Genomic DNA, 72,089 nt, shown 5'->3' with positions numbered 1-72,089 from the left:
TTGATACGAACCAACTTCAAATCAATCCAAAATCAACCCAATCACACAATTAAGCATTAAAATCAATCCTAAAGGCAAATATAGTGGCTCTGATACCAATTGAAGGAGTGAAAGTGTGGATTAAAGGGCATTAGAACCTTGAATTTCAAAATTATTTCTAGGGTTACATGCACCATACCAATTGTCTTATGATCCTAATCAATTTCCAATACCCAATTGCATACCAAAACACATTTTAGCATGCATTAAAATTTCATTTGCCATTAAAGATTATGAATTAACATTTAATTCAATTAAACCCTAACTAAAAGAGGGATTTTAAGTACTAACCTCTTGATACACAATTGATGCAATCCTGACTCTTAGGATGTACTTAGAACCCAAAATGTTATCCCTCTAGTTTTTCCACCACAAGCACGCACCAAAGTTGCAATGGTAGCCCCCTAGATTTGCTTCTCAAGCCTTGTCAACAAATTTTGAGAAGGGGTTTATGCTTTGTGAAGATTGTAATTTATTGGAAGTTAGAAACACTTTCTAATAATTTTAATTCAAGAGGAAATCAAAGTTCTTCCCTTGAATCAATTGAGAAATTGAAGAGGAGAATAAGAAACTATGTTGTCGTCCAACATGAGAGAAAAGAGAGGAGAGTGATTTTTTTCTTTATTACTTTTCTTTATATACTTAGGTTAAACCTTCACTAACTCCCTTGCCACATGTCATCACAAGATCTCATCTTGTTATTGTTTGATTTAATCCTATGAAGCCAAGTGTCAAGCTCCATTTAAATCATGACATGTGGTCTTCCATTATAGGAAGACAAGTGGCAAGATCATATGGTGCCATGCGTCACCATCTCATGGTGCCACATATCACCATGTGAAAAGACCAATTTGCCCTTATTTTTTAATTTGAGTTCTCAACCCAAAATTATAATTTCTCCTCATTAAATCAATTTATATCAAATATAAATTAATTAATTAATTAATCTCCATTAATTAATTTCTCATAATTAAATTCATATTTAATCAAATTAAATATAAATTTAATTTATACTATACATCCAATAACCTAGATTTAGTTTCAAGTCATGCTAGGGACTTTGCAATCTTATTGCAAATCAAACCTCTTTAATTAATTAATTAAACTCTTTAATTAATCAATTAAATCACATTTTAAATGGTGATTAGCTTGTGTAGATGTGTGACTTACTAGGCTCATTATTTATTAGCAATGAGAAATGATATTAACTCTTAATATCATTAGAACTCTTTCTTACCATAAATGATTTCTCTAAATCATTTCAGGCATTTCATAGACCATGGTTGACACATAGCATAGTATTCCATGGCCACCCAATCAATAATAAGAATACCTTAAATGAACCTTTAATCATATGTTACCATGCACTAGAATCTCTCTATTACAAAATCTCAATTCGAGCTGGAGTCATGGTTAATGTCAAACCCCATTTGCTATGAATATTATGTTCTCTTTTAATTCCATTTCTTGATTAATTAGATTTTCTTATCATAAACTCTTTTCTAACTAAATTTGTCTGTCCTGGCCAGAAACTTGAAACATCAAGAATAATTAAATGAACATAGGATTTTATCCCTATTTACTTAGGGTAACGGATTCCATTTTGATCAACACCTATCTCCATATATAACTAGTAGGAGCCAACACATGCCCATATATCCATACACAGTACAAGTATGAAAGCAGTATCAAACTCAAACCACCTATATACAAGATAATTGTGTTATCTTAAGTCTAAAGATTATATGCACTGATATGATATATGACAATGCATTGACAAGAGCAAACGCCACGTGCTTGTCATAAGCGTCACTGATTCGACCTACTCATCATGTATAAGTGTCTATCATGTTTGTTATGTGGCATGAGACTCACCACTCCATCTTATTTATATCTCATATAAATACCTTGGGAACAAACATGATTACAATCTTTCTGGATAAGTCATGTCCTTTGTAACACCCCTCACCCGTCTATAGTGTAACCGAGCGAGGTGTGCTACATTCGGTGCCGGAGCACCCTATCTTATCTTACTTTATTATTTTAGTAATTTTGAATTCGTTTAATTTAATATCAATTATTTTTCTATGGAGAAACCAGTGGCATTTCTCCTATTTTATTAAATATTGATGTGATTCACTATTCACCTGTTTGGAAATTCAACAATAATTTCACAATAAAAATATCAATCATGTTATCATATTCATCTCACATTCATTTCTTGTAATTCACATATTCATTTGTATATCTCAATTTCATATTCATTTCCATGCATTCTCATTCATGCACAATTTATATATATAAATTCTCAAGTTTCATTAATTTACATGATTTACAAACTGATTACATAAATTCATAATTTACATGATCTACAAATTAATTACAGTTCCATAATCTATATTTTAATATACAATTCATAGTTTACATTACAAATAATAACTAATTATAATGTACAAAATACATAATATGATTTATATGGGCCCTATCTATATGCATTGCTGAGGAGGTGACAACCTTGAACACTCTACAGATCAGACTCCAAAATCTTTGTTTAGTATTCGCTGGGCTTTAACTTCAGTACCTGCGCGAGGAAACAAATCTATCGCGCTAAGCATTGCTACTTAGTGGTGCAATAATATAGCAATAAAATAATATACAAACAAAGGTAAAAATAAACCATAGTTCGAATAATTTAGATTTATAATTAATTTAGTTTCTAATATTAACTATCCTTTATCTTGCCATGTTCTTATTTGGAGGTGCTCAGTCCAGAAATTTGCATTAATAATGTACCAGATACGAATAATCTAAAATATGTAAGTCATATTTGCAATATTTATTTATGTTATAATTCTTCTACTAGTCTTTTTATCACTTCCTTGATACTTTCTAAGTTGTTTACAATCATTTTGTAATATTTAAAATTTTTAAAACTAATTTAATTTACTTCAGAAGCTTCTAAGAAACAAATTTATGGAGCTAATCTAATTTATCTCAGAACTTCTTACTCATTTATTTGCTTTCTAGCTTTTTTAATTGCTAATATTCTCAACTTATTTTAATAAATTAGACTACCCAAGTAACTTATGACAGGCTAACTAAACTGGATAATGGGTCGTTGGCACTAGACACCATGGTGCCTCAGGCCGTCATACCATGGGATGCGGAACGTCAACCGTGTATGCAGTCAATATGGCTAAAAAGCCATGATAACACATAATCGAGTATAAAAGCCATGAATGCGGGCATAAAGCCATGAATGTGGGCATAAAGCCATGAGTGTGGGCATAAAGCCATTAATACAGGCATAAAGCCTTTTGCAGTACTGCTAAAACAATACCCTATTAGCATGCCAATCTATCCAATCTGACACACATGTCTAGGCAATACAAGGGCACATAATATCGTTAAATATTAATATATTGTGTTTTATGACTTCATTATTTCATAAAAAATTCCATAATTTATACATTCATCATAATATTCATACATTACTTACATCATTCGTATTGATCACAATTCACAACAATGGTGTTCATGTACCATTGTACTCAAGACATTCCTCCTTTACTCATAAAGAAAACTAATGTTCCATTCATATTTTCATGTGATTCATTTATTCATTACAATATTTATATGAATTCATAACTCATACAAGGTATTATTATCTTATTTGCAATGGAAACATAAGTCCTAATGTAAATCTCATCCCATTTATACTCAACAATCTATTCATGCAAAGTACATTTCATATTCAAGTGGTATCACTTATGTTTTGTTAGACCTACTAGTAATGGGAATACAAATTTTAACTATATACTCACATAACTTAAATGTTCATTAAGTCATTTAGGTAAATTACTATTTCTATTCCAAGTAATCCATGAACATTTCATGGATTCCAAATTTCATACCTTAATTTTCTCTACCAATTTAGTTCTTATACTTTGTGTCTTTGTATTACTATTCACATTACTATTCACTCAAATTGTTGACTTTTTAATACATAATAAATTTATTGAACCTAAGTTCTCCAAGATACCATATTTTGCATTTTATTTTTGTTGGCACCACTATGCATTATTGCTTAGCGCGTTGCTTTTTGCCACGTGTAGGTTCTGGAGAAACCGATAGAGAGCCCAGTAGACCATAGACTGGGTGAGACCATCTACAGCTCTGCATAGTGTCCGTGTCATCTCACCGTCTTCAGTGCATTGGTAGGACACTAGGTTTCATTTTGGTATATTGTAATTAACTTTTATTTTCTCATGTGTAATTGAGACTTATGTAATATATTTTGGTATTAATGTAAATAGTGAAAATTGTGTTTATGAATAAAAAATTGAGTATTTATTTATGACTTGTATATGAATATTATGTGAAATGAATGAATGAGAAATGAAAATATTGTTGAAAAATATTGAGACATTGTTGATGAAATGAAGTTTGGGAATGATTGAAAACATATTGGAAGTGTTTTTCACAGGTTCCGAAGAACTGTTTTCTCCATGTTTAGTCGGTACTCTACCGGATTTTCTATAAAATTTGCGGAACCTCAAATAAATTTATGATTTCAATAAATGACTTAAATGAATTATACTTTACTTCATAACTATGAAGAAATAAATTAAGAAAGAATAAAAATAGTTGAAATAAAATATGGTGTTCCGGTACACTGTGTGGCATATCCTACTTAGCTACACTGTAGATGGGTAAGGGGTGTCACATTCTTTCTAAGCATTTTCTTGGCATTCTAATGCCATAGAAACCTCAATGACTCTTCCCTGGAGTCTCAAAAATTATTTCACGAATTTTCTCCTGGGTTTAGGGCTTCTAGTTGCGAAGATCGCAACTTCCCACTGGGTTACCCATCGCTAGGGCACTGGCTCATTTAACTTAGTTGTATTTTGTTTCTAAAATTTTTCCTTAATTTTTCTTATTAGTATTTGAGTTAATTATGGTTCCTCACTTTAGTTTAAATATTTTTCTAGACGTTTTAGTTGTCCGGACCGACATTGGTCACTGAAACAGTAGAATGTACGAAATTACTGCAGTGAGGGTGTTACAACTTTTCTCCTCTAATTTAAATTTCGTCCTCGAAATTTACCTGACTTAAGTAATCGTGGAGTTGCTACCTCCTTGCTTCTTCTCTTCCTTGTATCGCCTCATCTGTGTGTGGGTTTGGCTCTTCCTGAGCTTCCATAGCATATACCTGTGGTGCTACCCTGACTTCGGGCCTTTCAACTGTCTCAGAAATAATTTGCTATGAAATGTTAGCCGTCTCTGCTCTACTTGATCTTTTACCCCTTTGAACTGTAGGGGCAGGTCTATCAACTTATACTAGAGCTATTGAACCACTCCTCTGAGGGCAATTTCTTATGAAATGATCCATAGCCCCACACTTGAAACACTCTCCAGTTACCAGTCGACACTCCCCTCTGTGTCTCCTACCACAGTGCATACATTCAGGCACTGGGGCAAATCCCCTTAATACTGTGCCTGGAGAACTAGCTATAGATATCCCAATCTAGCCTCTCTGGCCCTGTGTTTGATCTTGTGAACCAGAACCCTTAAACTTCTTACTATCAGTTGGTATACTTGAGTGCCCTGGTCTAAATTCCCTCTTACGCTACCTATCTTTCCTATTCTGTTCACTTACTCTGACCCTTTCCACTTTCAGTGCGGCTTTAATTAATTTCGTAAAGTTCGTAATCCCCGAGGTATTGATCATTATTTTAATGTTGTCATTTAGCCCCTTTTCAAACCTTCTGCACCTCTCTGCTTCTATGGGGACTATCTCTCTTCCGTAGCGGCTTAGTCTGACAAACTCCTTCTCATACTCCGCTACTGATAGCTACCTCTGCCTCAAACTAATAAACTCTCTTCTCTTGTCTTCCAGGTACACACTTCCCACATACTTCTTCTTAAATTCAGCGAGGAAGAAATTCCAAGTTATCAACTATGGCCGGACCTCACTAGATACGGTGTCCCACCACTGATAGGCATCATCTTGAAGTAGGGACACAACACCCTCCAAGTTCTGCTCTGGGGTGCAATGCAGTTGCTTTAATACCCTTATGGTGCGGTCTAGCCAATTCCCAACCGCCACCGAGTCATCTTCTTTCTTACCAATGAAGTCCATAGCCCCAAATTTTCTCAGTTTTTCCAGATGGGATTTCTGCTGTGGAAGTGGTGGTGGTGGCATAACCCCAGCCATCTGTCTGAAAAATTCAGCCATTTGCTAAAACATAGCCGGCGGAGGCTGTACAGGCACTACTGGTACTGGTGGAGCAGGTTCTCCCTGGCCCCCAATCTCATCTGTAGGTGGAGCACGACTCTCCACTTCCTCATTTAGTGCTCTTCGTGACGTAGGGTCCATATCCTAATCAAAATAAGAAAGACAAACAGATCTGCATTAGTGTCACCTCGACTCTTACAAATGCAATGCATGGTATAAACTCTATCTAGACCCAAAAACGCCTAAACCGTGCCCTGATACCACTAAATGTGACACCCCTTACCCGTCCACAGTGTAGCTGAGTAGGATATGCCATACATTGTACTGAAACACCATATTTTATTTTAACTATTTTTATTCTTCCTTAATTTATTTCTTCATAGTTATGAAGTAAAGTATAATTTATTTAAGTCATTTAATGAAATCATAAATTTATTTGAGGTTCCGCAAATTTTATAGAAAATCCGGCAAAGTACCGGCTAAAAATGGAGAAAGCAGTTCTTCGGAAACTGTGAAAAACACTTCCAATATGTTTTCAATCATTCCCAAACTTCATTTTATCAACAATGTCTCAATATTTTTCAACAATATTTTCATTTCTCATTCATTCATTTCACATAATATTCATATACAAGTTATAAATAAATACTCAATTTTCCATTCATAAACACAATTTCCACTATTTACATTAACACCAAAATACATTACATAAGTCTCAATTACACATGAGAAAATAAAAGTTAATTACAATATACCAAAATGAAACCTAGTGTCCTACCAATGCACTGAAGACGGTGAGGTGACACGGACACTATGCAGAGCTGCAGATGGTCTCACCCAGTCTGTGGTCTACTGGGCTCTCTATCGGTTTCTCCAGAACCTACGCGTGGCAAAAAGCAACGCGCTAAGCAATAATGCATAGTGGTGCCAATAATAAAATAAAAAGAAATAATAGAAAATAAATATGCAGTGAATGTTCTGATGTCTTATGCAGACAATTTTTTTGATAATTATTTGTAGTCTTATTTGTTTTGTACTTGTTATATTCATTATTTCATTAAATTTATTCACTTTCATTTTTGGTTGTCCAAGTAACCTATACTAAATGACTGGACTGGATAAACAGGTATACTGACAGTGGGTATCAAGTACCTCGGGTCGTCACACCATCGGTCACACATGTATCTCCCAGTGTGCAACAGAACAGCTAATAAGCTGTAATAAATATCAGGCACAAGGCCAAGTATCATCATAATGTTAGAATGGCTAAAAGCCATAAAATCGCAGAATGGCATAAGGCCATGTGCAGTACTGCTAACTGAACCCTATTGGCATACCAACCTATCCAAATCAATCTTACTAGGTGTACTAGGGCATGTTACACTTTTAAATTTTACAATTTTTGAAATTGAAGTTTAAGTGTTACTATTCATTTCATTAGTCAACTAAAATGTTGACTTTTGCATAGACAATAGGTATATTAGTTCTAATATTCCCAACATACCACATTTTGCATTCTAAAGTTGTTGGTATTGGTTGCCAATACCATTTCTAAGCTTAGTATTAGTTATTCACAATTTTCAGATTTCAAGCATTATGTTTACTATTCCATTAGTCATTTGTACAGTAGGAATTTGGCAAAGTTGTCTTCATAAAAGTTGTTCCTTATTGTGTCTAGTTACATTTCTTTTTTTGAATCACTCCATTTGGAGTTTTGTAGCTTAAGTTATGGCCTAAACACCATAACTGGCCGGATTGCAATTTTCTAGATTTTTCTGGGCAGAACCAATTCTGTAGGTTTTGTGCACTGACTGCAGGTCAGTTTTTCAACGTGTTATGATCAAAATTTGGGTTTGGCTTCTGCATGAAAGTTGTAGGTCTATGTCTCAGATTTCTGCTGGTAAAATTTTAGGTGAATTGGACCTTTCTACACTGAGTTATGACCAAATAAATAGACACTGTTCATTTGATCATTTTGCCCAGGCAGAATGCAAGTCACCCGGATTAGGGCAATTTTTTGGTCAACATGGTTTAGTTTTCTGGGAGGGTTTCTTCATCAAAGTTGTGCCATTATGTGTCTCGTTTCATGTACAATTGGCCTTGCACCAATTGAACCTCTACAACTCCATTTATAGCTGCCCAAACCTACTAGACTCACACTCAGTCCTGCAGGTCACCAAGGGCAGCAAGCCTAAGTTCCACTCCAACATCATTACTCACTTCAATTCCTCCTCAAACATATTCAAATGGTCACTAATTTATAATTACAAGGTTAACATATCATTACATGAGCAAACCCTAATGTTATTCAAATGTCCAAGTTCTCAAGTTCATTCATGCACTATACTTGCATTTCACTTACACAATCATGTTCAAGTGCTCATCTCATGCTATGGGTAGCTCATAAACACTTTAATTCAAGTAAATTCATCAAACCCTAACCAACCCTAGGCTGCTGAAATTTATAGGGATGGATATACATAATTTTTATGTTGTTTTTCTTACATTTTCTACTTATCTCATGGCATTAAGCATGAATCAAGTAAAAGTGCTAAGAGATTGGACACTAGCCTCTTTTGCTAACTTTTTCAAGTCTTTGAAACTTCTTTTTTCCTTCTTCAAATTGCTGTCCAAGGCTTACTCTAACAGTAGGGACAATTTTTCATGAAGGGAGAATGAGGTTTTATGGTATGGAACTAGGGTTATGGAAGAGAAAGAGTAGAGAAGATTTTAATGGTGGTTTAGAGGTGTGAGAGAAGGCTGCTGAGAAAATGAAGAAGAAGAACAGAAATTTCTTTCATTTTTCTAGTCTCAATTAGTGATAAATATCCCGTTTAAGTGACTTGGCAAATTCCCATTAGTTAGGGTTTTAAATTTATTTATTTATGACATCATGATTATGTCATAAATGTGAGTTTTATTTTATTTTCATTTCTTTTCTTTTCTACTGTCGACACCATATTTTGGTCGATCCCCAAAAATCAATAAAACTTCGAAACCGATCCCCAGTACTAAGTCTCCCTGTGACAGCTAATCACATTTCCGATCCCACTTTGATAGACAGTCACATTTCCGATCTCTCCTCACAAAGAATTGAATCAATGCTAAGTCCTCACATCAGTCAAAGCCTTACCGATCTCTCAAACCCATTGTCGAATCTCCGGACCAGTCAAGTATATTTCTGATCTCTATTGACAAATGAAATGAACCGACACTAGATCTTTTCTTACCAGTTTTATTGCCGATCTCCCTTTCAAAAGTTTAAGAGCTAAGGTTTTGGTCCGGTTTAATGAGGATTCCGGTCTTAAGTGTTCAAGTCAAATTTCCAATTTTAATCAAGTCCCGTTCAGCATTTCTTCCCTACCGATCTCATGCTTATTGTGCTTTCCGATCTCTTACGCTTAGATTAATAATTGCATTTAGTTCTTGTTTTGCTATGTTCAGACAATCAAATACTTAGGCAATTCAGAGATTTTCCAATCACATCTAATCATTGAACAAAGGGCGATTTCATTTCATACCAACATTTGTACAAGTCATTCGGCTGGGGGATCACCCCCAGCCTGATCTACATTTTGCTCATTTTCTCTCTCACCCTCGGCCTCCTCTTCACTTTCATCCTCGCCTCCGGGAGCCAGGTCGGCCATCCAAGAGAAGTCCTCCTCTGGGTAACGCTTCTGGAGCTCGGCCAAGAGATCCTTATGAGCGTTCACATAAGCACCGGCTATTCCTGTCACCATCTCTTCATCTTTTGCCTTAAGCTCCTCAGTAAGGTAAGCGACCTGAGCAGCTTCGTTGGCCCGGAGGGCCTGGACTTCTCTAAGAGCATGATCCCTTTCAGCCAGAACATGAGTCTGTTCGGCCAGCTTATCCTCATAGTACTTCATACGCCCCTCAATTTGAGATATGTAATCCTGAGCGGATGAGAGTTGGGATCGGAGGGATGCCACTTCTTGACTCCTCTTCTCGACCTCCTTACCCAGGCAGTGAGCCTTTTCTCGGACTACGTGCTGGTTCACCAGGCACTCTACATTCAAACTCATGGATCGGGTCAGGATGTCGTCAAGATTGTCCGGAGACAGTCTGTCCCGATCCTCCCGAAGGCAGATGGAAGACCCCAAGACTTTGGCAAAATCGGGGTTCTCCCGAATAGTCCAGTTGTTCTCCAGGGAAGCAATCAGCACTTGAGCACCACGAGAAGGGGGCCTCGCAGGAGGTCGAGAACGACCCCCTTCTGTGCTTGGAGCAACTGGAGGAGGTGGAGGCGGCTCTTCTTGTCGAGGAGGAGATCGGACAGCTTTTGCGATCGGTGGTCCAGAAGGTTGAGGCGGGTCCCCTTGTATCTCCCTAGGTTCATGGCCGGGTGTTTGAAGTAGTGCCGAACGCTTCATCTCTTTTACTTTACGGGAAATCTCTCTTTCTTTCTTCCGCTTCCTGGAACCTTCACCTCCCGCCATACCAGCACAAAAAAGATGTCAGTGAGATCGCTAAGGTCCTGAGATCTGAGATGTAGAAAATACCAATGCCAAGGTCAGAGAGCGGAAGTTCGCGATCTTGGCCAGTGATCAGCTGTATGGTCCAATGGTGCAGCTCGGCAGTCACCGCATCTAAATAGGAGAACTTCTGAGTGGCCGCCTGATTCTTCAGTTCCATCACTATTAGGCTTTCCTCCTTATTCAGGGTAATATACTTCGGAATCAAGGGCCCCTGGTGCCACCAGCTACGGGGGAAGTCCTCAAAACAGGTCGGATTTTTGCTCCTCAGAATGAAGAAGTGGTTCTTCCAATTCTTAAGGGAGGAGGGCAGATCGGTAAAGAGCCCACAATGAGGCTTCGCTTGAAAAAACCAGTGCTCATCGTCCTTTCGGTGAGTTAACCTGTGCAGTTCGGCGAACACCTTAGTCGTAGGACTGATTCCCTTAGCTCGGCATAGGCTTCAGAAGGCTACTAAGATCCGCCACGAGTTAGGGTGAACTTGGGCAATGCACACTCGGTGATATTTTAGGACCTCCTTGAAGAAGTCGTCCAGAGGGAACCGAAGACCGGCCTTTAACTGTTCCTCGTATACCATAACCATGTCATTCTCTTCAAAGAAGTGATCGGCTCGATGATCGCCGTGACACCGGATAAGTTAAATGCGAATCGGGGCGAATATTGTACTCCTGGCTGAACGATTGCAGATTGGATTCTTGCAAGATCGATGGCAGCTCGTCCATAGGAAGATTCTCCCTCCCTGAAGAAGGTGCATGCCTTGATGGTGCGATCCGCCCCCGAGCTGGAACGGAGACCCTAGGAGGTTCTGGTTGTGCGCTCGGCCCGACCACCTCTTCTTCATCAGACGACCACGAGAACTGAATGAAAGGAGGGCTCGTCGCTCTCTGACCTTCGGCACCGCTCATTTTCAAAGGAAATAAAGAATTTAAACTAAAAAGAAGATCAAAGCCCTTACCGGAGTCTGATCGGCGTCGGAAGAACTTGAGAAAACGAGAGAACTTTGAAGTTGTGAGCGAGAGACTAAAAATGACATACAGGAGCAAATGGCTAACCCTTCACCCCTATTTATACTCGTCCGAGCATTTAATGCTCACGAGGTTCCAGGCAGCGCATCGGTTAGCGGGACTCGCCAGCTGTTCTGACACGTCTCACGCATATTCCCAAGATCCCATAAAGAGATCGGTTAATTATAGAGTGGCAGATTCAGGTGTTTTCGAATTATGGATCGGATAAGTGTCATTCAGGTAAAGAATCAGATCGGATAATCATATTAGAGCTCGGAAAATAATTAATAAGATAATAATTGACAAAATAAAATCTTTATTTCCAAAAGATCGGATTACATCATTTGGGCGATCTCAAGAGATCGGAATACATTTCCAAAAGTCAGATTACATAATTTGGGCGATCTAAAGATCGGAATACATTAGAGATCTGATTACATCAAAAGGCCGATCTCTAAAAGATCAGCGGAACATCCTATCTAAAGAGGCCTGTGTCAATAGTCAACATTGTGACCGATCCAAAGGGTGTCGCCGACGAGAAAGTATTGCCGGAACACCCAATGTGGAGGAAAGCCGCTGTCGGAACACCCAATGTGGTGAGAAGTCAAATAAATTTGGAAGAGCAACCGTCAAGGGTCGGCAGAACATCAACAATTTGCTCGGTCAAAATCGGTTCGCCGATTATGCCAGTTGAACGACTCAAGATCGATACAATCGAGGTCCACAATCCAGATCGGTTAATTGATTTAGTTCTCTCACCATCATCAGATAAGGTCATCATGATTATTCGATCACCAGGGTCATGAGTTTTCAGTCGGAGAATAAAAAGGTCCATCGAAAAGATCAAAAACCACAATCCTGCCGGAACAACGGTCGGAACGCCTGCCGGAATAACTAGAATAGGAAAGTAAAGAAGAAAAGAGGAAAATTAGATGGAGAAAGTTTTGGGTCAGGGGGTATATATAGGGGGAAATCAAGCATTTATTCTTTGAAGCGAGCAAGCGGGACGCCGGGAATTGAGGAATTAATGCTTTGACCGGACCGAACTGGTTAAGGGAAGTATTGGAATAATAGAGATCGGAAGAGGAAGATCGGCATGAAAGATCGGAGAAGGACCATGTTGAGAAGATCGGAAAGCAAGAGAATAGAAAGCGAAGGCGCTCTGCTTTGTCACGATAATCAGAACCGAGGTAGTTAAAGCATTGCCAGGTAAAATCTCAACCGCACGCCCCAGAATCGCCCACGTTTCTGACATGCGCTGTACATCCTAATCTCCACCGTTGATCCAACTTGTAAGGACGAGCTCAGAGCCCTTGGATCAAAGAAGAAGACGACAAAACCAGCGCCTTTCACTCCTAGCCCTCAGATCCCCCCGGACAAGAGAATTTAGGAGTCAGTTAGAAGAAGAAAATGACAAATTTTCTAAAGAGGATCTCGGCCGTGCTACGATCCTCTTTAATTCCTGAGCCTCAGATCATGTCCTTCGAAATCCTGACCCTCCATCTCCCTCAAAATAGATCCTGACCCTTCATGGGGAGCACCCGGTTCCTATAAATACCTGCATGAAAACTGTTCAAGGGGGACGGAAAAAGAAAGAAGGTTGTTAATATAGTGGAAGAACTCTGAAATTTAATTCAGATTATTACTCTGCTTTCGTAAGAAGAGCTTTTGGAACCAGTTTCCTGAAGTGTTTTCTTAAAAGATTTTGAACACTGGAATTTTTCATTTTCAGCTCGTTCTTTATCCAGTAGCATTCCTATTTTTCAGTTCCTGGTTATCTGTATTTTTATTTCCGTCGTCCATGTTCAATCTCATTTAAACTCGGGTATAATTCTGACTCGATTGCATTTAGTGAAGTACTCTTTGTTCCAAGGCGGACCTTAGTCTCCTGGCTACCGACTTGCGATTTTATTACGTTCTGTGATTCTGTAGTTAGCTCACTAAATCCGACTTCTTACAGGTCAGTGTTCATATTGCCATTTTATTTGGTTCTTGTTTTGCGTATTTCCTTTTTTTTTTTCATGCATGTTATTTCCTTTAAGGTCATATCACATTTGAAAATGCAAAGGTAGGTCGTGCTTCAGTTGGCTTCTACGTCGGCTAAATCATATTTTTGTTGATCTTTATTATTTTGGAACACAAGTCATCTAGTCCTGAATAATATATAAGTGGCTAGGATAAAAATAGGTAACTGTATTTTAGGGGTCTCTTTAAAAAAAGAGGGTCTAAATAACATGTCAGGGGAAATAGCTAAATTGAATCACAAGGATGACGTAGAAGATAGGCTGGCATAACACCATAAGACGGAATAAAGATCAAATCTCAGATGAGTAAAATGGAACAGATGAAATACTGGTAAGGCGACCACATGGGAGGTCGGTAAAATTCAGTCCAGCATCCCTTATTTAGTCATAAAGTACCAATAAGTTAAAGGAAGCCTTATTACGACCCTTGGCATCTTTAAATACTAGAACTCTTAAACTTAGGCTCTTAAGATATATAGCTGTGATCAAATTTCGAAGAGATCGGAGGAGAGTTCTTATCCGGTCTCAATTCAAAATTTTAATAAATATTAAATAGAGATCAGAAGAGAGTTCTTATCCGGTCTCAACTCAAAATTTTAATAAATATTAAATAGAGATCGGAGGAGAGTTCTTATCCGGTCTCAACTCAGAATTTTAATAAATATTTAATAGAGATCGGAAGAGAGTTCTTATCTGGTCTCAACTCAAAATTTTAATAAATATTGAATAGAGATCGGAGAAGAGTTCTTATCCGGTCTCAACTCAGAATTTTAATAAATATTCAATAGAGATCAGGGGAGAGTTCTCATCCGGTCTCAACTCAAAATTTTAATAAATATTAAAGAATTCGGAGAAGAGTTCTTATCCAATTCTTAAATTAAATTTTAATAAAATATTCCTTTCAAATAAAATTAACATACAACAGTAACTCACTAAGGTTGTCTCATTTACTTATGTATCTGGGTGATCCGAATTTAGTGAAAAATTAAAATTTCCTTTTGACAAAAGGATTAACATCTCCATCCGAGCCCTCCTAACTAATTTATGAAAAACGCGAAGTTAAATCTACTTGCCCTTATTGAGGGACGAGGTGGGGTGCCTAACACCTTCCCCACCCGTTTACGGACCCCGAACCTAGAATCTCTATCTTGAAGTGGTTTCATTTCAATCTATTTTCACAAATGGTTTTCTTTAGTTTCCCTCAAAACTAAGGTGGCGACTCCTCACTCTTTCCCACTTCGGTGAGGGTTCGTTCAGGCGACTGCAAAACTCCTTGCGACAGCTTGGCGACTCCGCTGGGGAAATTTGAGATTTAACCCCAGTCTAGAGGTCCAAAAGTAGATTTAATTTTTCAATCAAATTATAGTTAGGTGGGCTCACCCGGCAATATTTTATGTGTTAATTTTTGTTTATTCCTACTAACTGTTCCACTTGTTTTGCTTGTTTTGCTTGTTTTATTCCCTACAGTGCTCTCCGTTTCAAAAAAAAAGGAAAAAAGGAAAAAATGGGAAGAATAAAATCCCCCTGAATTGGGAAGAGGTAAAGGTGTCCCTTCACACACTGAACACTCACACGATGTCCTCACACACTTCGGTCCTATACCCGGGCTTTCTTACCCTTTTAGGAAAGTAGGAGGGGGTCATGTAGCGGTACCCTTGGGTTTTACCCCGTTAGTATCCGTGAAGGCTTCTGCTCAGATTGAAACTCGTTCTATCCACTGTGATACTCGTGGAATTTTCCCGATAATATCATGGTTATAGAACGGGGCTCTACTATTACAGTAGGGGCAATTTGGGAACCTATGGCTTTTAGAAAATTAGACCTTGAGCTAAACTATCACAATAGCTGAAAGCCGTAGTAAGCTACCTTATAAGATAGAACTATCCAATTAGGTAGCACTCATCCAGATCGAGTCTCCTATGCTAGGACAAAGGGGCATACTTACTCTTACCCTATTACATTTTATTTTACTTTGTTCTTACTTTTAAGGGTAATCTTGAATCATGTTGTTAAGAAAACCTGCACATTTTCCTACTTTGACAAATGTGTAGGTACCACTCTGCCAACAATATAATACAAGATTACCTGAATTTATCCTGCTAAAGAGTTTTTTCACAGGCATCACCAAACCAAAAGTCTGTAAAAAGGATAGGCATCATTTTTATCATGGCATCCTCGAGTCAGTCGGCAGAAGAAGTTCAGAATGCTAAACTTTGGTACAAATCAACTCATACTCCAGTACCCCCGCAAAACGAGGTTTCCAAGGCACATACTAGCTTACTACCTTCATGGGACCTGAATAAAATTGAGGTTAGAATGAACAGCCTCGAGGGTCTGTCTAATGGATGGAGGTCGCTTCCCGATCAGGTCAAGGCACGATTTGAAAGGAAATACGGGAAAATTGCAACCCTAATGCGAGTCAAGGTCCAAATCCCGGCATTAAAGGCCATGCTGTCAGTTTGGAATCCTAAGTACGGGGTATTCTCTTTCAATGACATTGATACAGTTCCCACTATGGAAGAATATCAGGCATTACTAGAGATTCCTTACTCAACACAGAATCGGATCTACCTACACCTTGAGCATAGGCAGACACAGAAGCGATTAACACATTTGTTGGGTATTCCTTGGAGGAGGCAAAGTCAAAAGAAAGCGTTAAAGGAAACACGCATGGATGGTATTAGACCTACCTCAAGCGGTTAGATCAATACCTCCAAGAGAAAGCGATGGGATCAAGCTTGATGCACTCGCATTGGGAATCTATGGCCTGATTTTATTCCGGGACCATTAGGAATCATAACTGCGACGGTGGAAGTATTCGGGCGATAGAAAGCGGGGAGGTCAATCCGATCTGGCAATTCTTGCGAAGACCTTATTAACCCTTACCTCTGCGGACACAGGGGTAAAGGGTCCATCAAGTTTTTCTCAACTGTTATATCTCGGATTATCGGTCACATATGCCTGTGGAGACAAAGGGATTGACTTGGTACCTTGACCACCCTCCCATCGAGAAGATGACCCAAAAATAATCAGTCCGAAGAATGAACAGCAGTGGCGGGAACAGATTTTGAGTTTCAATAGCCATGATTATTGTTGGAGGAAGCTGTGGGCGTCAGGCCAATCCGTTTTGATCAGCACGGGAGGTAATCAGTCGGTATCCCTAATCGGAGTAACCGGATACACAAGTTACACTCCGGCATTGGTAATGAGGCAGTTTGGTTCAACACAGACCAGGATCAACGTTGAAGAATACCACCAAGGTCATTTCTACCATGAGCTCAGGGAAGTGGAAGGGTTGAAAATGGCTCGCAAGTCTTGGAAAAACATCACTCTGATGGAGAGATCGCCTAAAGGCCCAAGCGCCTCGGGCGATTATCTTAAATGGAGAGCTGACAGGGACCGAGAATACTCAACTACAGAATTCGAAGACAGCGATCCGCGCCAAGGCGTCCTATTAGAAGAAGCTGATGATCGCCTGGTTGACTCGCTACAAAAGGCAAATACCGAGAACTCACAACTGCAAGAACGAATAAAACAGTTGGAGGACCAACAACAAAAACTTAAAAGAAAGGTGAGAAGGCTCAAGGAAGAAGCAAGGGCCGAAAAGATGGGGTTTGAAGAGCAAGAGGTACGGTGGGAAAAGGAAAGAGACTTTCTTCAAGCTGAGGTCAAAGAAATGAAAGTGCAGAATAGTAAGCTTCAGGAAAAGATGAAATACCAAGAGGTATTCGTTGAAGAGTATCGAATTAAAAGAACAGGCACTACTCATCAACGATATCTTGAAAGAGTGTGCTAAGGAAAGGAAAGAGAAAGAAAAACAAGCTGCTCTCTGTCAAGAGCTGAAAGAGAATGTTGACCAGCTAGAGAGAACGATAGCACAGGGAAAACAAGAGCTATTACCTGAATCCGAGTATGCTCTGAAAGCATTCAACCCTGCCAAACAAGAAGAAAGGATGTATGAGTATATCAGAAAATGCCATCTCATTATAAAGAACCTCCCAGAACCTAGGCCGATGTAAAGAATACGGTGTACGAATTATTCAGTTAATGAAATGATTTTTGGACCATTGTTTAGCAAATTTGTGAATGAATAATATGACTCCCGTAGGAACTCCCTCACTAGGGTTATATGAAAAATTGAATGCGCTATATGGACAGGTATCATAAACGCGCATTCAATCCGATCATTCACGATCGGACTATCGAACGATGCCATGATAAAGTTGATGCAATTATCCTTTCGCAGATTTCATTCTGGCTCCCAAATGCCACTGTATCCTTCGTCCAGACCAGGACTTTTAGTTTCTTTACAAAATTCAAAATTCATTAAAAATCCTTTTTTCGACTTCTTACAGGAAATCAACATTGCTTCAAACAAGGCAAGTCTGACCAAACACACGGTTCAACCCAAGCGAGTGTACTTAACAAGATCTCGAACAAAGAAGATAATGGAAGATCAGGAACAAGTCTGAGAACCTACAAGGCGGGTTTCCGAATTGAAAGATCAGGTCTCAGAACTTATGAGACTAATGAGGGAAATGTCCCAGAATAAACCCACAGCAGAGCCTAGCCTACCGCTACCTCCTCCACCACCTCCAACAAATGATCCACATCAAGCTTCAACTTCTTTTACCTTCCATTCACCAATTCCGGACCCGACAATCACTGTCAATCCGGCTGCCATGAATAATGACTTACCTTACTCTCATTACCCAACCGTTTCAAACACCGACCCATACCCTTCCATTGTAATCCCTCTAGTTCACTCCACCCCTCATCTCCCAGCTGGCGGAGCATTTCATACAGTGGGAGGAGAAAATAAGACGAGAGAAAACGAGAAACTATCTGCTCTAGAAGAGAGATTGAGAGCGATAGAGGGGCTGAATATGTATGGCTCAGTTGATGTGGCATCACTTAGATTGGTTCCCGATGTGGTGGTGCCACCCAAGTTCAAGGTCCCTGATTTCGACAAGTACACAGGGAATTCAGATCCTCGCATTCACTTGGCCACCTATATCGCCAAGATGTCTGCTTTGACAGAGGATGACAGACTGCTGGTCCACTTCTTTCATGAGAGCCTCTCCGGGGCAGCTCTGAGGTGGTGTATTCAGTTGGATAGGAGCAGGCTGTGCTCCTGGAAGGATTTAACTGATGCCTTCTTAAAGCAGTACAAATTTAACTGCAATGTGGCCCCCACAAGGAGGGATCTTCGAAACCTGGTGCAGAGGGACAGGGAAAGCTTCAAGGAGTATGCCCAGAGATGGAGAGAAAAGGTGGCAGAAGTCCACCCTCTGGTGACTGACAATGAGCTGTGCTCTCTGTTCATTGAGACGTTGAAAGCCCCCTATTTCAATTTGATGATTAGGAACACTTCCAACAGCTTCTCTGACATCATACAGGCCGGTGAAAGAATAGAGGCCAATCTAAGACTGGGACGATTGCAGGAGTTGGCTGAGAACTCTGCGAAAAAGACTGCCGGCTTTAGCAAGAAGAAGGAGGGTGATGTGCATTCTGTCACCCGTCAAAACAATTATTCCCCATTCCCTCAAAACAATTATCGGCCATATCCTCCCCCTCATGGCCAAACAGTCACAAACATTCCACCTCCTTTCCCTAATTATCCACACCCGCGCCCACAATATCCCCCACCTATAAATTACCAACCGAGACCGCCTCCTCCTCCTGCTCAACCAAGACCACCACAAAACAACCCAAGACCCCCAAGAAACCCTGATCCACCTCTTCCCCTCCCACTCAGTGAAATATACCGATACCTTGTCGGTATCAACCAAATTGTACCAGTTTCCCTAGACCCAATTCAGCCTCCATATCCTAGGTGGTACGATGCCACTGCCCATTGTGAGTATCATGGGGGGGGACAAGGGCACTCAACTGACAATTGCGGAGCACTCAGGGGAAGGGTGCACGCCTTAATCCGGAACAGGTGGCTAAAAATTGAGGGAAATGGTTCCCTCCCCAATGTTACCTCAAACCCACTGCCCAACCATAATGCGGGCAGTGGTGTAAATATGATAGAGTCTGATGGAGAAGGATCAATACCGAAAGTAGACAAGCTGGTTCCTCACTTTGAGGAAATTTTTGCTGTGGCAATGAGGGAAGGCTACCTTTGCCCTCAGGTAACGGGATTAGAAGAAGGTGCGGGGTGTCCTTATCATGGAGGGGTAGCTTATCATGAGCTGCGGGTTTGTGAGGGATTCAGGCAAGAGGTTCGAAACTTGTTATCTCTCAAAGTTCTAAGATGCCAGACAAGGTCGAAGATGGAAGAGGGAGTGAACACAACTAGATACAGCCAGAATGCTTCTACCTCTAAACCCAGAATCACCTTCTCGCCCCCAGTAGCCTCGCCGCCAGTAACGGTCATCCGAGCCCCATCTCAACTCCCTATTACCAACACCCATGCCATACCATGGAACTACAATTTCCAAGTCTTCACCCGAGGAGCGTCAAGCAGTACACCGGCTCCTAGCCTTGCTTCACCGCCGGTACCTCCTAAGCCATGTTTCACTCCTCATGAACACTTTCAGATGACTTATGCCGGACCTGCCAACAATATTACTCCCCGAACTAATCCTCAACCCACCACTACCATAAAATCCTCCTCGCATGAGCAAGAAGTTGAGTTCATAACTCGAAGTGGGAGGTGTTACATGAACGAAGAAAAAGAAAAGAGAAAAGGGAAAGTAAAGATGGGAGAGTCATTGAAGAATGCTGAAGAAGGGGTTGAGAAGACACAGGAAGTAGAGCCTGCTGAGCATAAAGAAGAGGAGGAACTGCTGCTCCAAATAATGAAATAAAGTGAGTATGATGTGGTGGAACAGTTGAGGAAGACGCCTGCACGGATTTCACTGCTGTCATTGATCTTGAGCTCAAAGGTACACCGTCAAGCCTGCGAAAAGTGCAGATCGGGCCTTTGTGAGCCAGGCATCACAGGCGGTTTGAAAAGATAGTGGGACAAATCCAGGCATCCAGTTTTGTCACTTTCTCAGAAGACGAGATAGACCCTGCGGGTTTAAGGCACACTAAAGCTCTGCATGTAACAGTGAAGTGTAAGAGTTGTATAGTAGCCAAGGTACTTATTGATAACGGGTAAGCTCTTAATGTACTGCCTAATACCACCTTGGCCAGGCTGCCGGTTGACCAATCTGATATACGTCAGAGTGCTATGGTGGTGAGAGCCTTCGACGGTACAAGGAGAGAAGTGCTGGGAGACATTGACTTGCCAATCCAAGTCGGTGCATGTACTTTCAACGTCACGTTTCAGGTGATGAACATTGAGCCGACCTACACTATGTTGTTGGGAAGACCTTGGATTCATTCAGCAAATGCTGTCCCTTCAACTTTGCACCAAAAGATCAAATATATTATAGACGGCAAAATCATCACAGTGAAAGGAGAGGAGGCCTTGCTGGTCACCAAGCCATAATCACTCCCTTATGTGGAAGCAGCTGAGGAATCGTTGGAAAGCTCCTTCCAGGCCCTTGAGTTACAAGAAACTAGAAATGGATGGGCTATGGCTATGGTAGCCAAGATAATGACAAGGAGTGGGTACGAAGAAGGCAAAGGCCTAGGCGCCACATTACAGGGAATCGTTGAACCTATACCGGCTATCCAGAAGATAGGCCATTGCGGATTGGGTTATGAGGAAGATGCTCTCATGGATGGGCGATTCTGGATGAGAAACAGACTTCGGGATCAGAGATTCGACCAAAAAATCGGGAGAATGAAAGTAGTCCCGAGAATCACGGATGTATTCACTAAACCAGTCATTGAAAATCCGGCAGACGTGGAAGAATCACCTGATCAACCATCCGTTGATGTCATTCACCTAGATTCCCTGTATGAGGCTCTGGTCTCTCCAATAGCTGAGGAACAAGAATTGGACAACTGGACGGCAGAGGACATCCCTGTACTCAATTTCGAGTAAAGTACCTTTGGTTATCTACACTTGATCATTTTGTCCATGGTGGCAAGTGTAACATTGTAAATGGACCCTTTTCTTATGACATAAATTTTTAATGAATTAATAGCGCATTTATTTCCAAATCCTTTTTATGCTCTTCATTTGAATTCCATCTTTATAATATATTCTATTTTCATTCATCCAGGACCTTTCATCTAACACCTAATAATCCAATAGACTCAGAGATTCCTCTGGTTAATTTTGAAATCCCCATAACTGCCATTACTTCAAGTGATTCTGAGGTGGAGCTCACAGAGGAAAGCAATGAAAACGATAAACCTTCCCTCGTGCCTTGTGGAGATGAAACACGCACCATAAACTTAGGCACGGAAGAAGTAAAGAGGGAACTTAAGGTTGTGGAGAGTGAGGAATTGGGAGATATGATCAGTTTGCTCAGAGAATTCCTAGACGTATTTTCCTGGAGCTATGATGATATGGTTGGTTTGGACCCCCAGATAGTGGCGCATAAAATTCCCCTAATTCCAGGGACAATCCCGGTAAAGCAGAAGCTAAGAAGAATGAATCCTGACACACTGCTCAAGGTTAGGGATGAGGTCAAGAAAGCGATCTGACTGGGTTCATAGAAGTAGTCAAATATCCCCAATGGATAGCTAACATTGTCCCGGTAATGAAGAAGAACGGGAAAGTTAAAGTGTGTGTTGATTACAGGGATCTTAATAAAGCAAGTCTAAAAGATGATTTCCTTCTCCCCCACATTGATGTGTTAGTAGACAATGCTACGGGATTGCGCAAGTGCTCATGCATTGACGGGGCATCTGGGTACAATCAAATCCCAATGGATGAGGAAGACAAAGAGAAAACCGCTTTTATCACTCAATGGGGAGTATTTTGATATCGGGTCATGCCCTTGGATTTGAAGAATCTTTGGTGCCACCTATCGGTAGCGCCATGGTCACATTATTCCACGATATGATGCATAAAGAAGTGGAGGTGCGTGGATGGTATGATCATCAAATCCCGGAGAAGAAAGCCATGTGCAGTCTTGAGAAAGTATTTGAGAGACTCAGAAATATCGGTTGGCCCGAACCACCGCCAAATGCATATTCGGAGCTAGGTCAGGAAAATTGTTGGGATTCATAGTGAGCGAAAAGGGAATAGAGGTAGATCCAGACAAGGTTCGAGCTATTCAAGAGATGCCATCCCCAAGAACAGAAAGGGAGGTGCGTAGTTTCCTAGGAAAGTTGAACTACATCTCGAGGTTTATTTCCAATCTCACCGCTAAAGCCGAGCCTATTTTTAAACTGCTCTGAAAGAACAACACCACCCATTGGGATTCAGTTTGTCAAGAGGCTTTTGAGACAATCAAACAGTATCTGTCAAACCCACCAGTGTTGGTTCCTCCCGTGGCAAGGAGGCCTCTGATCCTGTATATGGCAGTCCAACAGAACTCGATGGGATGTGTTTTGGGACAACATGACGACATTGGCCGAAAAGAGAGGGCTATCTATTACCTGAGTAAAAAGTTCAATGATTGTGAGTCAAGGTACTCTTTCTTAGAAAAGACTTGCTGCGCGTTAGCCTGGACAGCAAACCGCCTCAAGCACTACATGTTGAATCACAAGACATGGCTCATCTCCAGGATGGATCCTATCAAATATGTATTCGAAAGCCCATTCGTGCCAGGCAGAATAGCCAAATGGCAGGTTATACTCTCCCAATATGACATAGTCTATATGACCCAGAAGGCGGTGAAAGGTAGCGTGATCGCTGATCTCCTAGCAGAAAATCCTATCTAGGATTATGAAGCTCTGGATTTTGAGTTCCCTGATGAGCACATCAATGAAGTAGACTGCGCGGAAGGAGGGTCAGCCGATGTATGGAAAATGTATTTCGACGGAGCTGTCAATTGGTCTGGTAATGGAATTGGAGCTGTGTTGATATCCCCGGATGGAAAACATTTTCCGATAGCTGTCAAGTTGAGATTTGACTATACCAACAACGTTGCGGAATACGAAGCTTGTGTGATGGGTCTACAAGCTGCCATTGAAATGAAAATCAGGAAGTTAGAAGTATATGGAGACTCAGCCCTGATTATTTATCAAGTCAAAGGGGAATGGCAAACTAAGGATCCTAAACTAATCCCATATCAGAAGTACTTACTGGAGCTGATTAAGAAATTTGAAGAAATCTCTTTCACTCACCTTAGTAGAGACAAGAATCAATTTGCTGATGCTTTAGCTACTCTAGCTGTTATGGCTCAAATCGAAGAGGGTCAGATGATTCAGATGTTGAAGATTAAAGCAAGAAGTGAGCCAGCGTATTGCTTCATGATTGAGGAAGAACCAGACGGTAAACCTTGGTATCATGACATCCTGGTCTACATCAGAACCAGAGAATTCCCTCCAGGGGCCAGCAGAAACGAAAGAAGAATGATCCGAAGATTAGCATTGGGATACTTCCCCAGTGGAGAAACCCTATACAAGAGAAGCTCCAACGGCGAATTGTTGAGATGTGTGGATGCAAAAGAAGCGAAGAAGATCCTTTTTGAGACTCATGAGGGAAATTGTGCAACCCATGCCAATGGGCACATGATGGCTAAGCAAATCATGCGACGGGGGTATTTTTGGACCACAATGGAAAAAGATTGCATCGAGTATTTCCGGAAGTGCCATAAGTGTCAGATCTATGCCGATCCGATAAATGTGCCACCTCACAAGTTGTTCAACCTCGTCTCACCATGGCCTTTCGCAATGTGGGGCATCGATGTGATTGGTCCCATCAATCCCAAGGCATCCAATGGGCACAGATTCATCCTTGTAGCCATCGACTATTTCTCCAAGTGGGTCGAGGCGACATCCTATGTGCACATCACACAGAATATGTTTTTCAAATTTCTCAGAAGCAATATCATCTGCTGGCATGGTCTCCCCAATAAAATCGTCACTGACAACGCCACGAATCTCAATGGTCCAAAGATTCAAAAATTGTGTGATCAATACAAAATCCGACATCTCAATTCCTCCCCATACCATCCCCAGATGAATGGAGCGGTGGAAGCCGCAAATAAAAATCTAAAGAGGATAATCCGAAAAATGACAGTCACATATAGGGATTGGCATGATGTGCTTCCTTACGCTCTTCACGCATACCGGACTTCTGTAAGAACCTCAACCGGGGCAACTCCGTACTCACTTGTTTACTGGATGGAAGAAGTATTACCTGTAGAAGTTGAAATTCCTTCCCTAAGGATCCTGAAGGAATCAGGGATTGATGAGTCAGAATGGATCCGATCGAGGTTGGATCAGTTAAACTTGCTGGATGAGAAAAGATTAACAGCGGCATATCATGGGCAGTTATACCAGAGGAGAATGGCTAAGGCATTTGACAAAAGCATTCGCCCACGCGAATTCCAACCCGGGGACCTAGTTCTGAAGAAAGTACTGCCAAATCAAAATGATCCCCGGGGCAAATGGTCACCAACCTACGAGGGACCCTATGTGGTTAAGAAGGCATTTTCTGGAGGAGCCCTGATCTTGACCCACATGGACGGTGAAGAGTTTCCAAGGCCTGTGAACGCTGACACCGTTAAGAGATACTATGCCTAAAAAAAAAAAAAAAAAAAAAAAAAGAGAGAGAAAGTAGGAGTGAAAACCCGAAAGGGCGCTCCTAGCAAAATGTGGGAAAGAGGGTGAAAATGAAGGAACGGAAGCGTGAAAAACACAAGATTATACCATTGAATTCAAAAATTTTCACCTAGGGTCACATGCACCATGCAAGATTTATTTTTATCTATTTGATTTCAATGATAAACAACATATTAAAACTCTTTTAATATGTTTTTGGATCTGTATTTGCCATTTAAGATTTTAAAATTAATCAGATTAATTTTAGAACCCTAGATTAAATCAAGAACGATTACACTAACCTCTTGATGGATGTTGTCCCTCTAGCTTGTCCACACCAAGAACACCTATGGCAGCCCTTGAACAGCTTCTAAAGCCTTTTCTATTAATTAGAAATTCAAGTTCTGCCTTTTAAGAGATTAGAGATGTAAACAGGACACTAGAAACAATTTCTAGTGTTCTTAATTCAAGAGATTGATGGCTAATCTCTTTGAATTGATGAGAGATGAAGAGAAATAGCTGGAGAGGCTCAAAGTGGCGTGACAATTGAGAGGAGAGGCTGCTGGTTATGTTTTCTTTTCATAACCACACTTAAATAGCTAGGTTAACACATTAAACCCTAGCCACATGTCACCTTTTGATTAGCTCTAGGTTTAAGTGACCCAACCACATTGTGCCAAGTGTCACACCTATATTTAATCTTGATTTTAATCATCTTACATGATTAAAAAATATTTGGCAAGCTTATGTGTTATGCCATGTGTCACCATCTCATGGTGCCACGTGTTGAAATGACCAAAATGCCTCTGTGTCTTAATTTTGAGTTCTTAACCCAAAATAATTATTTTCTTCTTCTAATTAATTTATATCAAATATAAATTAATTAATTAATCTCTATTAATTAATTTCTCATCAATTAAATTCATATTTAAACACTTTAAATATAAATTTAATTTATATTATACATCCAATAATCTAGATTTGGTTTCAAGTCATGCTAGGGACTTTACAATCTAATTGCAAACCAAACCTATTTAATTAATCAATTAAACTCTTTAATTAATTAATTAAATCATATTTAAATAGGTGATAACTTGTGTATGTGTGTGACTTACTAGGCTCATCACTAATTGGCAATGAGAAATGATATCAACTCTTAATATCATCAGAACTCTTTCTTACCATAAATGATTTCTCTAAATCATTTTATGAACCTCATAGACCATAGTTAACACCTAGCATAGCATGCCATGGCCACCCAATTAGTAATAAGGTTTACCTTAAATGAACCTATAATCATATGTTACCATGCACTAGAATCTCTACAAAATCCCAACTCAAGTGAGTCATGGTTTATGTCAAACTCCATTTGCTATGAATATTATGTTCTCTTTTAATTCCAGTTCTTGATTAAAAATTTTCTCATCGAAACTCTTAATAAATCTATCTGTCTCTGCCAGAACTTGAAACATCAAGAACAATTAAATGAACATAGGATTTTATCTCTATTTACTTAGAGGAATAGATTCCATCTTGATCAACACCTACCTCCATATATAACTAGCCAACACATGCCCATATACCCATACACAGTACAAGTATGAAAATCAAACTCAAACTACCTATATACAAGATATCTAAAGATTATATGCGATATGATTTATGACAAAACATTGACAAGAGTAAACTCCATGTGCTTGTCATATACTTATCATTTATAAGTGCCTATCATGTTTGTTATATGGCATGAGACTCACCATTCCATCTTATTTATATCTCATATAAATAACTTGGGAACAAACATGAATACAATCTTTCTGGATAAGTCATGTCCTTATTATGAAGTATCCTCGATTGTGAACCTATTTATGATACTTTGTGCTAGAAATATTGTCACTCATATTCTTAACAACTTAAGAATAATATTTCTAACAAAATATCAATGGACCTTTTCTATTACACATAAATATATTATGTAAACGAAAAAGTGGAAATGCCTTTTATTAATAAAATATGTACAAGATACATACTAAATGATATGCTCTAGGGCATACTACTAACAGAAAACCCGAGAGGGCGCCTTCTGCAAAATGAGTGAAGGATGAAAACCCGAAAGGGCATCCTGAAAAAGTGAGTTAAAAAAAAAAAATCTAGGGGTGAAAACCCGCAAGGGCATCCCAAGAACCAAAAGGGAGAAATAAGGAAAGAAGCATGAGACCAAGAAGGGAAATAAACCGTCGTGACATGAGGCTTCAGAGAATTTGAAATAATGGCAGTTAAGGGATTCCAAAGCCAGCCACAAGGAATATGTGAGATCTATCCTTGTACCCTTCTTCTTTGAAACTCTATCTTTGTTTTTATTAAAATCGTAATAAAGTCATACTTCATTCCCTATGCTTCTATCTTTCCCTTATATTTATTCTTTAACATTATCCTTCTGCAATCTCGTTATTTAATGCGCTATTAATCAGTTAAAATTTTTGCCATAAGATTAGGATTTAACAATTGATAACCTCACATACTTTACTATGAGATTTGCAGAGAATGACCAGGAAAAGGGTACACAAAAGGAAAATAGGGATGAAAACCCGAAAGGGCATCCTTAAAAAAAGAAAAAGGAGTGAAAACCCGAAAGGGCACTCCTAGCAAAATATGGGAAAGAGGGTGAAAACCCGAGAGGGCGCCTTCTGCAAAATGAGTGAAGGATGAAAACCCGAAAAGGCATCCTGAAAAAGTGAGTTATTCAAAAAAAAAAAAAAAAAAAAACTAGAGGTGAAAACCTGGAAGGGCGCTTCTAGTCATATAGACGAAGGGGAAGTGAAAACCCGCAAGGGTGCTTTTCGGAAGAAAGTCAAAAAATAGAAATGGGGCATTTGAAGAAATGAGGCCATAGGTCAAGTCTTGTGACTCGTCCTCCATTCATCATCGGCCTTCGGGATTCTGTTAAGTACACTTCATTGGGGAAGAACTTCTCGTGTCCGGATTAGGCTTGCTTTGTAAGTGCAATTTAAATTTCCTGTTATCAACCTCTGGTTCCTTGATCTAAGTTGATTTTAATTTCCTGCAATTTAAATTTCCTGTTATCAACCTCTGGTTCCTTGATCTAAGTTGATTTTAATTTTCAGCATTTTAAATCTCCTGTTAATCAACCTCTGGTTCCTTGATCTAAGTTGATTTTAATTTTCAGCATTTTAAATCTCCTGTTAATCAACCTCTGGTTCCTTGATCTAAGTTGATTTTAATTTTCAGCATTTTAAATTTCCTGTTAATCAACCTCTAGTTCCTTGATCTAAGTTGATTTTAATTTTCAGCATTTTAAATTTCCTGTTATCAACCTCTGGTTCCTTGATCTAAGTTGATTTTAATTTCCTGCAATTTAAATTTCCTGTTATCAACCTCTGGTTCCTTGATCTAAGTTGATTTTAATTTCCTGCAATTTAAATTTCCTGTTATCAACCTCTGGTTCCTTGATCTAAGTTGATTTTAATTTCCTGCAATTTAAATTTCCTGTTATCAACCTCTAGTTCCTTGATCCAAGTTGATTTTAATTTCCTGCAATTTAAATTTCCTGTTATCAACATCTGGTTCCTTCGTCTAAGTTGATTTTTGTAACACCCTCCCTGTACCAACTCCGTACATTCTACTGTTCCGGTGACCGGTGTCGGTCCGGACAGCTAGAACGTCCGGAAAAATATTTAAACTAAAGTGAAGAACCAAAATTAACTCAAATATTAATAAGAAAAATTTAGTAAAAATTTTAGAAATAAAATACAACCAAGTTAAGCAATGGTGCCCTAGCGAGGTAACCTGAGGGAAGTTGCGGTTCTCGCAACGAGGAGCCCTAGACCCGGGGAAAAAATTATAAAATAATTTTTGGGACTCCAGAGAAGGGTTACTGAGGTTCCTATGGCATTAGAATGCCAAGAAAATACCTAGAAAAATTTTCAATCGGTACAGACAATTTTGACCCATTCAGCCAAACGGAGGGCATTTTGGTCATTTCGCCTTCAGAGGTGATTTTTGGCCGACTTGTCCAGTTGAGTAAATAATTAATATGACATAAAATATGAATAAACATTACTAAAAATTGAATTGAAATCAAGTAGAAAAGAAAAGAAAAGAAAAATGAAAAAAATGGGACTTTTGACATCACATGATGTCATTAAACTTTTTCTCCACCAATGACAATCAAGCAATTTTATTAAAAAGGGAAAATGAGGCAAAATTGAAACAAAAATTCTGTTCTTCTTCCTTCATCAAACGGCAGCCTCTCTCTCCCTCTCTCAACCTCCATTAAACCTCACTTCTCAAGCTTGATTTCTACTTTGTTTCACCACAAAACCCTAACCTCTCTTCATTAAAATTTTACCCCACACCTTAAACAACCTTTTGGCAGCCTAGAAAGTGAAGGAAAGTGAAGTTTAGAGTTGGGAAAAATCTGCCCTATTCATGGTTAGTGCACTATATACCTAAAACTCTTTAATTTCATGAATTGGAACTTGAATTTAGTAAGAAAATGTAATTTAAATGAACAAAATTCATGTGTATATGTACAAGAATTTCGGCTGCCCTAGTGAAGGAATAGGAAGGAGTGTTTTTGATGAGCTTGAAGTGAACTAGAATCATGTTGGAAGTTTATAAACATAAGAATAATAAGTTGGTATGCTAACTAAGGCATTTTGTAGAAAACATAATGTGAAGCTAGGGTTTTGGGGAGTGAAAATTTATTTGGCTTATGAAATTGTTAGAGAATATTTTAATGGTCAATTAGTGACCATTTTAGGAGATTTGACCATAATATGGACTGAAAAATAGCATGGTAAAGGGAATGACTATGCTGCCTAGGGACAGCAGCAATGGACTGAAATTTCAGTCCAATTACACAGCCATAACTTTGGCTGTGTTAGTCCAATTAGTGTTTTGCCAATTGGACATGAAACTAGGCTTATAATGGCCCATTTTTGCTGAAGAAACCATGCCTAAAAGACCAAAGCAAGAGGACCAAAACTTGGCCCCAATCCGGATACCCTGCAACTGATTCTGCAGAATGACCAAATAAACAGTAACTGTTCATTTAGCCATAACTCACGGTAGATTTGGTCAATTGACCTGAAATTTTTACAGCAACAAGTTAAGACATAGAAAAACAACTTTCATGAAGAAACCTACCCCAAATTATGGCCAGAACCAATTCAAAAATACAATCACATTCACTGTTCATGTTACTGTAGATATGGTCAATTCTGCAGATTGGCAATCCGGCCAGCTGTGGTTTTTGAGCCATATCTGGAGCTACAAAACTCCAAATGGAGTGTTTCAAAAAAGGAAATTCAACTAGACAAAATAAAGAACAAATTTCATGTTTTTTATTTCCTCAAATTTCCAGTGTAACAGTTCCTAATGGAATAGTAAAGTTATGGTACAAAATCTGAAAAATCTGCTCCTTTTGTTTAATGCTTAGAAATGGTATTAACACTCAATGCCAACAAGTTTTAAATACAAAATGTGGTATGTTGGGAGTGCCAAAGTCAATGTACATATTTTCTATCCAAAATTCAACATTTTTGTTGACCAATGAGGTAAATAGTAACACCAAAACATGAAATTCACAAATTGAAGAATTTAAAAGTTTCAAATGCCCTAGTATACCTAATAAGATTGGTTTGGATAGTTTGGCATGCCAATAGGGTTCAGTTAGCGATCGCACATGGCAATATGCCATTCCGTGATTTCATGGCTTTTAGCCATTCGACTTTGTATTGAGACTTGGCCTTGTGCTCGATGTTATCACGGCATTGTTAGTCATTGCTGCACACCGAGATGCATATGTGACCGATGGTGTGACGGCGAGGTACTTGATACCCAAAGGTTACGCCATTTATCCAGTCCAGTCATCTAGTGTAGGTTACTTGGGCAACTACATGAATGAAAGTGGACAAAGTTAACGAAATGAATGGATATACAAATACAAAACAAACAAAACATGCACATGCTATACATATTTATTTTCTGTTATTTCTTGTTATTTTATTATTGCACCACTAAGCATTATTGCTTAGCGCGTTGCTTTTGCCACGCGTAGGTTCTGGAGATACAGATCGTGAGCCCAGTAGACCGCAGACTGGGTGAGTCCATCCTGCAGTTCTGCACAGTGTCCGTGTCACCTCGTCACCTGCAGTGCATTGGTAGGACACTAGATGTCATTTTGTCATTTTGTAATTAAATTTTTATTTTCTCATATGTATTTGGGATTTATGTAATGTATTTTGAGGTTCATGTAAATAATAAAGATTTATGGTTATGTATGGAAGTAATTTGAGTATTTAATTGTTGTTTATATATGAGAACCCTGAGAAAGGGATGTTTGAGAAATGAAAAGGTTGTTGAGACCTGAAATTGAAAAATTGTTGAGATCTTGATATTGAGTTTTGTGATGATATTGGAGTTGAGAATGAATGAATTTGTTTATTGGAAGTGTTTTTAACAGGTTCCGAAGAACTGTTTTCTCCATTTTTAGCCGGTACTCCGCCGGATTTTCTATAAAATTTTCGGAACCTCAAATAAATAAAAATTTTGCTAAATGGCTTAAATAAAGTATATTTCATAAATTATATGCAAAAGCATGATATAAATTAATTAAGGTATATTAGAGTGTGCCGATACACCGTGTGGCATTACTTACTCAGGTATACTGTACACGGGTAAGGGGTGTCACATTTAGTGGTATCAGAGCACGGTTTAGGCGTTTCTGGGCCTAGATTGAGTCCATACATTGCATTTGTAAGAGTCGAGATGACACTAATGCAGATCTGTTTGTCTTTGTTATTTTGAATAGGATATGGACCCTTCATCTCAGAGAGTTGTTGAGGAGGAAGTGGAGAGTCATGCTCCACCTGCAGCAGCTGAGACTGGGGGCATGGGAGAACCTGCTCCACCAGCTCAGGCAGAGCCCGCTCAGCCTCCACAGGCCATGTTTCAGCAAATGGCCGATTTCTTTAGACAAATGGCCGGGGTAATGCCAGCACCACCACCACCAGCAGCTCCACAGCAGAAATCACACCTGGAAAGACTAAGAAAGTTTGGGGCAGTGGATTTCTATGGCAAGAGAGAAGATGACTCATTGCGGTAGAATTGGTTGAACAAAGCAGTGCAGAGTCCTAAAACAACTCCACTGCACTCGAGCAAAACACGAAGTCGCCATATCTTTGCCGCAAGACGATGCATATGAGTGGTGGGACACCGTGTCGATGAAGTGCAGCGTAAGTCAGAATTTGGGATTTCTTCCTCTCTGAATTCAAGAAGAAATATGTGGGTACTGTATACCTGGAAGAGAGAAGAAGAGAGTTTATTAACCTGAGGCAGAGACAGCTGTCAGTGGCCAAATATGAGAAGGAATTTGTTCGATTAAGCCGCTATGGAAGGGAGATAGTCCCTAATGAAGCTGAAAGGTGCAAGAGATTTGAAGAGGGACTAAATGAAAACATCAAGATCCAGCTCACTGCCTTGGGAATCACAGAATTTACCAAGTTAGTGGAAGCTGCAATAAAGGTGGAAAAAGTAAGAATCAGTGAGCGGACTGTAAGAGAGAGACAGAGAAGAGGGGCCAGTGTCACCCAGTTCATCTCTGCATTTGGGAAGAAGTTCAAGGGTCCACCGCACGCAGTTCAGGCCAACCACAAGGTCGTGGTCATCCAGGCCTGTGCCACGCTTTACCTCTAGGAGAGGCCAGTCCACACCATCAGTGGGCAGCTCTCCAGGGATGGGGTTCAGGGGACCAGCCCCAGCATCTTCTGCGTGTCCACACTGTCAGAAATGGCATAAGGGGGAGTGTTGGAGAGTGACTAGTGCCTGCTTGAGGTGTGGGTCAACAGAGCATCAGCTGAGGAACTGTCCACGCAGAACTACTACTTTGCTCCAACACAAGCGCATGCACCGCTCGCACCACGAGAGGTAGAAAATCTGGTAAATCTGAGGCTATTGGACCATCACAAAGGCCTGCATCTGAGCCAGCAGAGAGGCTAGATAATAGACCACTTGCCAAAAATTATGCCCTGAGAGCTCAGGAGGAGCAAGATGCCCCGGATGTCATCAGGGGTACGTTCTCCCTCTACAATACTCCTGTGCATGCATTGGTGGATCTAGGATCTACTCATTCCTACATTTGCATCAACTTACCCGTAGATAGGGGGATACTAATAGGAGAGAGTGACCAAGACATTCTGGTCACTAATCCATTGGGCCACAGTGTAGTGGCGAACAAGGTATACAAGGGTTGCCCGTTAAGGATTCAGGGGTATGAATTCTTGGCAGACCTGATTGAGTTGCCCTTCCACGAGTTTGACGTGATTTTGGGAATGGACTGGTTGTCACGTCATCAGGCAATAGTTGATTGCAAATTGAAGAGAATTTCTTTGAAAACCCCTGAGAGTAAGGAGATCATAGTTGTGGGGGAAAGGACAGATTTCTTGTCCAATGTCATCTCAGCCACAGTTGCAAGAAGAATGATGAGAAAAGGCTGTGAAGCCTACCTAGCACATGTGGTGGATACCAGGCAGGCTAAGCCAAACTTGAGTGACATACCCACAGTAAGAGACTTCCCAGAGGTATTTCCTGAAGAGTTGCCCGTTTGCCACCGTAAAGGGAAGTTGAATTTGCTATTGAGACACCGCCGGCACAAAGACCCATTTCCATTGCTCCTTATAGGATGGCACCCATCGAATTGAGGGAGTTGAAAACTTCGATTGCAAGAGTTGCTTGATAAGGGGTTCATACACCGATGTGTCACCATGGGGAGCTCGGTGATGTTTGTGAAAAAGAAGGATGGGACTTTAAGGCTATGCATCGACACGGCAGATTGAATAAAGTGACTGTGAAGAATAAATATCCGTTGCCTAGAATTGATGATCTGTTTGATCAGTTGAAGGGAGCAGGAGTATTTTCTAAGATTGATCTCAGATCAGGGTATCATCAGTTGAGGGTGAAGGATGTAGATGTGCCCAAGACTGCATTCAGGACCCGATACGGGCATTATGAGTTTCTGGTGATGCCCTTTGGCCTAAAAAATGCACCAACAGCATTCATGGACCTTATGAACCCTATCTTCCATCCATACTTAGATCGGTTCATAGTGGTCTTTATTGATGATATTTTGGTGTATTCCAAGACCAGGGAAGAACATGATGAGCATTTGAGGATTGTTCTGCAAACCCTGAGAGAAAAGGAACTGTATGCTAAGTTGTCCAAGTGTGACTTTTGGCTGAATGAGATTGCATTCCTTGGACACATAGTGTCAGCTGATGGGATTAGGGTGGATCCCAAGAAAATAGAAGCAGTGATGGAATGGAAGCCTCCCAGAAATACAACTGAGGTCAGAAGCTTCTTGGGGCTAGCTGGGTATTACAGGAGATTTGTGAAGGGATTTTCCTTAATAGCTGCTCCAATGACCAAGTTGTTACACAAGAATGTCAAGTTTGACTGGAATGACAAGTGTCAGACCCGTTTTGAGAAGTTGAAGGCTATGTTGACAGAGGCACCAGCAGCACACAGCAGTGTCGAAAGGACTTCGTGGTCTACAGTGATGCCTCACATAATGGGTTAGGGTGTGTATTGATGCAAGAGGGGAAGGTGGTCGCCTATGCTTCCAGGAAGCTAAGGCCACATGAACAAAATTACCCTACCCATGATCTAGAGCTTGCAGCAATTATCTTCGCACTGAAGATATGGAGGCATTACTTGTATGGTGAAAAGTGTTACATTTACACGGACCACAAAAGCCTAAAATACTTGCCAACCCGTATGAGCTCAACCTTAGACAGAGACGATGGATTGAGTTCCTGAAGGATTATGATTGTGTAATTGACTACCATCCTGGGAAGGCAAATGTAGTTGCTGATGCTTTAAGCAGAAAGTCCATCACAGCTTTGAGATCATTGAATGCCCGTCTCACTTTGATTCGAGATGGAGCTATTTTGGCTGAGTTGCAAGTAAGGCCAAACCTGCTACAGCAGATTTTAGATGGGCAAAAGGCAGATGAAAAGTTAATGGCTATTATGAGCAAAATCTCAGAGGGAAAAGCAACTGACTATGAGGTGAAGGCAGATGGGTGTCTGTATTACAAAGGAAGACTGTGTGTACCAGATGATGGGGAATTGAAGGCCAATATTCTAAAAGAGGCACACACTAGTGTATATGCTATGCACCCAGGAAGTACAAAGATGTATCATGATCTGAAGCTTCAGTATTGGTGGTCTGGTATGAAGAAAGACATAGCTGATTATGTGACTAAATGCTTGACATGTCAGCAAGTCAAGGCAGAACATCAAGTTCCATCGGGTTTGCTACAGCCTATACGCATACTTGAATGGAAATGGGATAGGGTCACCATGGATTTTGTAAGTGGTTTACCTCTCACCCGGAAGAAACATGATGCAGCATGGGTAATAGTGGATAGATTGACCAAGTCAGCACACTTTCTGCCAGTTAGGACTGACTACTCACTGGAGAAGTTAGCAGAATTGTATATCAGTGAGATAGTTAGACTTCATGGAATTCCACTTTCCATCATATCTGATCGAGACCCAAGGTTTACATCAAGATTCTGGAAGAAGTTGCATGAATCCTTGGGTACACAACTCCACTTCAGCACAGCTTTCCATCCTCAGACGGATGGGCAATCAGAAAGAGTAATCCAGGTAAACAATTGAACCAATTGAATTAATACAACTATTGAACTAAAATGATAATAATAACATGAAATATATGCCAGGTCCTTGAGGATATGCTGAGGAGTTGTGTCATTGAATTTGAGGGAAGTTGGGATAGATACCTCCCATCGCGTAAATTTGCATACAACAATAGCTACCAAGCTAGCATCCAAATGGCCCCATATGAAGCACTGTATGGGAGAAAATGTAAAACTCCAGTGTGCTGGACTGAATTGGGCGAAGACAAATTGGTAGGGCCAGATCTGGTGAAACAGGCTGAGGAAAAGGTAAAATCAATAAAAGCCAATCTGAAGATTGCCTCAGACAGACAGAAATCTTATGCCGACCTGAAGAGAAAGGAAATAGAATATGTGGTTGGCGACAAAGTGTTCCTCAAGGTGTCACCATGGAAGAAAGTATTGAGGTTTGGAAGGAAAGGTAAGTTAAGCCGTAGGTTCATTGGCCCATATGAAGTCATTGAACGTGTGGGCCCAGTGGCCTATAGGCTAGCTTTACCACCAGAGCTGGACAAGATCCACAATGTGTTCCACGTGTCTATGCTCAGAAGATACCGCTCAGATCCTTCACATGTCATCTCCAGAGAAGAAATTGAAATACAGCCGGATTTGACATACGAAGAAGAACCTCTACGGATCTTGGCTCGGAAAGTGAAAGAGTTGAGAAACAAGCAAATTCCATTGGTGAAAGTGCTTTGGAGGCACCACAACACCGAGGAGGCAACTTGGGAAAGTGAAGAGACGATGAGGCAACAGTTTCCTCAACTGTTTGCATCAGGTAAATTTCGAGGACGAAATTTAAATTAGAGGGGAAGAGTTGTAACACCCTCCCTGTACCAACTCCGTACATTCTACTGTTCCGGTGACCGGTGTTGGTCCGGACAGCTAGAACGTCCGGAAAAATATTTAAACTAAAGTGAAGAACCAAAATTAACTCAAATATTAATAAGAAAAATTTACTAAAAATTTTAGAAATAAAATACAACCAAGTTAAACGAGCCGGTGCCCTAGCGAGGGGTAACCCAGAGGGAAGTTGCGGTTCTCGCAACGAGGAGCCCTAGACCCGGGGGAAAAATTATAGAATAATTTTTGGGACTCCAGAGAAGGGTTACTGAGGTTCCTATGGCATTAGAATGCCAAGAAAATACATAGAAAAACTTTTCAATCGGTACAGATAATTTTGACCCGTTCAGCCAAACGGAGGGCATTTTGGTCATTTCGCCTTCAGAGGTGATTTTTGGCCGACTTGTCCAGTTGAGTAAATAATTAATATGACATAAAATATGAATAAAAATTACTAAAAATTGAATTGAAATCAAGTAGAAAAGAAAAGAAAAGAAAAATGAAAAAAATGGGACTTTTGACATCACATGATGTCATTAAACTTTCTCTCCACCAATGACAATCAAGCAATTTCATTAAAAAGGGAAAATGAGGCAAATTGAAACAAAAATTATGTTCTTCTTCCTTCATCAAACGGCAGCCTCTCTCTCCCTCTCTCAACCTCCATTAAACCTCACTTCTCAAGCTTGATTTCTACTTTATTTCACCACAAAACCCTAACCTCTCTTCATTAAAATTTTACCCCACACCTTAAACAACCTTTTGGCAGCCTAGACAGTGAAGGAAAGTGAAGTTTAGAGTTGGGAAAAATCTGCCCTATTCAAGGTTAGTGCACTATATACCTAAAACTCTTTAATTTCATGAATTGGAACTTGAATTTAGTAAGAAAATGTAATTTAAATGAACAAAATTCATGTGTATATGTACAAGAATTTCGGCTGCCCTAGTGAAGGAATAGGAAGGAGTGTTTTTGATGAGCTTGAAGTGAACTAGAATCATGTTGGAAGTTTATAAACATAAGAATAATAAGTTGGTATGCTAACTAAGGCATTTTGTAGAAAACATAATGTGAAGCTAGGGTTTTGGGGAGTGAAAATTTATTTGGCTTATGAAATTGTTAGAGAACATTTTAATGGTCAATTAGTGACCATTTTAGGAGATTTGACCATAATATGGACTAAAAAATAGCATGGAAAAGGGAATGACTATGCTGCCTAGGGACAGCAGCATTGGACTGAAATTTCGGTCCAATTACACAGCCATAACTTTGGCTGTGTTAGTCCAATTGGTGTTTGGCCAATTGTACATGAAACTAGGCTTATAATGGCCCATTTTTGCTGAAGCAAACATGCCCAAAAGACCAAAGCAAGAGGACCAAAACTTGGCCCCAATCCGGATACCCTGCAACTGATTCTGCAGAATGACCAAATGAACAGTAACTATTCATTTGGCCATAACTCACGGTAGATTTGGTCAATTGACCTGAAATTTTTACAAAAACAAGTTAAGACATAGAAAAACAACTTTCATGAAGAAATCTACTCCAAATTATGGCCAGAACCAATTCAAAAATGCAATCACAATCACTGTTCATGTTACTGTAGATATGGTCAATTCTGTAGATTGGCAATCCGGCCAGCTGTGGTTTTTGAGCCATATTTGGAGCTACAAAACTCCAAATGGAGTGATTCAAAAAAGGAAATTCAACTAGACAAAATAAGGAACAACTTTCATGTTTTTCATTTCCTCAAATTTCCACTGTAACAGTTCCTAATGGAACAGTAAATTTATGGTACAAAATCTGAAAAATCTGCTCCTTTTGTTTAATGCTTAGAAATGGTATTAACGCTCAATGCCAACAAGTTTTAAATACAAAATGTGGTATGTTGGGATTGCCAAAGTCAATGTAAATATTTTCTATCCAAAAGTCAATATTTTTTTTGACCAATGAGGTGAATAGTAACACCAAAACATGAAATTCACAAATTGAAGAATTTAAAAGTTTCAAATGCCCTAGTATACCTAACAAGATTGGTTTGGATAGTTTGGCATGCCAATAGGGTTCAGTTAGCAGTACTGCACATGGCAATATGCCATTCCGTGATTTCATGGCTTTTAGCCATTCTGACTTTGTATTGAGACTTGGCCTTGTGCCTGATGTTATCACAGCTTGTTAGCTATTCTGTTGCACACCTGGAGATGCATATGTGACCGATGGTGTGACGGCCCGAGGTACTTGATACCCAGTGCTAGTTTACCCGTTTATCCAGTCCAGTCATCTAGTGTAGGTTACTTGGGAAACTACATGAATGAAAGTGGACAAAGTTAACGAAATGAATGGATATACAAATACAAAACAAACAAAACATGCACATGCTATACATATTTATTTTCTGTTATTTCTTGTTATTTTATTATTGCACCACTAAGCATTATTGCTTAGCGCGTTGCTTTTGCCACGCGTAGGTTCTGGAGATACAGATCGTGAGCCCAGTAGACCGCAGACTAGGTGAGTCCATCCTTCAGTTCTGCACAGTGTCCGTGTCACCTCGTCACCTGCAGTGCATTGGTAGGACACTAGATGTCATTTTGTCATTTTGGAATTAAATTTTTATTTTCTCATATGTATTTGGGATTTATGTAATGTATTTTGAGGTTCATGTAAATAATAAAGATTTATGGTTATGTATGGAAGTAATTTGAGTATTTAATTGTTGTTTATATATGAGAACCTTGAGAAAGGGATGTTTGAGAAATGAAAAGGTTGTTGAGACCTGAAATTGAAAAATTGTTGAGATCTTGATATTGAGTTTTGTGATGATATTGGAGTTGAGATGAATGAATTTGTTTATTGGAAGTGTTTTTAACAGGTTCCGAAGAACTGTTTTCTCCATTTTTAGCCGGTACTCCGCCGAATTTTCTATAAAATTTTCGGAACCTCAAATAAATAAAAATTTTGCTAAATGGCTTAAATAAAGTATATTTCATAAATTATATGCAAAAGCATGATATAAATTAATTAAGGTATATTAGAGTGTGCCGATACACCGTGTGGCATTACTTACTCAGGTATACTGTACACGGGTAAGGGGTGTCACAATTTTAATTTCCTGCAATTTAAATTTCCTGTTATCAACCTCTGGTTCCTTGATCTAAGTTGATTTTAATTTCCTGCAATTTAAATTTCTTGTTATCAACCTCTGGTTCCTTGATCTAAGTTGATTTTAATTTCCTGCAATTTAAGTTTCCTATTATCAACCTCTGGTTCCTTGATCTAAGTTGATTTTAATTTAACTTATGTTGTCGATTTCTAGGTCACTAATTTGGGTATGCTTTGGTTCCCTAACTTCGAGCACTTAATCATCCAAAATATGGGTCTGAATCTTTACATAATTTTTACACGGGAAATTATTTTTCCCTTTGATAAAAATTATGTAAAGAGGGGCAGCTGTCGACACCATATTTTGGTCGATCCCCAAAAATCAATAAAACTTCGAAACCGATCCCCAGTACTAAGTCTCCCTGTGACAGCTAATCACATTTCCGATCCCACTTTGATAGACAGTCACATTTCCAATCTCTCCTCACAAAGAATTGAATCAATGCTAAGTCCTCACATCAGTCAAAGCCTTACCGATCTCTCAAACCCATTGTCGAATCTCCGGACCAGTCAAGTATATTTCTGATCTCTGTTGACAAACGAAATGAACTGACACTAGATCTTTTCTTACCAGTTTTATTGCCGATCTCCCTTTCAAAAGTTTAAGAGCTAAGGTTTTGGTCCGGTTTAATGAGGATTCCGGTCTTAAGTGTTCAAGTCAAATTTCCAATTTTAATCAAGTCCCGTTCAGCATTTCTTCCCTACCGATCTCATGCTTATTGTGCTTTCCGATCTCTTACGCTTAGATTAATAGTTGCATTTAGTTCATGTTTTGCTATGTTCAGACAATCAAATACTTAGGCAATTCAGAGATTTTCCAATCACATCTAATCATTGAACAAAGGGCAATTTCATTTCATACCAACATTTGTACAAGTCATTCGGCTGGGGGATCACCCCCAGCCTGATCTACATTTTGCTCATTTTCTCTCTCACCCTCGGCCTCCTCTTCGCTTTCATCCTCGCCTCCGGGAGCCAGGTCGGCCATCCAAGAGAAGTCCTCCTCTGGGTAACGCTTCTGGAGCTCGGCCAAGAGATCCTTACGAGCGTTCACATAAGCACCGGCTATTCCTGTCACCATCTCTTCATCTTTTGCCTTAAGCTCCTCAGTAAGGTAAGCGACCTGAGCAGCTTCGTTGGCCCGGAGCGCCTGGACTTCTCTAAGAGCATGATCCCTTTCAGCCAGAACATGAGTCTGTTCGGCCAACTTATCCTCATAGTACTTCATACGCCCCTCAATTTGAGATATGTAATCCTGAGCGGATGAGAGTTGGGATCGGAGGGATGCCACTTCTTGACTCTTCTTCTCGACCTCCTTACCCAGGCGGTGAGCCTTTTCCCGGACTACGTGCTGGTTCACTAGGCACTCTACATTCAAACTCATGGATCGGGTCAGGATGTCGTCAAGATTGTCCGGAGACAGTCTGTCCCGATCCTCCCGAAGGCAGATGGAAGACCCCAAGACTTTGGCAAAATCGGGGTTCTCCCGAACAGTCCGGTTGTTCTCCAGGGAAGCAATCAGCACTTGAGTGCCACAAGAAGGGGGCCTCGCAGGAGGTCGAGAACGACCCCCTTCTGTGCTTGGAGCAACTGGAGGAGGTGGAGGCGGCTCTTCTCGTCGAGGAGGAGATCGGACAGCTTCGCGACGGCGATCCGAAGGTTGAGGCGGGTCCCCTGTATCTCCCGTGTTCATGGCCGGGTGTTTAAAGTAGTGCCGAACGCTTCATCTCTTTTACTTTCCGGGAAATCTCTCTTTCTTTCTTCCGCTTCCTGGAACCTTCACCTCCCGCCATACCTGCACAAAAAAGAGGTCAGTGAGATCGCTAAGGTCCTGAGATCTGAGATGTAGAAAATACCAATGCCGAGGTCAGAGAGCGGAAGTTCGCGATCTTGGCCAGTGATCAGCTGTATGGTCCAATGGTGCAGCTCGGCAGTCACCGCATCTAAACAGGAGAACTTCTGAGTGGCCGCCTGATTCTTCAGTTCCATCACTATTAGGCTTTCCTCCTTGTTCAGGGTAATACGCTTCGGAATCAAGGGCCCCTGGTGCCACCAGCTACGGGGGAAGTCCTCAAAGTAGGTCGGATTTTTGCTCCTCAGAATGAAGAAGCGATTCTTCCAATTCTTAAGGGAGGAGGGCAGATCGGTAAAGAGCCCACAATGAGGCTTCGCTTGAAAAAACCAGTGCTCATCGTCCTTTCGGCGAGTTAACCTGTGCAGTTCGGCGAACACCTTAGCCGTAGGACTGATTCCCTTAGCTCGGCACAGGCCTCGAAAGGCTACTAAAATCCGCCACGAGTTAGGGTGAACTTGGGCAATGCACACTCGGTGATATTTTAGGACCTCCTTGAAGAAGTCGTCCAGAGGGAACCGAAGACCGGCCTTTAACTGTTCCTCATATACCATAACCATGTCATTCTCTTCAAAGAAGTGATCGGCTCGATGATCGCCGTAACACCGGATAAGTTCATACGAATCAGGATGAATATTGTACTCCTGGCTGAACGATTGCAGATCGGATTCTTGCAAGATCGATGGCAGCTCGTCCATAGGAAGATTCTCCCTCCCTGAAGAAGGTGCATGCCTTGATGGTGCGATCCGCCCCCGAGCTGGAACGGAGACCCTAGGAGGTTCTGGTTGTGCGCTCGGCCCGACCACCTCTTCTTCATCAGACAACCACGAGAACTGAATGGAAGGAGGGCTCGTCGCTCTCTGACCTTCGGTGCCGCTCATTTTCAAAGGAAATAAAGAATTTAAACTAAAAAGAAGATCAAAGCCCTTACCGGAGTCTGATCGGCATCGGAAGAACTTGAGAAAACGAGAGAACTTTGAAGTTGTGAGCAAGAGACTGAAAATGACATACAGGAGCAAATGGCTAACCCTTCACCCCTATTTATACTCGTCCGAGCATTTAATGCTCACGAGGTTCCAGGCAGCGCATCGGTTAGCGGGACTCGCCAGCTGTTCTGACACGTCTCACGCATATTCCCAAGATCTCATAAAGAGATCGGTTAATTATAGAGTGGCAGATTCAGGTGTTTTCGAATTATGGATCGGATAAGTGTCATTCAGGTAAAGAATCTGATCGGATAATCATATTAGAGCTCGGAAAATAATTAATAAGATAATAATTGACAAAATAAAATCTTTATTTCCAAAAGATCGGATTACATCATTTAGGCGATCTCAAGAGATCGGAATACATTTCCAAAAGTCAGATTACATAATTTGGGCGATCTAAAGATCGGAATACATTAGAGATCTGATTACATCAAAAGGCCGATCTCTAAAAGATCAGCGGAACATCCTATCTAAAGAGGCCTGTGTCAATAGTCAACATTGTGACCGATCCAAAGGGGTGTCACCGACCAGAACCGAGGCGCTGCCGGAACACCCAATGTGGAGGAAAGCCACTGTCAGAACACCCAATGTGGTGAGAAGTCAAATAAATTTGGAAGAGCAACCGTCAAGGGTCGGCAGAACATCAACAATTTGCTCGATCAAAATCGGTTCGCCAATTATGCCAGTTGAACGACTCGAGATCGATACAATCGAGGTCCGCAATCCAGATCGGTTAATTGATTTAGTTCTCTCACCATCATCAGATAAGGTCATCACGATTATTCGATCACCAGGGTCATGAGTTTTCAATCGGGGAATAAAAAGGTCCATTGAAAAGATCAAAAACCACAATCTGCCGAACAACTACTTAACGATCATTTGGAATAACTAGAATAGGAAAGTAAAGAAGAAAAGAGGAAAATCAGATGGAGAAAGTTTTGGGTCAGGGGGCATATATCGGGGGGAAATCAAGCATTTATTCTCGAGCGTAAAACGGCTGACGCTCGAATTGAGGGGAATTAATGCTTTGACCGGACCGGGCCTGGTTAAGGGAAGTATTGGAATAATAGAGATCGGAAGAGGGAAGATCGGCATGAAAGATCGGAGAAGGACCATGTTGAGAAGATCGGAAAGCAAGAGAGAACAGAAAACGAAAGGGCGCCTACTGCTGTCACCATAATCAGAACCGAGGTAGTTAAAGCATTGCCAGGTAAAATCTCAACCGCACGCCCCAGAATCGCCCACGTTTCTGACATGCGCTGTACATCCTAATCTCCACCGTTGATCCAACTTGTAAGGACGAGCTCAGAGCCCTTGGATCAAAGAAGAAGACGACAAAACCAGCGCCTTTCACTCCTAGCCCTCAGATCCCCCCGGACAAGAGAATTTGGGACCTTCAGATTAGAAGAAGAAAATGACAAATTTTCTAAAGAGGATCTCAGCCGTCCGTTCTGATCCTCTTTAATTCTTGAGCCTCAGATCATGTCCTTCGAAATCCTGACCCTCCATCTCCCTCAAAATAGATCCTGCCCCTTCATGGGGAGCACCCGGTTCCTATAAATACCTGCATGAAAACTGTTCAAGGGGGACGGAAAAAGAAAGAAGGTTGTTAATATAGTGGAAGAACTCAAATTTAATTGATTATTACTCGCTTTCGTAAGAAGAGCTTTTGGAACCAGCTTTCAAGTGTTTTCTTAAAAGATTTTGAACACCGAATTTTTCATTTTCATTTCTCTTTATCCAAAGAGCATTCCTATTTTTCAGTTCCTGGTTATCTGTATTTTTATTTCCGTCGTCCATGTTCAATCTCATTTAAACTCGGGTATAATTCTGACTCGATTGCATTTAGTGAAGTACTCTTTGTTCCAAGGCGGACCTTAGTCTCCTGGCTACCGACTTGCGATTTTATTACGTTCTGTGATTCTGTAGTTAGCTCACTAAATCCGACTTCTTACAGGTCAGTGTTCATATTGCCATTTTATTTGGTTCTTGTTTTGCGTATTTCCTTTTTTTTTCATGCATGTTATTTCCTTTAAGGTCATATCACATTTGAAAATGCAAAGGTAGGTCGTGCTTCAGTTGGCTTCTACGTCGGCTAAATCATATTTTTGTCGATCTTTATTATTTTGGAACGTAAGTCATCTAGTCCTGAATAATATATAAGTGGCTAGGATAAAAATAGGTAACTGTATTTTAGGGGTCTCTTTAAAAAAAGAGGGTCTAAATAACATGTCAGGGGAAATAGCTAAATTGAATCACTAGGCTGACGTAGAAGATAGGCCGGCATAACACCATAAGACGGAATAAAGATCAAATCTCAGATGAGTAAAATGGAACAGATGAAATACTGGTAAGGCGACCACATGGGAGGTCGGTAAAATTCAGTCCAGCATCCCTTATTTAGTCACAAAGTACCAATAAGTTAAAGGAAGCCTTATTACGACCCTTGGCATCTTTAAATACTAGAACTCTTAAACTTAGGCTCTTAAGATATATAGCTGTGATCAAATTTCGAAGAGATCGGAGGAGAGTTCTTATCCGGTCTCAATTCAAAATTTTAATAAATATTAAATAGAGATCGGAAGAGAGTTCTTATCCGGTCTCAACTCAAAATTTTAATAAATATTAAATAGAGATCGGAGGAGAGTTCTTATCCGGTCTCAACTCAGAATTTTAATAAATATTTAATAGAGATCGGAAGAGAGTTCTTATCCGGTCTCAACTCAAAATTTTAATAAATATTGAATAGAGATCGGAGAAGAGTTCTTATCCGGTCTCAACTCAGAATTTTAATAAATATTCAATAGAGATCAGGGGAGAGTTCTCATCCGGTCTCAACTAAAAATTTTAATAAATATTAAAGAATTCGGAGAAGAGTTCTTATCCAATTTTTAAATTAAATTTTAATAAAATATTCCTTTCAAATAAAATTAACATACAATAGTAACTCACTAAGGTTGTCTCATTTACTTATGTATCTGGGTGATCCGAATTTAGTGAAAAATTAAAATTTCCTTTTGACAAAAGGATTAACATCTCCATCCGAGCCCTCCTAACTAATTTATGAAAAACGCGAAGTTAAATCTACTTGCCCTTATTGAGGGATGAGGTGGGGTGCCTAACACCTTCCCCACCCGTTTACGGACCCCGAACCTAGAATCTCTGTCTTGAAGTGGTTTCATTTCAATCTATTTTCACAAATGGTTTTCTTTAGTTTCCCTCAAAACTAAGGTGGCGACTCCTCACTCTTTCCCACTTTGGTAAGGGTTCGTTCAGGAGACCGCAAAACTCCTTGCGACATCTACCCATTTTTAATTTAATTTTTATTAATGTTTATTTATATTTTGTGTCATAATAATTATTTACTTAGCTGGACAAGTTGGCCAAAATTTATCTCTGAAGACGAAATGACCAAAATGTTCTCCGTTTGGCTTAACAGACTAAAATTGTCTATACTGATTGAAAAATTTTTTTAAGTATTTTTTTTGCATTCTAATGCCATAGAAACCTCAATGACTCTTCTCTGGAGTCTCAAAAATTATTTCACGAATTTTCTCCCGGGTTTAGGGCTTATAGTTGTGAAGACCGCAACTTCCCACTGGGTTACCTATCGCTAGGGTACCGGCTCATTTAACTTAGTTGTATTTTATTTCTAAAATTTTTCATTAATTTGTCTTATTAATATTTGAGTTAATTATGGTTCCTCACTTTAGTTTAAATATTTTTCTAGACGTTCTAGCTGTCCGGACCGATACCGGTCTCTAGAACAGTAGAATGTAAGGAATTGCTACAGTGAGGGTGTTACATCCTTTGTGAAGTATCCTCAATTGTGAATCAATTTATGATACTTTATTTTAGAAATACTGTCACTCATATTCTTAACAACTTAAGAATAGAATTTTTAACAAAATATCAATGGACCTTTTTAATTACACATAAATATATTATGTAAACGGAAAAGTGAAATTGCATTTTTATTAATAAAATATGTATAAGATGCATACAAAATGATATGCTCTAGGGCATACTACTAATAATATAACAACTTCAAAATATGGGCTTGATACATCCACTCCTCTTTAAAAAATATTCTTGTCCTCAAGAGTGATATTTGGAAATTTGGACTGATGGACTCGAACTCTTCCCAAGTGGCCTCTGTCAGAGATAAACCTCCCCACTGAACTAAGATCTCCCACTTCTTCTTCTTCACTCTACTATCTAGAATAGCTTCAGGTTGTAAAATCAAAATTTCTCCTTCCCCATCCACCATAGGCAACTGTGGCTATGCTGAAACCTTAGCTCCAACTTATTTTTGTAGGAGAGAGACGTGAAATATGGTATGTATACGAGCATCCCTTGGCAAGTCTAATTTAAGGCCACTGCTCCAATTCTTTGCAACACTTCGAATGGGCCATAATACTTAGCTAATAGCTTCATATTCTTTTGGAAAGACAGTGATTGTTGTCTGTATGTATGTGAAGGAGCAGAAGCATGAAAATTGTTAGATTAGAACATTGAATTCAAAAATTTTCTTCTAGGGTTTCATGCATCATGCCCCATCCATTTTGTGCCTAATTGATTTTAATGTTTAATTGCATATTAAAACGCTATTAATATGTATTAGGATCTATATTTTCCATTTAAGATTTTTGAATTAACAAATTAATTTATTTGAATCCTAGAACCCTAGATTGATACAAAAATATGTGTACTAACCTTTTGATGCACTGTAGATGTAATTGGCACCTTTGTGAAGCACCTAGGACCCTAAGAGTTGTCCCTCTAGCTTGTCCACAGTAAGATCACCAATGGCAGCCCCTAAACTAGCTTCTCAAGCCTTGCCAACCAATTAGAAATTAGGGATTTGCCTTTAGAGAGGTTGTAGATGTGTATAGAACACTAGAAACAATTTCTAGCAATTTTAATTCAAAAGAATTTGGGCAATTCTCTTTGAATTGATGAGAGAAGATGAAGAGAGGAGAGAGAGCTATAGGTGGTGGCACACTTGAGGAAAAAAAAATAAGAAGAGTGACTGAATTTTTCTTTCTTTTCCTTTTTATAATTAGGTCATCAATTAAAACCCTTGCCACATATCATCACCTGATTGCATCTTAATTTTAATTGACCTAATCACATTAAGCCAAGTGTCAAAGCTAGATTTAATCTTTGAACACCTTGCATGATAGGAAGACAAATGGCAAACTTATATGGTGCCATGTGTCACCATCTCATGTTGCCACATGTCACCCTATGAAATGACCAAATTACCCTTGTGTTTTAATTTTGAGTTCTCAATCCAAAATAATTATTTATCCTCTTCTAATCAATTTATATCAAATATAAATTAATTAATTAATCTCTATCAATTAATTTCTCAAAATTAAATTCATATTTAAATACTTTAAATATAAATTTAACTTATACTATACATCTAATAACCTAGATTTGGTTTCAAGCCATGGTAGGGAATTTGAAATCTTATTGCAAACCAAACCTATTTAATTAATTAATTAAACTCTTTAATTAATCAATTAAATCACATTTTAAATGGTGATTAGCTTGTGTAGATGTGTGACTTACTAGGCTCATTACTTATTAGCAATGAGAAATGATATTAACTCTTAATATCATTAGAACTCTTTCTTACCATAAATGATTTCTCTAAATCATTTCAGGCATCTCATAGACCATGGTTGACACCTAGCATAGTATTCCATGGCCACCCAATCAGTAACAAGGAATACCTTAAATGAATCTTTAATCATATGTTACCATGCACTAGAATCTCTCTGTTACAAAAGCCCAATTCGAGCTGAAGTCATAGTTTATGTCAAGCACCATTTGCTATAAATATTATATTCTCTTTTAATTCCAGTGCTTAATTAATTAGATTTTCTTATCAGAAACTCTTTTCTGACTAAATTTGTCTGTCCTGGCCAGGAACTTGAAACATCAAGAACAATTAAATGAACATAGGATTTTATCCTTATTTACTTAGGGTAACAGATTCCATCTTGATCAACACCTACCTCCATATATAACTAGTAGGAGCCAACACATACCCATATACCCATACACAGTACAAGTATAAAAGCGGTATCAAACTCAAACCACCTACATACAAGATAACTGTGTTATCTCAGGTCTAAAGATTATTTGCACTGATATAGTATATGACAATATATTGACAAGAGTAAACTCCATGTGCTTGTCATATGCGTCACTGGTTTGGCCTACTTATCATGTATAAGTGCCTATCATGTTTGTTATATGGCATGAGACTCACCATTCCATCTTATTTATATCTCATATAAATACCTTGGGAACAAATATGATTACAAATTTTCTGGATAAGTCATGTTTTGTGCGAAGTATCTTCGATTGTGAACCAATTTATAATACTTTGTGCTAGAAATACTGTCACTCATATTCTTAACAACTTAAGAATAGAATTTTTAACAAAATATCGATGGACCTTTTCTATTACATATAAATACATTATGTAAAAAAAAGTGAAATTGCCTTTTATTAATAAAATATGTACAAGATACATACTAAATGATATGCTCTAGGGCATACTACTAGCAATCTCCCACTAGCACTAGAGCCATTCATTATAATATCTTATACCCATCTTGTCAAGATGTCGGTCTAACTGAGCTTGTGACATAGGCTTGGTGAATGGATCAGCTGGATTTTTAGCTGATGCTATTCGCCCAACTATTTCTATGGTAATATGGTAGTGCCTTTCTATGTGTTTGAATTTCTGGTGAGACCGGGGTTCCTTATCCAAATAGCCTCTTTTGCAGCATTTGATGCAGCAATGTACTTGGCCTCTATAGTGGAATCTGCAGTCGTACTCTGTTTGGAACTCTTCTAACTGACTGCACCTACATTATAAATGAACACAAACCCAGAGGTAAACTTTCTAGCATCGATATCTGAATGAAAATCAGAATTAGTGTAACCATCCAATTGCAAGTCACTACCTCCATATATCAAGAATAAATCCTTAGTTCTTCTCAAGTACTTAAGGATATTCTTGACAGCTATCCAGCGTTCCAAACCTAGATTGGATTGAAACTTGCTAGTCAAACTAACAAAATATGCGATATCCGGCCTAGTACACAACATTGCATACATCAAACTTTCAATAGCCGAAGCATATGGAATCCTGGCCATTTTATCTCTATCTTCAGGTTTCTTTGGAGACATCTCTTTAGAAAGTGGATACCATGTCTCACTGATAACAATCCTTTCTTGCAATTAAGCATGTTAAAACCTCTTTAACACCTTTTCCAAGTATAGACTTTGGGATAAACCAATTATTCTTTTCGCTCTATCTCTATAGATGCGAATCCCAAGAATATAGATTGCTTCCCCTAAGTCTTTCATGGAGAATGTATTTGACAATCATACCTTTACAGCTGTTAACATACCTATGTCATTACCCATCAATAAAATGTCATCTACATATAAAATAAGAAAAGTGACAGCACTATCACTAACCTTCTTATATACACATGGTTCATCCTCATTTTTGATAAAACCAAATGACTTAATGGTTTCATCAAAATGGATGTTCCAACTCCTCGAAGCTTGTTTCAACCCATAAATGGATCACTTTAGCTTGTATACCTTAGAACCATCTTGGGATTCAAAACCCCTAGGTTGTTCCATGAAAATGTTTTCTTCAATGTATCCATTGAGAAAAGTTGTTTTAACATCCATCTACCAAATCTCATAATAATAGTATGCCGCTATTGCTAATAGAATTCTAATTGATTTAAGCATGGCAACAGGTGAGAAAGTCTTCTCATAGTCGATTCCTTACCTTTGGTGAAATCCTTTCACTACTAGCCTTGCTTTATAGTTCTCTACCTTTCCATCTAAACCAATTTTCTTCTTGAAAACCCATTTATTCCTTATAGGTACAATACCTTCAGGTGGGTTAACAAGATCCCGAACTTGATTCTTATACATGGAATTAATTTTGGATTTCATAGCATCAATCCATTTTGAAGAGTCTATATCTGATATAGCTTCTTCATAGGTAAGTGGATCATCTCCATGATCTACTTCTTCATGAGCAAATAACTCTTGTTTATCTTCTTGAAGAAAAACATATCTCATTGGTGGGTGAGATATCCTGGTTGATCTGCGAGGAATAACTATAGATGTTTCATCAATCGGTGTAGGTTGACTAAATGGATCTATATCCATTTGATCTGTTGGTTAGTCTGAATTATCCAATTCTAACTCTATTTGCCTTCCTTTGCCTTCTTCTTGAATAAACTGTTGTTCAAGAAATATGGCATCTCTACTTGCCACAACCTTTTGTGATGTAGGCAAATAAAAATAATATCCAAAACTCTCTTTTGGATATCCAATAAGTTGATCTTTTTCTGATTTGGTTTTCAATTTATCAGTGTTTAGCTTTTTGATATAAGCTGGACAACCCCAAATCTTAACATGCTTAAGACTTAGTTTTCTTCCATGCCATCTCTCATAAGGTGTGGAAGAAATTAATTTTGATGAAATTCTATTCAGAATATGCAAAGCTGATTCTAATCAAATCCCCAAAAGGAGATTAGCATATCAGTATAGCTCATCATACTATGCACCATATCTAATAGGGCACGATTTCTTCTTTCAGATACAACATTCAGCTGTGGCGTTCCTGGAGGAGTTAGTTGGGAAACAATGACATGCTCTTTTAAGTATTCATCAAATTCAGTACATAAATATTGTAACATCCTCATTTTCGTAGTCCGTACATTCTACTGTTCTGACAGCTAATGTCTGTCCCGAAAAGTCGGAATGTCTGGAACTACACTTCGGTGATAATGAACAGACATATAATGATGAAATAAATAAGAAGAAAATGCAAGAAAAATCAAAGACAAATGAAAGAGAGAAAATGAAGCTAAGTTAAACGAGTTGGCACCGCAACGATGGGTGACCGCACTGGGAAGGCCGTTGCCGACCCCAGGACTGCGGGGAACCCTCAGAATTTAATTCCATGACATAAGTAAAGGTCTATTGAAATATAATTGACATTAGAATTATTAAAGAAAAATTAATAAATCAGTACAAAGAAAAATGAAAAATCGAGAAACAGACAAAAATCGGTGTTACCGAAAAATTGGGAATATAACCCGAAGTGGGGTATTTTGGTCAATTGACACCTAGAGTTTACTTTTGACTTAAATGTCCATGAAAAATGAGTGGTATTATATTTTGAAAATTTAATGAAAAAATGAAATTCAAGATAACATGTAATTTAAGGGAATTGGAGGGCATAATTGCAATTAAAGGAAATCTTGAATTAATGTAATTTTTAATTGTGATTAGTGGGGCATTAGTGGAGTATATAAGGACCACTAGGACAGATTTTTCCACTATTCATCTTCTTCTTCATTCTTCTTCTTTGTCGAATTGAAATTTCTCCAAGCTTCATCCATGGCCGCCCCATATACAAGCCTTCATCTATCCATCTTCAAGCCTTGATTTTCATAAGTTCCTTCATTAAACTTAGTCTATACATCATGGGCAATATAATGGAAGCAAAAAGAAGAGGATTTGATGAAGTTTTGGTCAAGCTCAAAAAAGGTTAGTGCTAGTTTTTCATCCCTTGCTTCATTAAAGTTTGTATTAAGGTTGAGATGAGTTGGATGGTGAAGAAATTTGAAGGATTTGATGAGTTATTGATATATTCAATTTTGGACAGCCATGAAAGTTTATTATAGTTGAGTTTTTCTTACCTCAAATGGATGGAAACTAAGGTTGAATAACTTAAATGGAGGAAGTAGCAAGTTAAAATCTAAGTATATGCATGTAGTGCTTGAATTAAGGGTGTATAATGGAACCTTAATGCTTTGGGCAAACTGCCATGTTTGGCAGCCAATTAAACCATGAATTTGTGTGTGAACATGTAGTTATTAATGAAATATGCTAATGTTAAATTGTGGGTAGCAACTGTAAGTGATATTGAAGTATGATTATGTTGAAGTGTATGTGTAATATTGACCTTGAGATATGTTGAATTTTGGTGGAAGTGAATGTTGAACTTAATGGTGAATTGTGAGCATTGAGCACTTGAATATTCTGCCCAAAATTGTTGCTGGAATTGTGTACAATATATATATAGAAGTGTTATTGATTGAATATTAAAGTAATGAGGAGGAGAAGGAATATCAAATTGGAAGTGTATGTGCTTTGTGCAGGTTGTGTATTGAAGGCAGTACCTAAATTAGGCCATAAGTGCCAAACTATGAACCCAATTGGTATAAAACCAATGGGGGGTAAAACTAGAAACCAAATAGGCCAACTTTCATGTAGAAATGTTGCCAAAATTCTGCCTAGAAACTAGCCTTAAAAATGACCAAATCCGGATTAGCAACCTTGCAACCCAGATTTTTGACCATATGAACAGTAGTCCTTGGGATGACCATAACTCACTCAAAACAGGTCCAATTGACCTGAAATTTTTACCATGGTTAGTTTAGACATAGAGCTACAATTCTTATGAAGACAACAAAACCCAGAAATGGTCAGAACCAAGTCAAATAGCTTGCACAATTTCAGGTACCAAAACTACCAGAACTAAAATTGACCAAATTTTGCACTAAAGGTGCAATCTGTCCAGCTTTAGTAAATTGACCATATCTTGGTCTATACAACTTAGAATGCCTAAAATTTTGCACAGAGTGCAATAAGACATAGAGCTACAATTCTTATGACGACACCAAAACCCAGAAATGGCCAGAACCAAGTCAAATGGCCTGCACAAGTTCGGGTACAAAAACTGCCAAACCAAACGTGACCTAAAATTGACCAAATTTTGCACTAAAGGTGCAATCTGTCCAGCTTTAGTAAATTGAGCATATCTTGGTCTATACAACTTAGAATGACCTGAAATTTTGCCCCGAGTGCAATAAGACATAGAGCTACAATTCTTATGAAGACACCAAAACCAGAAATGGCCAGAACCAAGTCAAATAGCTTGCACAAGTTCAGGTATCAAAACTGCCAGAACTAAAACTGATCAAATTTTGCACTAAAGGTGCAATCTGTCCAGCTTTAGTAAATTGACCATATCTTGGTCTATACAACTTAGAATGACCTGAAATTTTGCCCCGAGTGCAATAAGACATAGAGATACAATTCTTATGAAGACACCAAAACCTAGAAATGGCCAGAACCAAGTCAAATAGCTTGCACAAGTTCAGGTATCAAAACTGCCAGAACTAAAACTGATCAAATTTTGCACTAAAGGTGCAATCTGTCTAGCTTTAGTGAATTGACCATATCTTGGTCTATACGACTTAGAATGACCTGAAATTTTGCTCCGAGTGCAATAAGACATAGAGCTACAATTCTTATGAAGACACCAAAACCCAGAAATGACCAGAACCAAGTCAAATAGCTTGCACAAGTTCAGGTACCAAAACTGCCAGAACTAAAATTGACCAAATTTTGCACTAAAGGTGCAATCTGTCCAGCTTTAGTAAATTGACCATATCTTGGTCTATAAGACTTAGAATGACCTGAAATTTTACCCCGAGTGCAATAAGACATAGAGCTACAATTCTTATGAAGACACCAAAACTCAGAAATGGCCAGAACCAAGTCAAATAGCTTGCACAAGTTTAGGTACCAAAACTGGCCGAACCAAAAGTGACCTAAAAATGACCTAAGCCTACTATTTTAGTGCTTTCTGTCCAGCATTGGTAAATTGACCATATCTTGGTCTACACAACTTAGAGTGACCTGAAATTTTGCCCCGCGTGCAATAAGTCATAGACCTACAAGTTTGTAGTTTGGAACGAAACCCAAAAACTGAGGGAACTAGGTCATCCGGCTAGGTCAAAATAGTACACCGAAATCTGGTAAATTGCAATAAAATGCAATACACTTAGAAATGAAATTGGTAACATTTACCAACACTAAAGGTCTATAAAATGTGACATATTGGTAACATTAGAATTGACTCACGTAGAGTGCATCAAGGGTCAACATTATAGGTTGACTAAGGAAATGAATTGAAGGGAATAGTACCAAGAGAAATGGGACTTTAAGCTAGACAAATCTAGCACACAAAAATTGAGAAATTGACCAAATTTTGAAGTAAAGGTGTAATCTGTCCAGCTTTAGTAAATTGACCATAACTTGGTCTATACAACTCGAAATGACCTGAAATTTTGCCCCACGTGCAATAAGACATAGAGCTACAATTTTGCTTCTTTAACCAGAAGCTAAAAACCAAGGAAAATAGGACTTTAAGCTAGACCAATCTAGCATACTAAAATTGAAAATTGGTAATTACATAAAATGATGCTTGAAGTGATTTGGCAATGAATGCCAACTTGTGAAAAGGGTAAATTGCATTATATTGACAACATATTGAATTGTAAATTGTGACATGTTGATGCTAGAATCAACCTATCCATTATGCATAAAAAGGTCAATAATTTTATTGACCAGTGAAAGGCATAAAGATGTATAAACCCTATGAATAAAGAATTAAATATGTAACATTGTAATATGCCCTAATTTGCCTAGTTGACTAGTTTGGATAGGTTGGCATGCCAATAGGATTCTCGACAAATGCTCAGAAATGACTTTACGTCATACATCGTGTTTTATGGCTTATTATGCCATACTATGATTTGAATAGCCTATGGCTATACAGATTGTGTTATTATACTCGGCTTAATGCCTGATTGATTATATGGCTTTTTAGCCACACTGTTTGCACACTGGGAGATACTTTGTGACCGATGGTGTGACGGCCCGAGGTACTAGTTACCTAGTGCTAGTGTATCCGTTTATCCAGTATGGTCAGTGTATAGGCTATATGGGCAGTCATTTAAAATATTATTCAATTCAGGAAGCTAAGTTAAGTATAATGAAATTTCAATACAATTAAATTACGTATTGAATGAATGAGTAAAAGAGATTAGCAAAAGAAACATAACAAAAATATAAATTGCAGAACCGTAGAGACTTAAAATACAATACAGTTAGAATAATTTGTATACTGGGTAGTATTACTGAAAAGTTATAAACTAAGCACTTCCAAAGAGGAACAAACTAGTATATAAGATTGTTGATACTAGAAATACCATACCAAATTAAATTGATTCTTGAGTATCTGAATTATGATTTATTTCTTTCTTTAATTGTATATATTATTTCTTGTTATACTATTGCACCACTAAGCAGAAATGCTTAGCGCGATGGAATTGCTTCCTCGCACAGGTACTAAAGGTAAAACCAGTAGACTATCGACTGAGATTTTTAGAGTCCAGATCTGCAGAAGTGTCAGAAGAATTGAAGGTTGTCACCTCCTCAGCAATGCATATAGATAGGCCTCATATTTACACATGTTATGTATTTTGTTCATTCTAAGTATAATGTAAATTATTTGTACATCTTGTACTTGACAAATTTATGTAATTAGTTGGCAAATTATGCAAACTAATAAAATGTAAGAATTTTGATATATGAGTTAAGTATCTGATCATGATGATTCTGATTGAGATTGAGTATGAAAAATTTTGAGACTGATTCTGAGTTGTGAATTTGAGTATATATTGAAATTATTTTTGTGAGTTCGGAAGAATCGTTAGTCCAAATTACTATAGACTCACTGGATTATCATTAAAATTTTTGAATTTTCTAAATTAGTTAGATTTTGATAAAAGTAAAAATAGCCTAAACCTTAAATAAATTTTTTGAATAAATAAATCAAGAACTGTAATGAAATCAAATAAGATCAGGTGCTCTGGCCCTCTGTGTAACATACTTTGCTTGGCTACACTGTAGACGAGTATGGGGTGTTACAAATATTCACCTTTACGATCTGATCGAAGAGTTTTAATGCTTTTTCCTGTTTGATTTTCGACTTCAGATTTAAATTCTTTGAACTTTTTAAAGGATTCATGTTTGTATTTCATCAAATACAAATACCCAAACCTTGATTTATCATCAGTAAAAGTAATAAAGTAATGAAAACAGACTCTAGCTATTTCTTTAAATGGACCACATACATCACTATGTATTAGCTCTAAAATATTTTTAGCTTTTAGTCCTTGTCCAACAAAGGGTGATTTAGTCATTTTGCCTTGAAGGCATGATTCACAAATTGGAGTAGGTTCAGAACCCAATGAGGATAAAAACCCCATTTTCTCCAGTTTTGCAATCCTATCTTCTGCAACATGACCTAACCTTAAATGCCAAATATATTTTGAACTTGAGTTGATTTTCATCATGGCATTGCATTCATTTAGATCACTTGCATTAGATTTTTATTTAACATTATTATCTAAATAATAAAGTCCATCATGCATATAACCCGAACCAACATATTTATTTCCAAAATAAATATTGTGTAACATCCTCCCGGTAGCAATTCAAGATCTTCATTAGGTGACGATGTCGGTCCGGACAGCTAGAACTTCTGAAAAAAATATTTAAACTAAAGTGAGGAACCATAATTAACTCAAATATTAATAAGAAAAATATAGTAAAAATTTTAAAAATAAAATACAACCAAGTTAAATGAGCCGGTGCCCAAGCGATGGGTAACCAGAGGGAAGTTGCGGTTCTCGCAACGAGGAGCCCTAGACCTGGGGGAAAAATTATAAAATAATTTTTGGGACTCCAGAGAAGGGTCATTGAGGTTCCTATGGCATTAGAATGCCAAGAAAATACCTAGAAAAATTTTTCAATCGGTACAGACGATTTAGACCCGTTAAGCCAAACGGAGGGCATTTTGGTCATTTCGCCTTCAGAGGTGATCTTTGGCCGACTTGTCCAGTTGAGTAAATAATTAATATGACATAAAATATGAATAAACATTACTAGAAATTGAATTGAAAATGAGTAGAGAAGAGAAGAAAAGAAAATGAAAGAAAATGCTAATTATGACATCATATGATGTCATTTAAATTTCCTCCACCAATCACAATTTGTTAAACTTATTAAAAGAGATAAAAGAGACCAAAAATATGAAAAACCAATCTGCATCTTCAACGTTGGGCAGCCTAAAAAACGTTGAGAGAGAGAGAGAGAAGAGGTTCCACCATTAAAGCTCCTTTAAGCTTCATTTCTCTCTTGTTTCCACTACTAAACCCTAACCCCTTTCATTAAACCTTGACCATATCACTTGGGGAAGCTTTTGGCAGCCAAGAAGAAGAAGGAAAGTGAAGTTTTAGCTTGAAGAAATCTGCCCTACAAGAGGTTAAAGTGAGGTTAGTGCTATCCTTTCACTCACACTCCTTTAATCCTTGTTAGAGCATCATTTTAAGTTAAGAAATTGTAAGAATTTGAAGTAAATTATATGTGTTAGGGCATCTTCAATTTTTGGCAGCCCTAAGGAAGGATGTGGTTGATTGTTTTAATGAATTTAGAATGGATAGAAATGATGTTTAAGGTATGAATATGCATGGATGTTGAATTAGTGTGCTAATTGAGGTTTATGGGTAATTTAAATTGGACATTAGGGTTTTGAGAAGTGAAACTTGGATTTAGCTTATGAAATTGTGAAAGAACATTATAAGGGTCAATTAGTGACCATTTTAGGTATGTTGACCATGAATTGGACTGAAAAATAGGATTGCAAAGTGAAGATGTAGGCTGCCCTAGGACAGCAGCAGAGGGACTGAAAATTCAGTCCAATTACACAGCCATAACTTGGGCTGTGTTGGTCCAATTGGTGTTTGGCCAATTGGACATGAAACTAGGCTTATAATGGCACATTTTTGCTGAAGAAACCATGCCCAAAAGACCAAAGCAAGAGGACCAAAACTTGGCCCCAATCTGGATACCCTGCAAACAGCCCCTGCAGAATGACCAAATGAACAGTAACTGTTAATTTGGCCATAACTCACTGTAGATTTGGTCAATTGACCTGAAATTTTTACAGCAATAAGTTAAGATATAGACAAACAACTTTCATGAAGAAATCTACCCTAAATTATGACCATAACCTAACCCAAATGGCAGTCACAGTTACTATTCAAACCTGCAACTCTGCAGATTTTCATTTGAGCAGCAATGTTTGGAGGACTATAACTCTCTCTAGAAAACTCGGATTTAGGCGATTCTTGAACCGATGGAAACCTAAGGTATGGTAGAACATTTCATAAGAAGAAAGTTAGACCAAATTATGAACTTAACTTGATCAAATTACTGACCAAAGTTGGACCAAAAATCTGCACTCCAAAATCTCAAAGCATGAGCGATTGCGTGAGCAAGAAACTTATTTTGGCCATAACTTGAGCTACAAAACTCCAAATGGAGTGATTCAAAAAAAGAAATTCAATTAGACAAAATAAGGAACATTTTTTTATGAAGGAAGTTTTGTCAAATTCCAACAGTAAATTGACCAATGAAACAGTGCAACTTCGGAGCACCAAAACCGAAAATTGGCAATTTTTCCAAAATGACCTAAGCTTTGAGAAAGTGACCAAAACCAACAAGTTTAAAATGAAAAATGTAGTATGTTTGAAGTGCCAAAGTCAAGGTACATATTTTCTATGCAAAAGTCAACATTTTAGTTGACTAATGAAGTGAATAGTGACATGAAAACTTGAAATAAGCTTGGAAATGGATTTGGTAATTGATTCCAACAAGTTTTAAATGCAAAATGTGGTACATTGGGAGTGTTAAAACCAATGTACCTATTGTCTATGAAAAAGTCAATATTTTTGTTGACCAATGAGGTGAATAGTGACACCAAAACTTGAAATTCAAAATTTGAAATTAGAAATGCATCTAGGGGACTTTAAATTGCAATTGGCAATTAATACTAGTAAATGTAAAACTCAAAATGTGGGATCTTGGTGTAATTAGAATTAATATATCCATTAAGTATAAAAAGGTCAACATTTTGGTTGACTAGTATGGTGAATAGTAATCAAAATGATTAGTGAATTAAGATGAAGACCTAGAACCAATTCTAAGCTTAAATGCTTAGAATTGTATGACAAATATGGACTATGCATCCTAGTCAAAATTGTTAAAAAGAAATTAAGGCCATAAATTTGAAATCCATGAAATATTCATGGATTACTTGAAACATGAAAAATAAGTCACCTAATTGATGTGAATAGATAGTTAGGGCATATATGCCCATCACAAATGGAATTCATAAAATATTAGTAACTCAACTTGAAATATAAAATTTGTAACTACATAAGTAGACTCTTGAATGTATAAATGAGAAAGGAAAAATGTTTTGAATACAATGGTACATGTGAACCATTGTTTAGAATTGTGATCAATATGAATAACATAATGAATGGACAAATAAACCGTATTAATGTATGAATGAGACATTAGTTCTCATTATTGTAAAGAGGAGAAGTATTTTGAGTACAATGGTATAAAAGAATAATTGATGTGAATTGTGATCATATAAATGATCAAATGAATGTATGTATTATGATTGAAATTTATCATGAAAAAATGAAGTCATAAAGCACAATATATTAATATTTTAAAATATCAAATGCCCTAGTATACCTAACAAGATTGGTTTGGATAGTTTGGCATGCCAATAGGGTATTGTGTTAGCAGTACTGCGAAAGGCTTTATGCCTGTGTTCATGGCTTTATGCCCGTATTCATGGCTTTTATGCTCGTATTCATGGCTTTTATGCTCGATTATTTGATATCATGGCTTTTTAGCCATACTGACTGCATACATGGTTGACGTTCTGCGTCCCATGGTATGACGGCCCGAGGCACCGTGGTGTCCAGTGCCAACGACCCGTTATCCAGTCCAGTCGTCTAGTATAGGTTACTTGGGCAGTCAATTAAAGTATTATTCAATTCAGGCAGCTAAGTTAAGTTAAGTATAATGAAAATCCAGTACAATTAAATTAAGTATTGAATGAATAAGCAAAAGAGATTAGCAAAAGAAACATAACAAAAATATAAATTGCAGAACTGCATGGACTTGAAATACAATACAGATAGAATAAATTATATACCTGCTAGTATTACTGAAAAGTTATAAACTAAGCACTTCCAAAGAGGAACAAACTAGTATATAAGATCGTTGATACTAGAAATACCATACCAAATTAAATTGATTCTTGAGTATCTGAATTATCATTTATTTCTTTCTTTACTTGTATATATTATTTCTGGTTATATTATTGCACCACTAAGCAGAAATGCTTAGCGATGGAATTGCTTCCTCGCAGTGATCGAAAGGTAAAACCAAGAGATCTGTCGATCGAGATTTTTGGAGTCCAGATCTGCAGAAGTGTCGAAGAGTTCAAGATTGTCACCTCCTCAAAGAATGCATGTAGATAGGGCTCATTTTATACATGTTATGTATATTGTTCATTCCTAGCACATTGTAAATTATTTGTATATCTTGTACAAAATAAACTCATGTAATTAACCTATGAGTTATGGAAGCTATTCAAAGTAAGTATTTTAGTATGTGAATTGAATTTGAGTTATAATGAGATTATACTTGTGAATATTGAGATATTGAAAATCTAATGAGATTTCTGAGAAATCTGGATACTGCATTGAGATACATTATATTTGAAAATTTTTGAGACTATTAAGTTTGAGAAATTGAGTATATATTGAAATTGTCTTTGGCAGGTTCAGAAGAACTGTTAGTCCAAATTACAGCCGACACTTTGTCGGATTATCGTTAAAATTTTTGAAATTTCCAACTGAGTTAGATTCTGATAAAAGTAAAAATAGCCTAAATCTTCAATAAAGTTTTTGAATAAATAAATCAAGGACTGTAATGAAATCAGATAAAATAAAGTGCTCCGGCACACTGAGTGGCATAACTTGCTCGGCTACACTGTAGTCGGGTAAGGGGTGTCACATATTGCAAATGTCATTTATGAACTGAAATTCATAATCATCTCTAGTCAAACTAGATATAGAAATGATGTTCTTAAAAGCATCAGGTACATGCAAAAACTTATTTAAATACAAAACATGTCCACACATGTATAAATATTTAGATCCTATGGCTAAAGCTTCAATAGTTGAGCCATTGCCAACCCAGAGTCTAATATCTCGTTACTGCAAGCTGTTACTATTTGCTATACTCTGGGCAGTTCCTTTTTCAATGCCCATCCTTTTGGCAATGGAAACACTTTCCTTTGCCTCCATCAGCTTTGGTCTTCCCCTTCTGTTTAGCTATCTTCTTGGAAGGACCAGGAATTTGAGGTCTCTTTTTCTTATTGCCCTTCTTCTTGTTGGACTTTCCAGCAGAAGAAGATGCAATCAAAGCTACCTCTTTTCTTTTATTGCTCGGCATATTCTTTTGGGCAATAACTAGCATGTTAAGTAAACCAGCCAAGGTGAATTCCTGCTGAGTCATATGAAAATTTGTCAAAAAATTCCCAAATGACTCAGGTAGGGGTTGAAGGATCAAATCCGTCTACAGTTGGAAATCCATGTTAAAGTCAAGATGTTCCAGCTGCTCAATAAATCAAATTATCTTATGGATATGATCTCTAACATTCTGTCCCTTAGACATCCTCATTCGAAATAGCTGCCTAGATATCTCATACCTAGCATTCCTGCTATGCTCACCATACAACTCTTGTAGGTGAAGGAGGATCTCACTTGCACTCTACATGTTCTCATGCTGCTTCTGTAACTCATTACTCATAAAAGCAAGCATGTAACACTTGGCTCTCATATCATGCTCCTTCCACTTGTCCAAAGTATCATGTTCCTCTTGAGTGGCCTCTGGAGGTAAAGGACTAAGAACCTTTGAGTCTAGAACATATCCAATATGTTCTAAGTTCAGGACAAGTTTTAAATTTCTTAGCCAATCAGAAAGATTAGGTCCTGTCAACTTATTGTGATCAAGTATGCTCGCAAGGATATTGGATAGTGGTGGTTGTTGTGTGCTCATTATTATCAGAAGAATAACTGCAGAAAATAACTAGATTAATTAGTAAATGTATCATGTAATTAAACAAAATGATTATGGTCTTTTAATTAAATTTGTCCTTCCACTAACTTGGCGAATCCTACACTTCCAACGTAGGAAACGGAAATCCTAGTTGGATGGATTTCTAGTGGGTGATTGAATTCTTATAGTCTTATTGATCATCCTCAAGCACATCCATTATTGGAATTATAATAAACTATAAGTGACCAACTCCTTGCCCATCACATCTCATGTGAGGTTCAATCCTTTACCTAGCCCCTAATGCTCAAAATCTCAGGCACATCCATTATTGACTTATCTTGCATTAGTTGAGCTGATCCCATTAAGCCAGTAAACATATAAATAATTTTAATGTCCTCAGGCACATCCATTATTGGCCACCAAACCATCTCATGCTTAACAATTATTCTTAAGAAAATCTCTTAAATTAATTTCATCATATGTAAGTATTTAAAATTTCTTAAAATAATTGCCTCAATGGAGGACCCATGATATAATTACATTAATTATACCATTTCTAACTTAATCATTTGTTTGGAAGATTTAGTGGTTGACTTAATTACTATTATGGTCTCACTTTGCACATTATCCAATTAGCATGCATATATCATATAGTTGCATATATTCCTATACATCTCATGCATACATGGATAAACATATAATATGGTATGATCATGGACTTTCTAAGGGATTCAATTATGAGCCACCAAGAATTGAATCAGGGCATTCCTAGGTGCATTTCATTCATTCATATTACAAGAGTTGCTGAAGGAGTACATAATCAACTCTTGATCTTGAATTCCTCCGACTGGTCCCACCAATGCTCTTAACTAACCTCCTTGATCTTCTTGCAATCCAATTACATTGTAATCCTTGGAATACCAAGGTGAATTTACAAGAACATGGACTTTAAAGTCCTCAAATAAATGAAATTACAACCCAAAATTATTACAACACTTATAATACATGCCACAAAAAATAAAATTAATTATTTTACAACCCAAGAAAAATAAAAGAAATAAATCCAATGACATTGGTCGTTTATTGTCCATGATCATTCATCATGCATATTACCATTTAACAATTAAATAAAATATACATACTAAAATTAAATTGAATATCTCATATTCAACTAAAAAATTTAGATTTGAATCTCATTCAAACAAATTTAAAAATTCAGATTTGAATAACATTCAAACAAATTTAATTGTGTGATTATAATTCCTAATTAAACAATTTAATTAGTCATAGGCATAATTATGGGCATCAAAGCATACAACAATTGTATAATCATCCCCATATCATGCGCACCAGTGAGGTGCCATCCAACAACCATGCGCACCATTGAGGTGCCATCCATGCCGCCACACTTTTGACCCAACCAGCAATGAATCAATCAAAAATTGATTAAATCACACAATTAAATCTCATCTTGAACAATCTAAATGGCAAATATAATGGCTCTGATACCAATTGAAGGAGCGGAAGCATGAAAATTATTAGATTAGAACATTGAATTCAAAAATTTTCTTCTAGGATTTCATGCATCATGCCGCATCTATTATGTGCCTAATTGATTTCAATGTTTAATTGCATATTAAAATACTTTTAATATGTATTAGGATCTACATTTGCCATTTAAGATTTTTGAATTAACAAATTAATTCATTTGAACCCTAGATTTATACAAAAATATGTGCACTAACCTTTTGATGCACTGTAGATGTAATTGGTACTATTGTGAAGCACCTAGGACCTCAAGAGTTGTCCCTTTATCTTGTCCACACCAAGATCACCAATGGCAGCCCCTAAACCAGCTTCTCAAGCCTTGCTAACCAATTAGAAATTAGTGATTTGCCTTTAGAGAGGTTGTAGATGTGTATAGAATGCTAGAAACAATTTTTAGCAATTTTAATTCAAAAGAATTTGGGCAATTCTCTTTGAATTGATGAGAGAAGATGAAGAGAGGAGAGAGAGCTATAGGTGGCGGCACACTTGAGGACAAAAAATAAGAAGAGTGGCTAAATTTTTATTTTTTTACCATTTTATAATTAGGTCATCACTTAAAACCCTTGCCACATGTCATCACCTGATTGCATCTTAATTTTAATTGACCTAATCACATTAAGCCAAGTGTCAAAACTAGATTTAATCTTGACTTTGATCACCTTGCATGATAGGAAGACAAATGGCAAACTTATATGGTGCCATGTGTTACCATCTCATGGTGCCACATGTCACCCTGTGAAATGACCAAATTACCCTTGTGTTTTAATTTTGAGTTCTCAACCCAAAATAATTATTTCTCCTCTTCTAATCAATTTATATCAAATATAAATTAATTAATTAATCTCTATTAATTAATTTCTCATAATTAAATTCATATTTAAACACTTTAAATATAAATTTAACTTATACTATACATCCAATAACCTAGATTTGGTTTCAAGCCATGCTAGGGACTTTGCAATCTTATTGTAAACCAAACCTATTTAATTAATCAATTAAACTCTTTAATTAATTAATTAAATTGCATTTAACTTGGTGATTAACTTGTGTATGTATGTGACTTACTAGGCTTATCGCTAATTGGCAATGAGATATGATATTAACTCTTAATATCATCATAACTCTTTCTTACTATAAATGATTTCTCTAAATCATTTTAGTCATTTCATAGAACATGGTTGACACCTAGCATTGCATGCCATGGCCACCCAATCAGTAACAAGGAATACCTTAAATGAACCTTTAATCATATGTTACCATGCACTAGAATCTCTCTGTTACAAAATCTCAATTCGAGCTGGAGTCATGGTTTATGTCAAACCCCATTTGTTATAAATATTATGTTCTCTTTTAATTCTAGTTCTTGATTAATTAGATTTTCTTGTCAGAAACTATTTTCTAACTGAATTTGTCTGTCCTGGCCAGGAACTTACAACATTAAGAACAACTAAATGAACATAGGATTTTATCCCTATTTACTTAAGGTAACATATTCCATCTTGATCAACACCTACCTCCATATATAACTGGTAGGAGTCAACACGTGCCCATATACCCATACACAGTACAAGTATGAAAGCAGTATCAAACTCAAACCACCTATATACAAGATAACTGTGTTATCTTAGATCTAAAGATTATATGTACTAATATGATATGACAATACATTGGCAAGAGTAAACTCCATGTGCTTGTCATATGCGTCACTGGTTCAGCCTGCTTATCATGTATAAGTGTCTATCATGTTTGTTATATGGCATGAGACTCACCATTCCATCTTATTTATATCTCATATAAATACCTTGGGAACAAACATGATTATAATCTTTCTGGATAAGTCATCTCCTGTGTGAAGTATCTTCGATTGTGAACCAATTTATGATACGTTGTGCTAGAAATACTGTCACTCATATTCTTAATAACTTAAGAATAGAATTTCTAACAAAATATCAATGGACCTTTTCTATTACACATAAATACATATGTAAATAGAGAAGTGAAATTGCCTTTTATTAATAAAATATGTACAAGATACATACTAAATGATATGCTTTAGGGCATACTACTAACAGGATGAAATTTGAGATAAACCATGTCCCCAACCATAAATTCCCTTTCTTGATGTTTTGCATCATATACACGCTTCATTTAGCTTTGAGCTTATTGCATTTTCTTCTTAATATCTCTAATCATGATATCTTGCTCAATTAGTTCTTATTCTACAGCAGTTCTTATTCTACAGCAGCAACTTTAGTAGTCCCGGGAATACAAGAGAGAAGAGTTGGCGGAGGTCTACCATAGATAACTTCAAAAGGAGTTTTTCCAATAGTTTAATGAATATTGGTGTTGTAACAATACTCTACCTGTAATGACCCGACCGGGAAAGCGGTCCAATCCTCGTAGGGAGTGGCATAAGAGAGTAAACTCCTGACAGGTTTCTAGGATGGCAAGGCTACCTAGGGTAGTGGAATCGGGGGCATAGGAATGAATAAAATCATACATTAAAATCGGGAAAACTTATCACTAGAGGCACCTTTTGGTGGAATTGCCTAGAGAGTTGGAAGAACTCCGGGGTTAAGCATGCTCACTTAAGAGAAATGCTAGGATGGGTGGCCTCCTGAGAAGTTCTCTATTCCACCTATGGGACAAAACCGTGAGGCCCAGGATGGAGTGGGCCAAAGCAGACAATTCCTCTAGTGGTTAGAGCAGGGGCATTACAGATGGTATCAGAGCCGAACCCCTCTATTCCATTACAGGGTAGTGGAATGCAGGGCACAGGAATGAATCAAATCATACATTGAAATGGGGGAAACTAATCACTAGAGGCGCTTTTTAGTAGAATGGCATGGAGAGTTGGAAGAACTCCAGGATTAAGGGTGCTCGCTTGAAAGAAAAGCTAGGATGGGTGACCTCCTGGGAAGTTCTCCATTTCACCTATGGGACAAAACCGTGAAGCTCAGGATGGGGTGGGCCAAGTGGACAATTCCTCTAGTGGTTGGAGCAGAGGCGTTACTCTACCCATGTCAACCACTTGATCCACATCTTTGGCTAAGAACTTGTGAAACTTCATAGATACATCTCCAAAGTATAGTTTACCACCTCCGTTTAGCCATCGGTTTGGGGGTGGTAAGCTGAACTAAAATTGAACTTAGTGCCATTTAAGCTAAGCAATTCCTTCCAGAATAAACTTGTGAATATAGGATCCTTATCGCAAAAAATAGACTTTGGCATTCCATGTAAGCAAAAAATATTGTTAAAAAAGACTTAGCCAAAACTTATAGTTGTGTATGGGTGGGAGATGGCCATGAAATGGGCATATTTTGAGAGTCTATCAACTATCACAAATAAGGTAGATTTGCCTCTTGAGTTTGGCAAGTAATTAATGAAATGTCCTCCCATATTCTATTTAGAATTAGCAGTGGTTGAAGAAGCCCAACAGGTGAAGCTTGTTCCACCTTATGCCTTTGATATATATCACATTCCTTGATGAACTCTCAAACTCTACTTTTTAACCCCTCCCAATAAAAAGTAAAACATATCATGTGGAGAGTTTTTTGAACCCCTCATGAGTGCTATTGTGGAATTGCCCAATGATATCTTTAATTAAAGGTGAATCTTCTGCTAAATAAATTTCTTCTTTAAAGAAAAGAATTCCATCTCTGTACTCTCATGGTCCTAAAGCTTCACCCTTAGTCACTATTGTCGCAAGGTGTTTTGCGATTTCCTGGACGAACCCTCACCGAAGTGGGAAAGAGTGAGGAGTCGCCACTTTAATTTTGAGGGAAATTAAAGAAAACCATTTGTGAAAATAAATTAAAATGTAACCACTTCAAAAATAGAGATTCTAAGTCCGGGGTCCGTAAACGGGTGGGGAAGGTGTTAGGCACCCCACCTCGTCCCTCAATGAGGGTAAGCAGATTTAACTTTAAGCTCTTTATGAATTAAAATCGATAGTTAGGAGGTTAGAATGGAGATGTTAATCCTTTTGATAAAAGGGAATATTTGATTTTTCACTAATTCGGGTTACCCAGATACATAAATAAGTAAGACGACCCTTAGTGAGTTGCTGTTGTGTATCAGTTTTGTTTAAGGGGTTATTTTGCATATTTGTTAGAATTCGATTTGAGAATCGAATAAGAACTCTCCTCCAATCTCTTTTTAGATTAAAATTTCGATTAGAGATCGGATAAGAACTCTCCTCCGATCTTTTTTAGATATTTATGAGAATTTTTTTATTGAGAATCGGATAAGAACTCTCCTCCAATCTCTTTTAAACATTTATTAGAATTTTTGGTGGAGAATCAGATAAGATCTCTTTTAGATATTTATTAGAATTTTTAGTTGAGAATCGGATAAGAACTCTCCTTCGATCTCTTTTAAATATTTATTACAATTTTTGGTTGAGAATCGGATAAGAACTCTCCTCCGATCTCTTTTACTTGAATGAGAGTCGGATAAGGATTTTTTCGACCTCTTAAAATTTGATTACAGCTACACATCATAAGAGCCTAAGACTAAGGGTTCTGGCATCCGACGATGCTGGGGACCCGAATGAGGCTTCTTTTAACTCATTGCTACCTCATGACTAGATAGGGGACATCAGACTGAATTTGACTGACCTCCTATGTGATCGCCTTACTAATACCTTCCGGCAGGCAATATTTGCTCTATTTCATTTGCTAATATGAAATTCAATTTTATTTCGACACTCCACCTTACCCAGTCATCTTCTCGAGCTAGTCTAGTGGTTCGACTTCATAACTCTTTGATTTATTATCCGAACGTTTATTAAAAAAAACTCTTATGTTAAGATACTGCTACCAACACTTTATCAGACTACCAATACGTTACTTGTAACCCGAACACCCGCGTTGGGAGATAAATAAAGATCAAGAATAAATGAATAACATGAACTGTTGTATCAAAAGATAAACTCATGAGAATAACCACTTACGTGGGACCTTCTGACATAAGACAAACTTTAACGAAAATTACAAGCATTAATAAAAAGAAAATAAAGATGAACACTGGATAAGGCAACGGTTCAGACACTCACTTGCAGGAAGTTGAACCTATTGAATTAACTATGGAGTCGCGAATGTTGCAGAGTTGCAGGCTAATAGTCTGGGCACTAATGCTTGCCTTGAAATGACGAATGCCTAGTTAGCATGTAGTCGAGCTGGAATGATAATGAATTAAATTGAGCTCAGAAAATAAAAGTGGATATAAAGGTGATGAAAACAGAATGAAACTTAAGAAAGGGTATCGCAGAGCAATGAACAAACTGAAAATCAAGAGTTCCAGTGTCCAACACTTCTTCAAAGAAAATACTTTAGAAAACTGGTTTCTAAAGTCTTTCTAGCTTAAAAATAGCAGAGTAGCAAAAACTGAATCAATTTTCAGAGCCTCTCCACTATAATCACCACCCTTTTTTTCGTCCTCCTTTGAACAGTTTTCATGTAGGTATTTATAGGGACCGGGTGCTCCCCATGAAGGGTCAGGATTTATTTTGAGGGAGATGGAAGGTTTGGATTTTGAAGGACATGATGTGACGCTTGGGAATTAAAGAGAATCAGAACGAACGGTTGAGATCCTTTTCAGAAATTTTTGTCCTTTTTCTCTTCTAATCTGACGGTTCCAAATTTTCTTGTCTAGGGCGATCTGAGGGCTGGGAATAAAAGGCGCCGGTCTTGTCATCTTCTTCTTTGATCCAAGGGCTCCGGGCTCATCCTTACAAGTAAGATCAATGGTGGAGATTGGGATGTACAAGACTGTCATGACATAGTCTGGCACCTGTCAGTAATGTGGGCGATTCTGCAAATGAGGCGTGCAGTGGAGATCTCGTCTGCAATGCTTTAACTACCTCGGCTATGATTATGATGACAGTAATTGGAAGTTGTCTTATTCTCCTTGCTTTTCGATCTCCTCTTCCTTTTGATCTTTCTAATACGATCCTTTTCCGATCTCTTATGCCGAGCCCCCTTCTTCCGATCTCTCCCACTCCAGTCTTCTCCTTTATCTGGTTTGGTTCAGTCAAAGCATTTATTCCTTCGATTTTCGAGACGTCCGCTTCATTTTTTGCTAGCAATAAATGCTTAGACCTTCTCTATATATATCCCCTATGGGAAGTCCTCCCGCATTTCATTTTCCCCTCTTTCCTTCTCACATTTTCCTGTTCTAACCGCTCCGGTAATAATCCCGGCCATGATAGTTGCTTTTGATCTTTTTTCGATTGTCCTCTTTATTCCTCGATTGAAAATTTACGATCCCGGTGATTGGAGAATTATGATAACCTCATTTGAGGATAGTGAGAGAACTGGACTAATTCGCCGACTTGGATCGACGACCTCGATCGTGTCGATCTCGAATCGTTCGATCGATACAGTCGGCAAACTGATTTCGGGCGAGAAGACTGCTAACATTCCCCTGAACATCGGTGACTACCCCTTGAAGTTCATTTGGCTCCTTACCACATTGGGCGTCCCGACTACAGCTCGGTTCTGGTCGATGATAGTGGAGATGACTCTCCATCCTCATGAGAGTCATAATCACCCCATCTGAGCTGTACGTCTATCCGCTTTCTATGGCTAGACAAATCTTTTGATTTAGCCACGAGATTAAGCTTTGACATAGGCCTTTATTAGATAGGATGTTCCACCGATCTCTAAAGATCGCCCCTATGATGTAATCAGACCTTTAATGTAATCCGATCTCTAGAGATAGCCCAAATGATGTAATCCGACTTTTAATGTAATCCGATCTCTAGAGATCGCCCAAATGATGTAATCTGACCTTTTCGGAAATAAAATTTTTATTTTATTATTATTGTATTGGTTATTTTTCGATCTCTGAAGTATTTACTCGATCCGACTCTTAATTTGAATGACCCTTAACCAATATGTGATTCAAAATATCTATCTTAATCTGTCGATCTCTAACTAGCCGATCTCCTTATGGAATCTCCGGAATATTCGTTAGACGTGTCAGAAAAGGCTGGCGAATCCCGCTAACCGATGCGCCGCTTGAGACACCGTGAGCATTAAATGCTCAGACGGGTATAAATAGGGGGGCCAGGTCACCGATTGCTTCCTTATGTCATTTTCAGCCTCTCGCGAGCGATTCCAAAATCCTCTCATTTTTTAAGTTCTTCCGACACCGATCACACTCCGGTAAGGGTTTTGATCTTTCTTTTAGTTTAAATTTCCTCTTTTCTTTGAACATGAGTGGCGCCGAGGGTTAGAGAGTGACAAGCCCCCCTTCCGTTCAGGTCTCGTGGTCGTCAGATGAGGTAGAGGTAGTCAGAACAAGCGGGCGATCTGAACCCTCTAGGACCCCCATTCTAGCCCGCGGTCAAGCAGCATCCTCAAGGCAAACACATTCTTCATGGAGAGAAAACCTTCCCATGGATGAGCTGCCATCAATCCTTCAAGAAACCGACCTGCAGTTGTTCAGCCAAGAGTATAACATTCAGCCTGATTCATATGAACTCATTAAGTGTCACGGTGATCTTTGAGCCGATCACTTCTTCGAAAAGAATGATATGATCATGGTATACGAAGAGCAACTAAAAGCCGGGTTGCGGTTCCCTCTTGACGACTTCTTCAAGGAAGTTCTAAAATTTCACCAAGTGTGCATAGCCCAAGTTCACCCGAACTCATGGCGGATCCTAGTGGCCTTCAGTGGCCTTTGCCGAGCCACAG

This window comes from Hevea brasiliensis, chromosome 3, assembly GCF_030052815.1.
Source record: "Hevea brasiliensis isolate MT/VB/25A 57/8 chromosome 3, ASM3005281v1, whole genome shotgun sequence".
Lineage (NCBI taxonomy): Eukaryota > Viridiplantae > Streptophyta > Magnoliopsida > Malpighiales > Euphorbiaceae > Hevea > Hevea brasiliensis.
Note: the sequence above shows the minus strand (reverse complement) of the source record.